At 46.9% G+C, this 71,313-nt stretch overlaps 5 protein-coding genes and 2 long non-coding RNA genes across 11 annotated transcripts in view; 4 read left to right on the plus strand and 3 right to left on the minus strand.

The window, feature by feature from the left end:
• Positions 1-95, plus strand: part of LOC135904087 (uncharacterized) — a 1,999-nt gene extending 1,904 nt beyond the window's left edge. The window contains exon 2 of the mRNA XM_065434682.2: positions 1-95. This exon is cut by the window's left edge and continues 500 nt beyond it. The gene's annotated coding sequence lies outside the window, so the exon portion shown is untranslated.
• The window catches only part of LOC135904086 (uncharacterized), a 54,910-nt gene extending 49,073 nt beyond the window's left edge, over positions 1-5,837 (minus strand). Inside the window, exon 1 of one of the 2 annotated variants that reach the window (XM_065434681.2) lies at positions 5,263-5,837. In XM_065434681.2, the coding sequence (XP_065290753.1) occupies positions 5,263-5,274 (12 nt within the window). In that variant the 5' untranslated portion in view covers positions 5,275-5,837. The remainder of the gene's footprint in view (positions 1-5,262) is intronic. The other variant, XM_070531882.1, reaches the window with a different exon arrangement.
• On the plus strand, positions 2,085-3,931 carry LOC135904088 (uncharacterized). Its single transcript, XM_065434683.2, has 2 exons — positions 2,085-2,219; positions 3,373-3,931. The coding sequence occupies exons 1-2, from the start codon at positions 2,127-2,129 to the stop codon at positions 3,865-3,867; spliced, it is 588 nt and encodes a 195-aa protein (XP_065290755.1). The 5' UTR covers positions 2,085-2,126; the 3' UTR covers positions 3,868-3,931.
• Positions 5,838-14,384: 8,547 nt separating the features above from the next.
• On the minus strand, positions 14,385-21,357 carry LOC135904129 (uncharacterized). Its single transcript, XR_010565021.1, has 3 exons — positions 21,038-21,357; positions 16,589-17,142; positions 14,385-14,575 (listed from the first exon to the last, which is right to left on the minus strand). It is a non-coding gene; the product is annotated as an uncharacterized lncRNA (long non-coding RNA).
• A 6,804-nt stretch (positions 21,358-28,161) lies between these two features.
• On the minus strand, positions 28,162-30,295 carry LOC135904128 (uncharacterized). Its single transcript, XM_065434745.1, has 2 exons — positions 29,382-30,295; positions 28,162-28,479 (listed from the first exon to the last, which is right to left on the minus strand). Exons 1-2 carry the CDS (start codon positions 30,258-30,260, stop codon positions 28,393-28,395), a joined length of 966 nt encoding a protein of 321 aa, XP_065290817.1. The 5' UTR covers positions 30,261-30,295; the 3' UTR covers positions 28,162-28,392.
• Positions 30,296-37,747: 7,452 nt separating this feature from the next.
• On the plus strand, positions 37,748-42,008 carry LOC135904127 (uncharacterized). 4 transcript variants are annotated; one of them, XR_010565018.2, is made up of 3 exons: positions 37,748-38,605; positions 39,291-39,371; positions 41,351-42,008. XR_010565018.2 is itself a non-coding variant. In XM_070536098.1 (2 exons), exons 1-2 carry the CDS (start codon positions 37,809-37,811, stop codon positions 41,373-41,375), a joined length of 822 nt encoding a protein of 273 aa, XP_070392199.1. In that variant the 5' UTR covers positions 37,748-37,808; the 3' UTR covers positions 41,376-42,008. The 4 variants fall into 4 exon arrangements, 2 of the variants coding, with proteins under 2 accessions (XP_070392199.1, XP_065290816.1); XR_010565019.2 differs by having other exon boundaries at positions 41,409-42,008; XM_070536098.1 differs by lacking the exon at positions 39,291-39,371.
• A 28,120-nt stretch (positions 42,009-70,128) lies between these two features.
• The window catches only part of LOC135904126 (uncharacterized), a 65,460-nt gene continuing 64,275 nt past the window's right edge, over positions 70,129-71,313 (plus strand). The window contains exon 1 of the long non-coding RNA XR_010565017.1: positions 70,129-70,267. This is a non-coding gene — a long non-coding RNA (uncharacterized lncRNA). The remainder of the gene's footprint in view (positions 70,268-71,313) is intronic.

The following is a 71,313-nucleotide window of genomic DNA, read 5'->3' on the forward strand; positions in this document are numbered from 1 at the left end:
ACGTTCATGGATGTCGTGCACTGAGTGGAAATGATTTGGTGTGACGAGGATGGTATCATTTTCTTTCAAGAATTAAAAGTTGCCATGCTCTTGTTTGAACGCAGCAAATGACAGGGAACAAACGAGCACAGAAGTTAACTTGTACCGTATAGTTTGTTCACGCAACATTCCGGTGATGTAGTTTAGCTTGTCCTATCAAAAATCCGGTCGTATTTTATGATGCGTAAAGAAAAAAAGAAAAGAACAAGTAAACTAAACATAAATCGAGTAAAATATAGTCATCCTACTAAAAAAAAGCGTATCCTCATAATTCCCACGTCCAATAATGTCATATAGGGCACCGGAAAAACTGTTTTTTATATGAGATCCCATATGTTACATATCGGATTATTGGATATCGGAGTTATGGGGCATATGTCTCTTTTTTTCGGTAGGACGGCCTTCCAAGAGGAAGGAATGCAAATCGATTAAATATAAATAACTAAGGAATAGGAAAGGAGTGAAATGAAGGATATCTCAAATACTTCAAACTAAATTTTCTGGAATTTTCATTTGATGAAGTCTGACTTTTGTAATTTGAAGTACAATACATTATGAAACTAAGGCAGGTAATTATTAAAATGGGGAAAAAATTGTCTTTACCATGACCGCCACCAGTGAATTACGCACACTATTAAGCAACGAGCTTACTGCAAATATTAATGCGCCATTATGAGAATTGTTGATTCAGCGAATGTCCCAGAAGAAAACTGGATTAAATATTTAATTTTAATAAGTACAGATACTAATTCCGTGTCAATTTATTTTCCCCCAAATTTTTATTTGCTTGAAACTTCATGCAAAGGGATAGAAAGTTGGGCGAGTTGGTACGGTAACACAATCGTGGGTTGCAGCGCGAAGGGACACGGATACAGACTAGAAGCATAGACTAGAGCGCTAGAATAGCGTTCGTCCTGTCTGCCTCTGGTCTGTGTCCGTGTCCCTTGGCGCTGCAACCCAAGATCATAAAACTTCTTACAGCCCGATTCATGGCTGATACCCCGGAGTGGCTTGTGCCATGGCATCGGGGAACGACCAGCCAACCATTATAATCGTCTGCGCTTTTTGCCTAAATATTTGCTATGTATTACTTGTCACTTTTATACAGTACGCTTAAAACAATGCCTTTATTTGATAAATGCACCTTTCCTGCTAGATCCACTGCAAGGAGCAGCGCACGTCTGCTAAGTGCACACCGCACCTCGCACAATTAAATTGATCATGAATTAGAGAGTAACGTAAATTAAATATGTGTTGAAATAATTCGAGTCGAATATAAATTACAGTAAAAATCCGAGACGTTCGATTTGCTCTTAGCTCCAATAAAGCCAAACTGATGGGACTTCACCGAAAGCAGCATCAATACGAATAAATGCCTGCAAAGCAGAAAAATAACGAAGTGCATACAGGAATCCGGCTCAGCGCGTTTATTTTGTCGCCACTCGGCAGGCTGTATGTAAACGAAGACGCACTACATGAAATAGTTTGCGAGAAAATAAAGGAACGCAACGGCAGTATTGGTGCGCTTGTACCTTCATACCATCTATTGCGTGTTGAAAGCAGTACGTTACATGCAGGCACGCGCACAGTATTTGTTTCCATGTCGAGCTAATATGTACACCTAGACTTCGAACCAACTCGCCCGGCAACATAACCGACTTTATTTTTTTCGGTTTCTGTTTTCCTTCCATTGGCCTAGAGCATTTGATTCAGCCACATGGATATTTAGAACGCCGTCCAGAACTTCGTAATTGATTCCAACCGACGCCCCCCCCCCCCCTAAAATGTCCTGTTTTTAGTGCCTTTCAACGTTTCGTTGCTCTCCTATTCATGCTCTTGCTGCTGATGGTCTCATTAACGCTCTCTATCAGTCCTAGGATTTTGATTGCTCTTGTCATATTGAACATTTCCCCTGATTATTGGCCAATTCGCCATAGTGGGTATGAGCGATGGGGATACTGTGGAAACAACAAAATGAGGACTAAATGAAACTAAGGAGGCCAAAGAAGAAGGCAACAACAAACAATCAAACAGCAGAAGAAGAAGAACAAGCTGCTTGCATTCAGTTGGGGCCAAATTGTCCCCTCATGGCAGGAGAAATGAGCCAGAAGAATTTACACAAAATGATGAAGCATTGGCACGAACCCCAGAGGAGGTCCTGGGCTCGGAGGCAAAATAAGGTTGGTTTTTCCACTAGGCAGCATTTATTCGCGCTCTCGTTGTTTCAGTATTGAAACGCAGTACTGTCCTCAGCCGCAGTGAAGACGTGTCTGGCGTCGATACTTAACTTTTAAGCTATACATTCGTTTAGTTTTGTCGCTCATTATGAAGTGAGAAGACTGTGCAGACAGAACACTTGGCACTCCGTGTAAGCAACCGTGCACGACTGCGATTAACGGGGGATAGCCTAAGACCAGTCATGGAGCAAAAGACGTTGCAGCAACGGCAACTGGTAATCGACGACAACGCTAGTTCACGGTAAATCGCATAGATGAAGTAAGCGCACTTGTGGCCCCCATGCGTGGATGTAGAGCGTGCGACTAAGCAAGGCGGAAGGAAGCCTGAGAAATACATGTAAGAAAGGAAGTAAATACATGGCTATGTAAAAAAAAATCGCTATTATCAGGAAGAAAGCACAGTTGGCACGTTGCTTACGCTGATAGTAGTCCCTTATCAGCGCTATACGACAATGAATTCCAGTTTGTGTTTGCATATATGTTATAACTCCTAAGACTGTCACTTGTGCGATACTTTTTTTGCCTAATAAAGGTGTCGCTTGAACGCTGAATGTTAGGTCATAGTCCTGATTTTTTTTTTGTCGTACTCCATAGAATAGAGCCACCGGGACCCAGACGACCGATTATCTAGGGCTCTTTAGTAAGCACCGTAATCTATTACGCCTCCTTATTACGTAGCAGGAGTACGCATTTTCACATTCGTCTGCGATCGGAGCACGGCAGTGGCAGCTGGGACTGACCCATGCATGTTAGACGGCAGTGAATTTTTACAGAAATAGTTAGCCAGCTATTACGGCTCAGTGCAGCGGCGAAGTACAGAGGGAGGGACAGTACTGACATCTGTCCAGAAACGCACAGCTGTGCTCACGTATAGCGCTCCCTATTGTAAGCGCTATACTGGAAGCATGCACTGTTGGGTGTTGTTGAAAGTAAGAAAATGTGCCCACTATACTTGTTATTTCCTTTCGTCACTGTCTGCTTCTAATGTGTAGTCCTTCAAGTCACTGATAACCAACTACCCTAATATGTTACGCTGTGAAGTTTCAGTGAGCGTTGAAAGCATGAGCGTGTAAGAGCGGCACTGTTTCACGTGAAGGTGGACGAGCTGCCGATTGAGCAGACTGCCTGGACTCCAGACAAAAAGGACATAGAGCTGCCTTTGAAAGTCCGACCGTCCGTCTCCATATCACTGATTCCGAGGGACCTCGAACAGGGCGGCCGGGCCATGCACCAAATTGCCCCCGAAAGCGCCGCCGAGACTCGCAACCATTTGCGAGACCGCCTGCCTATGATGGTGTGCGCGGCTTTCGCCTTTGCGTCTACTGCCACCCTGCTCCTCCTGTACCTGGACTCGCCCATCTGGGCCCTCCGCAACTACGCGACGGCGGGGAAAGGCCAGAACGGATCGTCCACACAGCACTATTTGCATTTCACCACCAAAGGGCATAGTGTCGCTGCAACAGACCAAGAGACGAACCTCTCGACCTGGACGCTGTCGGAGGACGGGGGTGGCGCGAACGTTTCCGTGATCGGAGAACGGGCCACCGCAGTGACAAGCGAGACCCTGAATAGTGTCAATGTCAAGAAATAGGAAGGCAACATGCGCGCACCAGGCTTACGTTAATTTTGAAAAACGTTAAATATATATCGCTATCGTCCGCTGGCCCCCTCCGTTTTGCTTGTGTTCTCATTTAACGCCAATCTCACCGCTCGAATATCCCAACATTTCTGCGAAATTTTAAGGTGCCTTCTTCAGTGGCCAGGGAGTTCGAAGACACGCGAATTCCGCGCTCTCAAATATTTTGTAGTTGTCTATTTCAACGTTGTTCCGGAGGCGACAAGAATAGAGCTACATTTAAAACATTCCGGCTTCGACTGTATAGACGGCTGGTGCCTTTTATAGCTGCAGCACGTACTCCTGTTAGTACTAACATACGGAAGGCGGTGATGACGAGGGCAAGAGACTCTTGGAACACGCAGTGCGACCTGGACGAAGTAAAATTCTTCTGTAGATGACAGAAAAGTAACTTGAAAGTGTACAGTACTGTTCTGGCAAAAGTATTCGAAGGGCAAAATGTACTAAATGTAAGCACGCGTTCGTCGTTCCTGCCGACGCTGCAAAACATAAACACATTTGCAAGACTCGGAATCTGAAGAAATGCCAAATGCAATTTTGTACTGCTACTTAATTCATTATTAAGTTTGAACATAGTCAGCTCTCTTTGCCCAGCATATTAATACAGGATGCCGAGTGGTGGCAGTACAGCGAGGTCTGGTTACAACGCGCGCCACCGAATGACGAAAAAATAAAACGTATTTAAAATACCGACTCCTTAATGTCGTGACAGTAAAACTGTAGCGTGTTTTTTTCCAGGGCATTCCAGCGTGTTTCCAATGAAACCACCGCCATTTCGCACAACACAACCGAGCGTGACTGTTCCTTGTGGTTCGTGTAATGTTCCCCAATTAGTTTGTGTTAAAAAATTCGCTGCTAACATCTGTACCCCCTACTTTATCGTTGCACGTTTTATTTTGATTGCCAATTTTAAAGTCGACCCATTATGTAATCTGTATTTCTTAGATTGGTTCATACTTTTCTTGTTCGCCACATCTTCTCTGGTCAATCACCCGCAGTGGGTAAGTGCCATTTACAGGAAGTAAAAATCATGGCCGCTCTACCACAGTACGCAGTTCCAGCAACTGAGGATCTAGGGGACTACAGAGGCGGCCCCGCTCGGTCGAAAAAGCTGCAAGTAGCGACAGGATCTCAAGTGCCCACGCCCAAAATTGCCGGCGGCGACACGGGTTTCCAGACTTGGCAATGGCGCCAGTGGTCAGGCGCATTGCGTTTCTTGGTTACCCACTGCCACAGCAGCCTGCTATCCCCAAGCCTTTTTCACCGCTGGAACAGACAAGCCGTTCAAGCAACAGACGCGATCGACGACCTTCGGAGATTCGATTGGTTCCGCGCCTTTCTAGGACTCACCATCGGCATCATATGTGCACTGGTGGCGATCTTCTTTGTGGTGGCGCCTGGACCGCCCCGTTCTCCGCCGGATAGAGGTGGATGGGACTCGTCAGTGGCGAGGAGCCAAACGTTAACAAGACTGGACAAGAACGCGAACCGTCAGTTGGGCAACGAGTCCGCACGAATACACGGGGCACCAGTTGCCCATGAAGACCAAGCCAGTGCTTCTTATAGTAATGTGGACAGCTATTCAAGTGCACACTTGCACACTACCACTGCACGCAATGGTAGCCTACGAGAAATTTCCTGACGGGATAGTGGTCGTGTTATGCTCGGCTCTGCCCTTTTAGAACTGCGCTTTAGTGCGTGCGGTCACGTCTTCACTCAACTAAATCAAAACCCGCCGTTCTTTAATCGAACTTATTGCACTTTTTGCCAGCGATAACTTCGATATACGCGTTTGTCAAGTAGAATGAACCACTGCGAAAGACTGCGTGGTTATGACGTGGGCCAAAACTTGATAAAAACTGCGTGGAAGTTTGGGTGTGTGTTTGTGTGCATTATAAATGACGCTTTACTCAATTCTGTAATTAATTTTTTCGATCGAATAGAAAGAATGGGAACTATTTGCTGGGACTACAAATTGCCAATTGCTAAGCGTTGTGTAGGTTGTAACGCTTTGAGAGCGGCTTATGCATGGTAATATTATCATTTTTTGTTTTCGTAAAATTATACAAAGCTAGGGTTGACACATTCACAGTAATTCTGGAGAGGCAAAATAATTCCTTTGAAAGCCTCGACCTTGTAGTTTTGATAATGTGCAGCAGTGTCATGATAAGCTCAATTCGGTAACACCACAACCCCGCGCCTTCGAACGCTGATAAAGCTCTTGGCTGGTTCACCCTCGTCGCAGATTTAAAAAATCGGGGAAGCTTTAAATGGGTGTGTGTGTGGGGGGGGGGGGGGGGGTTGTATAGGGAGAGACAAATACCACGCACAGCGACGACTTTGATACCGAACCGAACACTATACCGAACACTATATCCAATGCTTTTTGTAACTATGTTCGATAAGGGCCAATTGGGCCGCCTTAATTCGCACTATATTCAATATTTGCTGGCACTATGTTCGATACTGGCCGATCAGCCCCCTTAATCCGCACTATATCCAATGTTTACTTGCATGATATGCGGCAGCATTTCGAGCAGGGCTATCTCCAGGATCGACCCACATTTTCCTGAAACACAATTGCCGAGTCCTTGCGCATGGCATCGCTCTGACCTTGGTTCCCACAAGGTAAAAAAATATTCACATGTAAAACCTAGAAACAAAAATAGTTTTTTTTTTTGTCACCGCAATGGCCGCGCTTTTACAGAAACAAGAGATGAGGCGCTAAGCATAGATACAAATCTGTCGCTATTTGAAAACAGCTCAAATGGCGATGACCAATATACTGCCTTATATTTCATGAGGATAGCAATAGGGGCTTGTTGGTACGGCATATCTTATTTTGTTATAGTGCAAGCTTGACAAGGACAAAAGAAGGCACATCAGACACACACTGTGCGCTGTGTGTGTCTGATGTGCCTTCTTTTGTCCTTGTCAAGCTTGCGCTATAACAAAATATTATATTTCATGTTGTTATTGTTTGTAACGCCTGCTCATGTTACGGGGGTGAACCCCATCAAACCGCCTAAATAGAGGTCTTTATTTGTTACTTCTTCATGTACTTTGCAACATGAATGAAAATTGATTGATTGATTGATTGATTGATTGATTGATTGATTGATTGATTGATTGATTGATTGATTGATTGATTGATTGATTGATTGATTGATTGATTGATTGATCTTTAACTTTGGTTATATGTATATATAACACTGAGTTCCGGGTATCTTCTTCATAGCTGGCTTCATAGCTGGTCATAGAAAAGTAAAACAGGGGAAGCAGATAACGAGAGAGAGAGAGAGATTGTGAAGAGGAATAGGTGCTATTTTCTTTAGCCCTTTAGGGAGCATGGCTCAGTAATTTGGGGAAGGGGAGGGGTACATAAAGAATAAAGAAGAAAATAGATGAGAGAATGTCGAGGCGATCGCATAGGCCGGTACCGTTAGTACCGCTGTCAGCGGTAGCCATGAGGCGCGTTCAGTGACCGCTTTTCTTGATTCCGAATTTCTTTTCCTCTTTTTATTTTCCCTTTCCCTTACGCACAGTCTAGGGTGGCACGCCAGACACCCGTCTGGTTGACCTGCCGGCCTTTCCTTTCCTAGCTTTCTCTCTCTCTCTCGCAGAAAATGAGGTAAGGTGCAGACTGCACCGCACAAAGACGTCAAATGCGTTCAGGTTGGAAGCAAACAGCAAGCAGGTCCAAACACGCAAGCAGCATGATTCTGTTCAAGACCTTGTTGTGTTACAGATGTTCAAAAGGACGTCGCTGAAATATCCTGACGGTCCTGAAATGGCGCTGCATTAGAAGGAAAGGAAAAAGAAATCGGTTATACCAGGAGGGGTTGCACCATTACGCGTTTGTGATCCCATAGTTTACTTTATAAGTGAAACAAAGACTGCCATGGTAATTTTATTGTTTTACTTTCCTCAATATGAACACAAAGATATTAATTTCAGATGTTAAAATTATATAGCCTGAAAATTGACATATCAACGATTAGCACTCATTTAACATCATTCCTTAATTAGAAAATTTTATTCAAATTTTCACACCTATTTACCTACTGCCGCCCGATTCATGGCCCGTCGCCCGTAGTGGGCTGAGCCATATCCGTAGGCACCAGACCGAACCAAACGCTTATGACCATATGTCAAATCTACCTGACTCTTGGTCAATCCCCGTCAGTGGGTACGTGCCAAAAACATTAAGGTTATCATCAGCAGCAGCAGCAATCACCGAACTTGCAAACCCAACACTTTCATCGCGATGCACGTCCCTCAACAGCCGATGGTGCAACACCAGGAAGCACCACGGCCCAGCGGTTTCTCGCAGCTCTCACCGGGCCAGAAGGCACCGCTGGACGCAGTGCAGCGACGTCCAACGCTCGTTCGACCAGCAGCGCTCGTCCCCAGCTACCCGCATGGTCCCGCATTTGGAGGCGACAAAGGTCGTATAGGCGGCATCCCGTACGACCGCGCCATTCGCTACTCAGGAGTCGCTGCACCTCCGGCGTCCTTGCTGGGCCTCTCGGTTGTGAACGCCAGGGACTTCGAGGCACGAGGCATGGTCGAAGACGACACCAAGACGTGGTTCGTGCCTGTCATCGTAGCCCTGATGATCCTCATGGCCTTCCTGGCTCTGCTAGCCACTTTCTTGCTGATCGCGGTGCCGCACTATGGCAACGCGTCATTGACCGAGGCGGGCGTGAGCGCCGACGGTCTTGGCTCGCGCTTTTTGGACACGGAAGATTCCAGCGCATATCGCCAAAATTCCCGCACGACGTACTCCGCGAGCACTTACAGTGTTCCGAAAGACAGAAGCAGGAGCAGCAGGTTTCCGATGATGGATGGCAACGAAACCGAGGTTCCTGTGATATTCCCGTACTCTCTGTGAAACAGGAACGCTGAAAGGCACTCATGCTAAATGAGGAACTGGTCCTGAGTCAGGTTATCGAAGATGTCATAAACGCAATAGCAAGATGTCACATGTTCTTCCTCGCACTCCTTCTCTCGAAAAGACGTCGTGGATGCGATAGTGATCTAGAGGATGTCGTACTTCGTTTAATAGCTCTGTATTACGCAAAGGAGCGTACTCATATATACTAATGATTGTTGTGAAACATTAAAGCTCCTCGATAGTCATTCCTCACTGTTGTACAAAACGCAGAACCTATCATTGATGGCGTGTCTGAATTGGAAATGCGCTTGAATAGCCGTTGTGGTTGTGCATTATTGTGGCGCATGCGCACAGAGGGGGGGGATTGGCCATGTTGAAGATAACTTCGCATGAAGATTCCTTCCTTCTCCCTACTGATAGGCTGGACAAGATCCAAAGAGCACCTCTTTTGTTCTAAGAATAGTGTCAGTGGTCAGCAAACGCTGTTCCACTGAAATTCATGACAAGCGGCTACTCAATAGCAGCGGCGCTTTAAGAAATCGTTCTTAATACTCTAGTCGAGAACCCCTTGGCGTCAAATACATCTACAGCGCAATTGTGAGGATACCATCGATCGCCACTGCACCCGTTTTGACGTCCAACGTCAGCCTCGTCGGATTGCACTCGTTCGACTAGACGGTGGACCTATTAACAGAGGCGAAGATCATAGATGCTTGGCCTCATTTATTATCAAACCAGAAAGCTACGCTTGTTCTGATGACTTAAAGGTCAACATTACAGGACGCTTATAGTCACTCTGCGTTTACCACGCTTCGTGTGATTTGTCTGTCTCCTATTGTTTCCTCCTTTTTTTATATATATCCCTCATGCCTCTTCCTCCGCGTGGGGCAGCTAACTAGATGTCCGTCTACTTAGCTTAATCTCCCTGCATTTCCTTGTTCTCTTTCTGTTTTTAAATCCAGGTAGCCTACAAATATTTTAATAGAACGAGTGTGACTTACGCTCGCTGGTACTGGTTAACAGAGGCTCAAAGGGAACGATTGATACACTTGTCGAGATGTCGCAGCAACGAGGGTCTGTTTCCATAACGTGTGCTTGTAGTAAGCCCTCTTCTCACAAACGCGGAAGGCCGAAAATGAAGGCGAGGTAACCTGTATATTGAACTGTTCTTCTGGAACATAAAACGCTTTTCGCCCGCTTCGTGCCCATTCTTTCTTTGTGCCCATTCGTCCAAGTTGTCTATTCAGGCACATACCTAGAGGTACATACACTGTGGCCCAAGCTGTTGTATAGTCGTTCAGACAGCAGCAGCCAGCATACGCCAAGTGAGGGGAAGAGCCAAAGAAATCTGCGCTTTAATATTTATTCTCATCATTTATAAGCATTATAATTATCAGCAATGGTTCTTTGACATATTTCCTAAATTTCAGAACAGTTCCAAGCATCCCCTTCGGTCGTTATGTTTAGTGATGTACTATTATTACCCATGTAATGTCTTCTCTCGAACGTTACAAATTCTTCTTTTTTTTTCATTTTGATTTACCGTCCGTCTCTTGGCTCATGCCCTGTAGTGGATGGTGCTAATACATGTGGATCCAATTAAAAAACTGACCAACCAACTTGCCGCCTCTTGCTGGCTTATGCTACGAGCACGAGAAAAGACGAAGACGCGAAACATCGAGCATTGCCGTTTGCCTCCATGTCTCTGCAACGACTCAAGAGCAAGACTCGGCTGCCCGGCGTTCGCTCTGTGGCCCTCAAACTTGCGCGTAGCGGAGAACAGGAGTCATTCATGACCCAGACTGACTGGGCGCCGGGGCGCTCAGACGTTCACCTGCTGGACCTGCCCCAGGGTACAGTCACCTTCTCTCCGATCCCCACAGATATCGACGGAGACGGTGGGAGACACGTCGACCTGGTTGATGGACCCAACCTGGATTCGAGCTCGCACCTCCTCGTTATCCTGTTCCTTACGGTCGGCGCCCTGACTGTGATCGCGACTGTCCTGGCCCTGCTAGACGTGCCATTCGCTTCTCGACGCGCTGCCAGGACACCACCGCCGAACTACGGACGTGCCGCAGTCTTGGGAACCGACGTAGGCCCAATGATGCCCGAAGTTGACGAGGCTGAGCTGCCTACGAAGGCGGACGCACACCCGACATTGGTTGTGAGGTCGTCGGGCTTTCCTCTTGCCGGCCACAAAACAGCACTTCCCGAAGCGAGTGACCACGGGGTGTCACCTTCAAGGCCTACGCCTTCTTCGAGAATGACTAAAAGATCCCCGTCTGCGTGCACTTCTGTTAACGACGGCAATCCCACATCCGCTGGAGGAACTGTTAATATAACTGACGGTTGAACGTATCTTACCATGTTCGATACATTGTGCATGTGCAGTTGATGATGATTATTTGAGTTTATTGGCACAAGGGCCAGTTGTGGCCCAAGAGCGCCAAGTGCATGTGCTGTTTCAAACATCCTAAACTCCGAGTCAAGAAAACATCTGTGAGCAGTTACTTTAAATAATCTGCTTTCTATACTACGGGGTGTCACCGTAATCAGCTGTCATAGAGCTAAAGTAGTCAAAATGCGTTGTTTAAGCTTAGTTGCTTGAACAAATACGTAACAAGAGAACGCATAGCTGCTACAAGAGCCACTCTATGGCAGCTCACTTTGCTTTTAAGTGCATTCTGAAGCGCACATCATCATGCGCTTTGTGGATACATAATGCCGCAGTGAGGAAGCTACAGATGGCGCCAGAGAATCGGCGCGATTATTTGAGCCCATGTGCTTCTTTTAGTCGGTACGCCGTCTTCTCAGTCTCGGGCGCCTTGTCATGCACCCATACAAGCCTTATAGCGTCTGTTTCACGGCAAGGTAGAGCACAGTTCGAATCCCTCTTTGTTGTTTGCCTGCTTGTGATAACGTAGTTTCCAAGACTCTGCTCTGACGCATCTTTCCTGGAGGCGTCAAATCTCGCGAGGTAGCGTTCGCTGTTTTACTGAGCGGCAAAGTTCAGGGTCTGTGTTCACAAAAATGAACGTACTTGAGTCCCATCCATTATTAATTATCGTCGCCCTGATCGCCTCGTTATCACGTCGATCGATATCAAGAGTGACTGGAGCCCGAACACTGACCAATGATTAGGATGCTCTACCGTAGTTTTTGTGAATACGGGCACAGCTTTGCACTTAACAACCACGCAGTGGGGGGACTTCATATACGAGCCACCAATTTTAACGTGTTCTGCGATCCCAGTGCTTTGAGCTCTCCACAGAAGAGCATGCGCTATACGAGCGTAGAATTCGGATTGATATTAGCGGACATAATATTACTCCGCGAATTTCCTCTTGCTTACTTTTTCACTTTACAATTCATTTCTCATAAGAGAACTCAGTTACACAAAGGATGCCCAACCTCCAAGCGTCCCTGCCTTTCCTCTTCTTTTTTTTTTCTGAGCAAGTGCTGACAGCAATTCTCCTGTGTGCCTTCAAACACAAATATATTTCATACGCGTCCACCTTTAACTTAGGAAAGTCAACTTGAATAGCTCCGTACTTTGCCTACACAACACATATACTGGGTGTCCCAGTTAACTTTGACCAATATTTTAAACATACCGAAGGGCTCTAGAGAAATTGTACCGACTGCATAGCAGCTGCATTCGTGTGTACTTACAGCCAATATTTTTTTCATCAGGAAGTATTAACTAAGCAATTGCTTTTCATTAGCGAACTTTTTAATTATTGCTTGAATCGCAAAGATATCAATTACAATGTGGTAAGGCACCTCAAATAACTTCCGAATCAAGCATTCGTTTCGAGCTCAGCTTTGTCTCATTGATTTTTTCGATAAAAAACAAAAGCGCGCGAAACATCCAAAATATGAAATAGATACCCGCTCGTGCACCGCTGCTCAAGCGCTCCCAAGCGAGTAGCCACGTATACAGAGCTTCACTAGTGGCGGAAGTACGATACAGGGCGTCGCACTATGTGATGGTCGCGGCATTATGAGAACACACCACCGACGCATTGATAAGCGTAGCGGAGCCGTAAGGGGAGGAGGGGCGGATTTCGAAACCGTGAAATCGTGACGAGGCACTTGGGACTGTAATTTTGCGCACTCACCTTGTTCTGTACATAGGCGTGCCCGGAACGTATGTTCCTTTTCTTCCGTTTAGCAGTAGAAACAAGCCTACGCAGGCTATGTCAATCTAATGCGTTTTGGCGATCCGTACGGCAGGCATATGCTTTTGTCGATTACGTAAATCATTTTTGCTTGGCGAGTCAGTGCGTAGATAATAACGGGAGATCTCAATGGTACCACACCATTGACCTGCTCTTCAAGAAGACAGTCATACCCTTCACGAATGATCAGAAGGCTAAAATTATCCTGGCTCTAGGAGTGGCGCACAGCGACAACAGGAATTACTAGCAGTAAACAGCGCTGACAACAGGGCAAAGGGAGGGGCACGGACAACAGCGCTGACTAACAACCAAGTGTCTTTATTCTTTCAGTTAGCATATGCATACTCCGCCGCTATCTCAAAGCACAGAATCAACAGAATTCAGCATATGCAGGGGCGAAAATTGCAATTAATGCGACAGGAAGGCAATCTCCTTCGGCAGGAGAGATATAGAGGGAAGGCTTACACATGCTTCGGCGCTAATATGAATGTGGAAAGCTTCGAAAATCAGACTTGTGCGGTCATCGCGGTATTTTGACAGATAGGCCACATCCTTAAAAGACGGCTTGCAGCTGCATTCATTGTAATGCAGTGATAACTGACTATCTCTACCTCGTTCTTGAAGTTTGTTTTGAGTGTTCGTGCATGTCGTCATTGATGCACCACCCCGTTTGACCGATATAAAAACGCTTCCATGAAAAAGGAATCTTATAAACCACACAGTCACAACTGTCACTGTGTGGTTATAACAGTCACTATGTGGTTACAACAGTCACAGACTGTGTGGTTCTTTGGGTGGTTATTTGTGTGGTTTTGTGTGGTTTTATTGGTTTTTTGTGTGGTCATTTAAGGTGACCTGCAACTTTGTAATTGACCTGTTTGGCATTCAAGCAATAATTAAAAAGTCCGTTAATTAAAAGCAATTAATTAATACTTCGTGATGAAAAAATACTGGCCGTTAGTACACACGACTGCCGCTACTATGCAAACGGTATGATTTTTCTACAGCTCTTGTTTTTCTTTTTTTATTATTAATCTTGGTCCAAGTTAACTGAGGCACCCGGAATATAGGAGCAGGCTTTGCCATACGCTTATGCAACACGCACACAGGGTAGTCAGGAACGGTGAGAAACTCGAACCATCTTAATGTTGGTTTGAGCATAATCGAAATCAGCGCCTTATTGCAACAGGGGCATTTGTAAGGTTAACGAAAATACGACATTGCGCTGTCCGTGCAGTATCGTAGTGCGTCGTCATTATATTTAAGGGAGTTACCCAAGGTGTTTCACAGAAAAGAATAACAAATAACGTGAGGAATTGTTGGTATTACACTGGAAAGATAGGATAAACGTTCAAGCTTCCAGAATAGGTAATAACTGAACTATTCCGCAATTCACTCAATTTGTTTTTTATAATGAACTAGACATTACGTGTTACGAAACAAACGGCGAGACAGTCCATGGGAGTCATGAGTAAAGGTCTTCTGCCGGCACCAATAAATTAAATCCCGCTAGCTTGTCAGCAGGTGCTCGAGATGCGTCGTTAACTCCAGCCGGAGCTCGAGTGGTTTTCCTGCGGTGAATCTGTGGAAAGCGGCAACAAAGCGCGACTCGATAAGTAAGACGAAGCGCATCATCGACAGGCGAATGGCATGTGAGTGGAGCGCAGAAACATTGTTCTAACTATGCTATGGTGATATCGCGCTAAGTCTAATGGCAATGGTATACGTGAAGCACCGAATTCGTCGAAGCACGCTTCTGTATATCCCACAGACGCATGCGCGATCTCAAAGCAAATGCGCAAGCCCACACGAAAACTCTTATACAAAATATGATGATAGACTACAAACACATTTTATGTGACATCACAGGCTGCGTTTCGGTGCACCCCTGAATATGCGAGTCGAAGTGTAATCCGAACGACGAAGAACAAGTCTGCGATTCTAACGAAAAATATAAAAATGCTCGGGCTGGAGGTACCTAGTCGCACAAAGCAGTAGAAGAGTTCAATATTATCATCCTTAAATACACTGTCATTGTGCGTTTCTGCTGATTACTTGATTGGCCAATCGAGCGATGTAAAAATTAACAGAAGGTAAGGCCTGGGGTTTCACCTGCCAACACATTCACCTTGTGAAGAGGCACACCGTATAGTATGCAGGGAAGTGCGGATTAATTTTGACCACCCGGTGCACGGTAGACGAGCGTTTCTTGCATTTCGCCCTCATCGAAATGCCGCCGCAGTGGCCGGGACTTGAACCCGCGACCTCATGTAGTGATGGAATGTCGAAATATACACGAAGACGGTCAGTCACGCCGCGAGAAAGGAGATCTCTACACTAATTACAAGTTTCCTTACCTGCTTAACTCAGACGAAAATTTTACAACACTGGCTCTTTTCCATTTAGCTATAATGTGTGCTTGCGCTAATTTTGCAACACCCCCAGCTGGGGTTCAACATAAAAGAATGCTGCTACATTCTCATAGTTGCCCATTAAAAAGCTTAACTTGACCTCCTTCTGCTGCATTAGAAGCGGCTAGTATAAGGAGCACATCGCTTTTTGTTCTTTAGGTTAAGAAGACGCAGAACAAAAGCACTAAGAAATGCTACATTGGTATACTGCACTTTCTGAATAGCATATAGGTCACATGTAGTGACAGACATTCGGGATACCTGCGGAAGGCGGCGCCGTAGCAGAAGAGACGCCGAGCTGACACCTTTAAATTACCGGTACAGTCTTTAAACGGGAAGAAAGGGGGTTCACCGAGGGGCCCGATTTTTATTGGGCATATCATAATAAGCCAACAAACACTGACACCAAGGACAACATAGAAGAAGGTTTGATGCGAAGGTTGTGGGATCGTTCCCCTCCGGCGGCAAGTTGCTTTTTAATCCACTTTCATATCCATTCATTTATCGTTTCTTTATTTCATTTATTAAGCACAAGTAATTTCCCCCATGTTGTCCTTGGTGCCAGTGTTTGTTGGCTTCTTATGATACGGTACAGTCTTTGTCGCGCCACAAATTGTGGCAACTGGCGGGCAGGGTAGTCAAGCGTTTATATTATTAGGCTTGTACGCGAAAATGAATTATTTAACCTTATGGACCATTTGTGTTCCTCTTGCTAAGTGCTAAATCATGTCCATACCCGAGAGGGCCATAGCTTCGTGTGCACTGTGCTCTCACCGCTTAGTTTGTGTTGAAGCGAGAGGCAGCACGAACGTCAATTCGTTCGGTGCTGCTTCCACTCTTCCACACGCCAGCGTTTTGACAGCGAGTGTCCGCGCTCATCAACTGTGATGTGTTTTTTTTATGTTTGCCTGTGCGCGCGTGGCACCATGCTTGTTAACTTAGTAAGCGAGTTCTTACGAGTTTGTACTGCCGCTTAAACTACTACCCTTCCTTCGTATAGAGCTCTACTAATTTGCTATCGCAATCGATGCTTCGGCTTTCGGTAGAAACAGCGACTTTCTTTACAAAGAGCCTATATATGCCTCACTTATCGGAGCACGTTACGTGCAAACTGGTGCACTTGACAAGGAAGGTTTTTCTTTCTGTTTTTTTACGTGTAGGATGCTTCTAAGTCCACCACTTACATGGGGCCTCGGGTAAAGCTTGTGCCGCCTCTTAGGTTTACCCGAGCCTCTCGTGTTGGACTCGACTCGCCTGGCACGCTTTATGCTCCATCCAGTGGTCTTCAATGTCGAAACGCCTTCGGAAGGTTCGCCCTGGACGACAGAGTCTGCCTGGCGAGTCGGGCCGGCGTCGATGTCTTGTTCTGCCTCACCCGAGACCTCGTCGTATTTAGATGTAGCCGAAGTCTCCGTTAGACTCGAATCTTTTGTCTTTGGCAAAATCACATCGGAGCTTCCAGGTTCAACGCCGATCCTGATTGATGGCATGGGCGCCGCGCTGTTCTCTAAGTGGAGCACGGCTTCTCCCTGGACGCCGCCTGATTGCGAGCCCAACCCTGTGGCTTGGCTGCTCAACGTGGCTGCAGTCACAAGCCAGAGAAAGGCGCACAAACCCAGAGTGATGAATGCGATGGTCAGGCCACCAATGGCTTCGTCGCCGAGAGTGCGCTTTTTGAGCAGTGCTTCTGTCGAAGTTGATGGCTGTGGCTGCTGCGACCCATTGTTTCCGTAGAGCACTGCAGGACATAACGTAGAGAAGAGCGCAATAGGATGGATAGGGGGGATAGTTGGTATTGCACTACTGTATCGAAACTTGCAGCGCAGCAAAATGCGATAGACGAAGAAAGGTGCACGCAACACAAGCGCTTTGTGCTGCGCTTGTATTGTGTGTGCCTTTCTTCGTTTGTATACAGTCTTTTGCTGCGCTCCTTAAGTTTCGATACAGTAATAGCGTAGAGAATTTGCACGCTGCTGCGCTCACAGCTAGTAAGCCTGCTGCTCCCGCACAGTTTCTACTAGACTTCAATCTGAACGGCTCGCGAAGAAAGAAAGGCTGGGGCGTAGTATTGTTTTCGTAGAGAGTTGGGGGAAACTTCAAACGTTTTTTAATGCGAAGGCATTATGTGCCCCGTTACGTGAAAATTCATCCTAGTCGGCGACGTGACCGAAGGATGGTATCAAAAACGGCTGACTGCGCAAACAGTAAAACAGCACGCCGACAAATGCTTGGATTGAGGTCAAATTTCCCAGGAAGCTTCTTGCAAAGAAAATAAATCAACGGCTTTGAAAAGAAAATATTGTAAATTTTCGTCAAGGAGGAACCGGATCCCGGACCTCCGGGGTGCGAGACGAACACGCTTTCCCGACGCCATGGTGACTCTATCCACGGTTCAGGTCGACTACAGGTGTGCCTATTCTGTGCGTCATTGCACATGATGGTGCCGCCAATGGGTAGGAGGTGGGGGCACGTGACATGTGTATGAATTGAGTGTATCAAATAAAAAGCATTAATGTCCACTTGAATGCCGCTGAGCGGTACTTCGAGTTATGAGCTCCTCGCGGGCAAGCGAGTTCGTTGAAATGGTTGGCGGGTTGTGATTAGGCCTTACCGAGGCGCGGTTAGAATGGAGGCGAGAGCTTGCGCGCACAAGGAACGCGCGGAAAGAAACATTTCACCAAAGGTACTATAATGCTTTCGCATTCTCACACGTAAGCAGTCTTAAGTGTCTCTGCCGAATTTGGTTGACTGATGTATGGCAACTAGCGTATGTGTATTGAACTGTCATTCGCAGCAATGTTTGGAGACGTGTATGTATCGTAGAACCATAATATCGATCACTTTGCTCTTCAATGAAATTCGATAAAATTTTATTCTGACGTTTTACGTGCTGCAACCATGATCTAACTATGAGGCACGTCGTAGTAGGGAGCTCCGTATTAAGTTTGACCGCCTGCGCTTCACTGATCTGCGCCTATATCTAAGCACACGAGCGGTTTCGCATTTCACCCCCATCAAAATGCGGTCGCGGTGGCCGAGATCGAAAGCACGACCTCGAGCTCAAGAAATTTGGAGTTTTGCGTGCCAAAACACGGTCTGATTAAGATGTATGCCGTAGTGGAGGACTCCGGATTAATTTTGACCACCTTGGGTTCATTAACGGGCAGCTAAATCTAAGTACACAGATGTTCTTGCATTTCCCCCCTATCGAAGTGCAGCCGCCGTGGCCGAGGTTTCATCCCGCGACCTCGTGCTTAGCAGCGCAACACCAAAGCCACTAAGCAACGACGGCGGGTCAAGCCATGGAGCTCAACAGCGGTACGCCATAGTCACTAAAGTAAGAACCATATTTAAGAATTTAGCAAATTATATAACACAGTGACATTGGGAAAAATCAAACTGCATAAAAACTTGCGTGAGGGTCACGTTCCCAAGTCTAGGTATTGTCCTGTCTATATCGACACTGAGCGCGTCCCATTTTCCCCCATTCATGCCTACCTTGTGTGCGTGTCGCATAAATTTTAAGATGTTCTTTGGCATGCAATACGTGCCATTTGCGTCCCGCAGAACCGCAGCTATCCTGTTCTCATCGCACTAATGACTCAAGAGGGAAGAGACTCTGTTCCCAAAAACACGGCCCGAGCACAGCAAGCGCTTACCAATCGCGAATTGCCTATAGTACTGGAGGTTGTGCCGATGATAAACATATTACGAAAAGACCATTGTTCGGAGGTTATTTCGCGTTAGCTGCGTTCGGCAGCAGTTCACTACCGCAAAACAGGTGTGCGCGTGTTGGTGTTAGTAATGTGTTTGCTTGTGCTTGTCGCATTAAAGTACCTGTAAACAGGCACGTGTTAAGTTCGAATGCAGCTGTTGAACTATTATTCCGGGTCCTGTAGAGTTCCAATTCAAGGGTACTTCCACCTGAGCTGTGCTTCCACCGAAATTTAATCTGTATTTTGTTTGGATATGCTGGTAGCCCGGCGTAGAGTATTACAGGTGAGCTGATTAGGCTGTTTATTCTCCACTTTATTTACCGTTTCACGGTTAGCCTGTTCCTTCACCAGCGGGTGGTCTGGTATACTACTGATGTGTGAAGTTGTAGTTGTAAGCGTTTGGTAGTGTTGTAGATTCCGCGTGTCACCTCCATGACCTTATCGTCGCACATTCTAAAACCAATATTCGAATACCCCTGTATGAAATCCTACGTTCGCCAATTACTTTTAGTAACGGTAACTTCATCGTCATCATATAACGTCATTTTAAAGCACCACAATGACGGCAACTACAGCAAACGAATCCCACTGCGTATCATGTAATATTTTAAAATGACAGTATTTGATTAAAATATGTTAAAAGCCGCATGTTGCGAATGAAATTCTTAAATGTCTATGGATGTTATACAAATTTCGTAATATAAGCGGCAACCAGTATGCAAGCGTTATGGTCAATTACGAATACTAGAGAAGTCGTGCACAGCTGCCGTTCCAAAAACGGCCAGTCATTCGGAGCACTAGTGGAAAATCAGAATGATGTCGTAAACTGCAGACATCAACGTGTGCACTTCAGTTTGAGATTATGAGCCTCTAAAAGCTTTTCGTTTGGCCAGATTAAGGATAAAACGTGGCACCTGCATAAAACTAAGTTTACACTAGACAAGAACTTCGCGATCTGATTTGGAGGCACGTTGTAGTGGAGGTCTCCGGATTAACTTTGGTCACCTGGGTTTCCTTACAATCATCATCATCATCATCATCATCATCATCATCATCATCATCATCATCATCATCATCATCATCAGCCTGGTTACGCCCACTGCAGGACAAAGGCCTCTCCCATACTTCTCCAACTACCCCGGTCATGCACCAATTGTGGCCATGTCGTCCCTGCAAACTTCTTAATCTCATCCGTCCACCTAACTTTCTGCCGCCCCCTGCTACGCTTCTCTTCCCTTGGAATCCATTCCGTAACCCTTAATGACCATCGGTTATCTTCCCTCCTCATTACATGTCCTGCCCATTCCCATTTCTTTTTCTTGATTTCAACTAAGATGTCATTACCTCGCGTTTGTTCCCTAACCCAATCTGCTCTTTTCTTATCCCTTAACCTTACACCCATCATTCTTCTTTCCATAGCTCGTTGCGTCGTCCTCAATTTAAATGGAACCCTTTTCGTAACCCTCCAGGTTTCTGCCCCGTACACGAGTACTGGTAAAACACAGCTGTTATAGACTTTTCTCTTGAGGGATAATGGTAACCTGCTGTTCATGATCTGAGAATGCCTGCCAAACGCACCCCAGCCCATTCTTATTCTTCTGATTATTTCAGTCTCATTATCCGGATCTGCAGTCACTACCCGAGGTTTCTTTACCATGCACCCAGAAACGCCAGAGGTTTTCGTTCCGTCTCATTCACCGTTCTTGACGGTGCTCCTCATCGCGCCAGCGTTCCGAGACGCCTTGTACGCCGCGCTACACTTTGCTGTAACTTTCAACGCTTCTCCTATACGGGCGAGACTGTCAATTTTATGTTACCACACAAACTGTCTCATTTAAGGAAAATGACATAAAACGGTGCCGCGACAAGCTAATACTCTGCTCGCTGAAGTGGTGCACAAGTTCAAACCCAGCTCACGATGGTGAGAAGCTCACAGGGCAGCAATCCTTGCTCGTGGCGGTAGTGGCGGCGGCGGCCTCAGCGTGGCTGTGGGCTGCATTCGTCCAGCCCAATGAGGGACAGCAACAGCATCTGCGGAGGTCGGGGCGAACGTCAATGTCGACGGTGAAGCCGGACCGAAACCCGTAGTTGCGAGGACCTCCGGGAAAACCGTCGAAGACTGGAATAGTTGACTGGGCCGAATTCCAGGCACCTGACTTGCTGCGAAAATAGCCCTTCATTTTTGCGGAATGCGCACCTGCATGGACGCTCTGCTCTTGTTCCAGAGTAAATGGCACGAACCCACTGCGGCGATCAAGGTGGATACTCGGATAGTTGCAAAAAAAAACGGGAGACGAAATTGAAAATATAATGAAGAAACAGACAATAAGGGGAAAGAAAATGAATGTGTAAACGATAATGAGCAGTACAAGAAATTTAAAATCACCTATATGGATGGCATTCGGCCTTTGAGAACGAGGGTGGTCTTATTCTATATAAAAATGAAATAAGTTTATTTATTTATTCAAATCTATGTCACCCAGTGTGTGCTACTTCAAGCTGGAACTCATAGCTCGACACTCGTATTCCTGGGGCCGCGTGTGTTTCACCTGTGTTTCCTTAAACAAATATGATCTATTTTTTTCGTACGCAGTGGGCATGCAAAAGCACTGAAAGGGGCAAGGAGTGGGCGCTGTCTTTTAAAACAGCCTTAGGAACCAGTTGACATCAAGCGAAGCATACCGATGCAAAGGCGCTTGACTGCAATGCATAGGCATGCGCAGACTGATTTGCCGTGCTAGGTGGCACTTAGTTTGAGCGTGTAGTAGCCGACAAGAAATTCCCGCAAAGAAGTGCAATTCACCAAGTGCATGCTAAAAGAAGAAAATTCTTCACGGCTCTAGTCCGAGTAGTCGCCGCCTGCTAGATGCGCAGCAATTTATACGACAATATAGTTACTATTATTTTTTGTCGTCTTGTTGGTGTTGCTGCCGCGGATGTACTGGACCGATTGAAAGCATCATACTTCGCACCCGTACAGAATCTGCAAAGTATTACACAGATGTTCTTCATAAAAGAATAGAACTGAAACTTTAAAAAAATGCTCAAGCCCTTTACCTCAAAGGAGCCAATGTCCTTGATAGAAGAAATGATGCCGGAGGCGTGCCAACGCAGTGAGGGCATGAATGGCCAGCGACATCGCGAACAACTCGGGAATTCCCGTGAAAAGCAGAGCACCTAGCTGTAAACACCCTTGAAAATGCGCCGCACAGCTGGAAAAGTAGGAAGAAAATGAAACGAAGCAGAAGTCGTGACGTAAATCTCTGTTGGTCACTCAGTTCAAATATGGGTGAATGCAGCAGATGAAAGGCCCGTCGAGAGAACGAAAGAAAGCTGGTTTCATTCCTAGGAAAAGTGGAGCTTGCCTCGTCGGACCGTGGCGTCACAACATTTCATTTTCTTATTTATCAGCTGCTTCCGAACTCTTGTCAAGATTCTTAGCGTAGAATAGTTCATAGACAGCGCTTTACTATCTTTGTATAACCTACCTTGCTGACGTAGCTGGGTAAATGCCCCTTTATATATAACCTGTCGCAGAAACTGAGAGGCATGTGGCAGTATTGGCCAAGATAATGGACGGTGAGACGGTGTTGTTTCATACCACACGTATAGGACCTTCGTCTCTCTGCTGCTGGTTGCGAAGAAATGGGGCGATTGTAATTTGAGAGTGAACTCTTGAACTCGACTGAGGGGAAGGTTGCCGAGCGGGTAGGTGGCAGGTTTGAACAGTGGCGAGAATATGTATACACGATATTTATTTTTACTTGCTCATTTCACTTGCGCGCTCGATTTAGCCCTGCTCTCGGCGAGCGAATCCCCTGCTTCTCCTTCTGTCCCTCTGCCACTACTGGTCTCTAGTTCCTTCAAAAGATGCATAGCGTTACCTATTACGTTACGATACCAGCAATTGCACTGCATTGCACTGTAAATTAAAAAAAATATATTTGTAATCTCTAGTTTCAGTTCATTGCTTATTATCTGATTCAGAAACAATTTGATTGCGTCTGTTCATCTGGAAATCTGGCAGCCTTACAACTCTGACAGTGTACAGCGTATAGAAGATAGAGAAGAAGATTACAAACAGCCTCAAGGATGATTCCGTCATGGGCGTTCTCGCGTCTCGCCAGGAAGAAGCCCAGCGTGACGCCCACCGCAGGCCCCGGTCGCCGCCAGGAGTCTCTCAGAGACATCCGACTTCCGGGACTGGAGACGGGCTGCATCGAGGCAGCGCAGACCTCCAGATACCAGCTGCGCAGTGTCAACGACGACTTCACCGAGGGTCCTCACCCTCCTTGGGCGCAAGTGGCGTTCCTGACGCTGGTGACGCTCGCCGTCCTGTGCACGACAATGTTGGTCCTGGTGAGCTTAGACTTGCCCTTCCTGCGTTACGCTGCCGTTAAGTCGACGGACGGGCAGCACAATGCCAGTAACACTGCGCCTCCTGTGCACCTATATGATGGCCACAGCAACTCTACTTCACCTGCGGACGATGAGCATTCTCTGCTCACAAGCGACCTGAACTATGCCGATACGTCTACCAGTTCGTACAATGATACGGCAACAGAGGCCGATGGACGTACCACACTTGAAGACTAGTTTTTCTTGAACCTGTGCCAATGGTTTTCCACCTCGTCATTCCGCGTGCTTTCGTGGCATATAAACACCTGCACATGCCAAAACTTCGTAAGCGTGACATATATAGAATTGTAATGCACACTAAAATGAACAGTAGACATATAACTAAGAATAAACTGGTTTACGATATTTTAGTTACGGCTTGAGCTACTTTCTTTAACTGAACGGTGTCGGTTTGTAGATATGATTGTTTGCCATGATTGTTGATATGGGGCAATAAATGAAAGCTAATCGCGGAAAAAAATATTCAAAACGACATGAATTAATTTTTAAGGTGACTTGGAAAACTCATTTGCTACTTGCGGGCGTCCATAACTTCTGCTACAGTGCGACAAACTCGCCCTTAAAAATGAAAGCCAGATTTATATTCCAGCACGACAGGAGAAAGAAATGACTGATGTCGCAATCCACCCACTAATATACGGTCTGAACGCATTTGCTTCGCTAGATATTTGGAGAAGATCGGTTCTTGCACGCAGACGGTGCAACGGTGCTTATTAATATTTTTGCTTATTTTAAGAACATATAACAATAATTTCCCATTATCACATTCAAAGTTCGGCAGCCGACGAATTCGGAATGCGTCAATATCGTAAGACAATTTTTGTGCTTATATATATATATATATATATATATATATATATATATATATATATATATATATATATATATATATATATATATATATATATATATATAATGAAGGCGCTGTGCCTTTCACTCGATGCTGTGTCAGCCCATTTTTTCAAACTGCTCTACATGCGATTCTTTCTCTCCCGCAGGTGTGCAAAGATTAAGCGTAGCGCTTGGTCCCTGCAGAGCTGCAGCTAACTTGTAAAAAGTATTAACGCATTCGCAGATTTGTGGTGAAAGATTTAAAAAAATCACGCTTACTCCTTCAGCGTCGAGTCCATTGCGTACTCTAAGCAGCACAACCATCATGCACCCCTTGGCTTAACTTACCAACCACGGTCATATTATTGACCGAACGATCGAGAGAAGCAGTGTTCACGACTGGCTTTCTCTTGGACGCCACAACCTGCTGCCATCACCTGTTGTCACTTTCTTCCACTGCAAGCAGGCGAAATTGTTCACCAGGTGGCAGTTCGAGTAATCGACAACATGGTCAAACTTGGTAGTTTTCTGGTGCATCAGATGCAGCAGCCCTAAACAGCCGCTCCACAAACGTACTCTTCGACAACAAAACCGACGGCAGGTATTGCGATCACCCCATCTCTTTGCCACGGGACTTCGGTTTCATCGGAGGAATACTCTCTGCGTACATTTCAGGTACGTGGGAAGATGAAGGTGAGCTTCGCGGCGCCTTAGGGCGTGGGGCCATAAATCTCGGAGATTATAGAATAATCATCTTCCCCACATTCCGATTGTTGGCACTCGTATACCGCGAGTGCTAGGTTGTCTCGATTAGCGCGCTATCCCCTTAGGGAGAGGACAACTGCGTCATACTCTATGGCGGCCGCCATTTTCGGTTTCCCCGCAGTCGGCGAGAAGTGCGGCGTCTGTAGCCTGCCGAAATCGTCGGCCGCACCGGACTGCCCTATTCCAGGAAAAAGGAAAGACGTGCGCTCTGCTATACTTTGCCTTCATTGAAGCATACAGAAACGAAATGCAGAAGATCGCTGCGTCGAACGAGATATAAACACAGCTTGTGCTAACTATTATACAGGCTTTCTTTTCGCAAAGCGCAACGTGAGGATGCAGATGTGGTATAGTACACCCCCCAATCATGTTCTTGAATGCAGTATATTAAATTAAAGAAAAGAGAAAGAAAGAAAAAGAGAGAACAAGTGATGTCAGCATTCGACATATTTACCCATTCAAGCGCACTTTTTAGCTTTACTTCTAATAGGGAAAGGAGTTTCATATTTTTATTCTACCATTAAAACTAAGAACGTGAGGTTATGACGCAACCGCTTTTCGAGAAGTGCGGTGCGGCAGTGCAGTAGTGGTATGGAGCTCGTACCACAGCTGCGTCGTTAATTTGAACCTAGCTGATCACGATAATTTTTTTATCGGCAAACGAAAGAGCGTTTGCTAGTTCCGCGGCGTCCGTTCCTTCCTTTACGCCTTTGAGCTTCAGCCACCCCCTCATCTTCAGCTTTGCCCTTACCAAGTGGTAAATAAATAGAAAACCTTTCCCACCATTTTCGCCACATAGGAATCGAAAGTTGTGCCCCTGCGGCAGTATATGCAGTTGGGCGCGCTAACCACCGAACTACCGCGCAACATCCGCGGTTCGCCATAATACGGGTGCGACAGTGCCTGGTTGCGTGTGCCACGTAGACTGGGCGCGTCAGCGATTCAGACTCGTTCATCGGAGAGCGTGGATGCCGGCGCTACTTAGGGCGCCCACGGGCGCTGGGAACACCGAGCTGATGCAATGTGGTGCACGGTGAATGCGAGGGCCTTTGCCCAGGATTTAAAAAAATATGTATATGAGGTTTGCAATCTGGTTGTGAGGCACGCCGTAGTGGGGACTCCGGAAATTTGGTCCACTTGGAGTTCTTTGACGTGCACCTAAACCTAAGTGCAGGTGTTTGTCCAGCATTGTGACTGCATATGGCCTCCCGGTGGTTACCCAGCGCTCACTGGGGGCGCAAAAGAAACATGGAGCATGCTTAAGCTTCGCTTTTAAAAGTGGAACGCGATAACACTCAAAGATCCCTGACTGCTTCTCACGCTTCCCGACAACTGGAGCGTACGTAACCATAATGTTTACCGGAAAACGCTGGTCGCGAACGCTATTCAAGAAGGCAGGCTTCCTGGTAGAAACACAGCCTCCTGCGTGGGCCGCGATGAAGCGGAGTTGAGCGCCATCTGTAGTTAATACAAAGAACCGGGCGCACCGCTCCCTCCTGAAATACTTACGCGCAGGCGCGCGCAAACGACAGGCGCCGTGGCCGGTCTATGTATAGTAGAAACAATAAAAGGGAGTTCCTTTGAGTTTTTGTGTAACAGATGTGTGTTTTCTCGTATAGTCAAATTACAATCCGACACTGTCAGATCTGTAGATTGTGTGTAAGTCATGCTTTACGTTTTTTTCGCTATTTTAGCTTGAGAAACTCAATTAGTTCAGTAGCTTTCTTGTGCCATATGGAGAGCCTCGGTATGGGTGGTTCGGAAATATTTTCGAACCCGGCCGGACGCCGACATCGGATTTTCTGCGACACGGGGTCCTTAAACCTTTCGCGTTCGAAGCACTGGCCGCCATGTGGTCTGATTTTCGTGTTTGAATCGCTCAGCCCTGTACATGTATTTCCGAGGCTACAGAGAGAAATGCTGTAGCGTGTAAGGACAACGTGCCCGTATTGCAAAAAAAAATATTTTACAGAAGACCGTGGTGCCCACTGTGAGAACCTGGCTGTGCTCGAACAGTCGCGGCATACGGCTAAATAGAGAGCTAAGGGGACAGCGGCCGTCTCCTTCTGATTACGGCGAAACCGACAAAGTAGGCAGCTTCGTGAAGACAATATCGAGGTAAAAGGACAATTCAGGATATATTGCAATCCATACAAGACGTCAGCTGAGCAGAATGCTTGGAACTCGATGGGAAGGTCGTCTGCGCACAAGAAAATGTAGCCTGGCTTTTTTAGGCGCTTCATGTAATCTACGTTGTCCTTTTCGTAGGTTCACGCAAGAAAAAAGTTAGAAAATAGTGATAACCTGTGCTTTTCCACCTTTGGTTCATAGGGCTATATTTGGTGCCAAGTTGCATAGATGTGCTCCATACGCGGTCTATTCCACGACCTCTAGATGTGTCTTCTTAGCTGTCAACGTAGTACGTCTTCAATGCTGGCCAGCATTGTAGCATACACACTGTTGCTGTTGGAGCGAGCGAGTTCAGAGCCGGAAAAATCGCTTAAATATGGTGCGTTCCTCACTTTATATGTGTTGCCAAGACGTTCGAGCGTTATTCCACAGCATGTTAGTGCGCAGCGTTTCAAGTTCATAACTCCTCACCGAAGTGAAACAGTATGCGTTTCCTCGAAAATTTGATAACGAAGACAAAGTTTTTCAGTCAGCTTGGAACAATCTATGTGCGCCTTATAATTCTGCCATCTTAGCCATCACTTATACACTGGCATCAAGTGTTGTAGTTCAACGTTCAATTCCTTCATTTGGACCTCGAAAAAAAACGTACATTCTATTCATTAAAATTGTGCACAGAGGTATAGACCTAACCAATATGTTAAGAATAAGAATAAGTTGTAGAGCCTGATAATTTATTTTTAAAGGGGGCATGAAGCGCGACCTGCCGATACAGCGGCAGTGACTGGCCCTTTGATTTGGATAGCTTGATTGGGTTGGTCACAAGCACTATGTGAAAAATGAACAAGGCGATGAAGCATGCCTTAAGTGCGAAGTAAATACATTGCAAGAGGATACAGGTTCTGAGTTTTATTACTATAAATTCAAAAGTCATGTAGCCGTCCGCTGCAATCACAATTGCGTCACGAAGATTTGGAACATTAAAGAATAGTTATATGTTGTGAACAATGGTGTAGGATGTACTGAAAAACACGTTTAAGTTTCCCTTGTTTGAGCAAAAAAGTTTACTCTAAATATTTTCATAGTGATTACGGGAAGAAATTAAAGCAATGTGTACAAATTAGGATCTATCTTGAAGTGTCAGTGACCTCGCTTGTCAGGACCAAAACATCGTTCGCGTCGTCATCGTCCCGTTGAACTGCATGACGATGAATCTGAAAAAGAAAGTTGGTGATACTGGGATTACGTTTTATCACAGGCAGTGCATGCCACGACTTCGAAGTAAGGCGTATATGCGCGTGCAGAAAATAGAATGGGCATGCCGAAATCCAGAGATTACGAGGCTCGTTTTCCTTACCGCGTAAATAATGAAATATTCATAATTCGGTCAGAGCCCGCCAGGATGCAATGTCAACAACAAAAAAATAAATGCAGTAGATCCAACGTCCCCTGTGCGAATCAATATGTAGCGAAGCTCTCCGTAAATGCAGAAGCAGAGTTGAAACACGTGTTTATGTTTATTCAATGTGATTGCAAAGGGAAATCAAACACATTATTAATATTCGCGAGGGTTGTAATACACCTTCCAACGCAACGAACGTTGTAGGGGTACAAAGAGGCAAGCTGCCTTTCGCGCCATTTGTTTCGGGTACCCGATCTCCCCTTGAAGGCGCAGATGCGACCGTCCATATACTGATACTGATATACAGCCTGATACTATATCTTTCTCCGCTCCCATCGCAGGTCTCCACGTCGCACCCTATCGCGGTCCCCTCGCCCTCTCTACCAGGGCACGCGATGGGAGCCATCTAGTGTGAGCCATCGCTCCTAGATGGCGCCGCTCTTCCTCATACGAGTTTTTTTCTTTTCTTTTTCATTGTTTAACCTAGGTAGAATATTAGGCAGTATAGTAGCAAGAGCTTGGTGGCGCAACCCACCGCCCCGTTCCAAAGGGGACGCTAATAACATCCATCCATCCATCCGAGTCCGTCCGAGTGGGAGCTATTCGGCGAGAACGCACGAGCAGCAGCAGCAGACAGCGGCCACGGTCAGGAAGACAGGCGCAGGGGGATTCCCAAAGAAAGCTTCGCTTTAAAAGAAGAGCGCCACTACTTACGTAATGGTGCCGCTGATCCCACTTGGCTGGAGCTCGACGATGGCGCGGCTTCGACGGCGACATTCGGTGCTTGCGGCGGGCACGCCTTCGAGCAATCACCAGATCAGTGTCCTCAACGTCCGACTGCCACTCCGTCACCGCTTCGTCCGTAGTCGAAGCGCCTCCGTCTTCATAATCGTTGTCATCGCGATAAGCCAATGTCGTCTGCATGGCAGCATCACCAACCACAGTGGGTGACGAGTTTGTACTTTGCGTCGTCGGTTGCCTTGATTCGATCGCGATCTCCCCTTCTCTCGCGCGGACATTTTCGTGATCAGAGATGGCAGGCGGTGGGGGCGCTCCGAAGTTTCCCAAATGCAGCCCGCCGTCGCCGTCCTTCACCGCGCCTACGTCGCTGTCCCACAGTTGGTTGCGAATTGACACCGCAAGCCAGACCGTTAAACAGACGAGGAGGCAGAGGGCGAGCATGATGACAAGAGCAGCCCCGCCATCTATGGTCGCCTCCCGTGGTGTCTTGACAAGGTTCGTGGTCAAAGATGCGCCACGAGGACGCCCGTCATTACGGGGAGCGACGGCAAGTCTTGTAGTTGAGAACGTCGTTGGTGACATGGGGCTCAGTGACGCCAGTTCCAGCGGAGCGTGGTAGCTTCCATATGACATGGCAGTAGGCGACGGCGGCACCAGATCGATGGAGGAGACAGATAGCTCACTCGGCAAATCAAGCTCGGGCGAGTCGTGACCACCATATGCAGCATAGTAGGTGCCACTGGTGTGTTGTGCGGCCTTGTAGCGGGAGTTTTTCAAGCTGTCCATGCTGGCGAGATGAGCGAAGGGACCAATATTTGTTGTTGCTATTGACAAGGAAGGCCTACGCGACATAGCCACTACGGGGGGTCGGGTCAAACGGTTGTTGTTATTCTCCTCGGGATTCCCGGCTCATACCCACTATGGGCGATTGCTCAAGACTCGAGTGGATAAAGCTACATGAATATAAAAATTAAATTTCACTTGCGAACTTGTGATAACCGATAAGCTATTCCTTCCCAAATTTTAAATTCTACAGGGCATAACGCTTCTCTTTAGCTCTTTGTACGAAACATTAAAAAGATCAGCCAGTGCGACATTAGCCCTCGTGACATTTTTGCAGAAACACGGCGGACTTGTACCAGTTTGCAGAATCATAGCCAAATTTCCATCGAAGCTGTTTTTTTTTTCGACCATCTGCACTAAAAAATTAGATAGCCTGTATTATGCTACATAATTTAAAGCGTTGCCCGCGTATGACTCGCGAAATTCATTTCAAATTGTGCAAATTTAAACCCGGTGTGAGATTTCTACATCTCCTGACACCTGGAAAGCAGGCTTATAGCGTTTGCCCTACGTCTTACTTATACCGCCTTTACACAGTAATTTTTGCACGAACAACCAACATAACGTAGCCCCCTCGCTTTCGTCTACATGTGCAGTACGTGGCAGCCTCAGTTCCGCCTTGGAAAGCACGCAATTCTACGCGCTTCGTATAACGCATGAGATTAAGTAATAAAGAATGCACTAATTATTTATGAAGCGCATAATCAAGCCCACAAGCGCCATACTTTCGCCACAAGTTATCCTTAACATGCACCCATTTTAATCAAACGTGAACTCAGTGTTACATACGTTTTTCTCATCACAATGGGAATCAAATGCGTTATAAGGGCCGTATAACGCATTCGAGTAGTTGCTTAAAGAATGTTTAGCACATAATTTATTTCCACGCATTTATCTTCCGTTGCACATAGTCCATAATGTTCGCCCCATTCTTAATAAATTTGATTTTGGTAGCAGTTATAGTTCTGCCAGGGCACGGAGCTAAATTCTACATTCATCTTAAACCTTTTTGTGCGCAAACAAACAGAGACGAAGAATAGGAGCAACACAAGCACGAGCGCTCGTCCTTGTGTTGCTCCTATTCTTCGTCCCTGTTTGTTTGCGCACACAAAGTTTTAAGATGAGTCTGTTCCAACTAGGACGACTGGCAGTTATGCTAAATTCTACATGGTTCGTAAAACACTTATGATGATCCGGAGCACCTAAATATGCAAATTATTCCAAACGCTTTAATTAACCCACGCGTTTTAAACTAGGCCTACAAAAAGCCCATAGCATATATCCTGTTTTCGCCAAATATAACCAACGAACCAGGTTTAGTTCATCAAAGGTGCCATACGCCTGTCGTATAACACGTGAAAATATGGATAGCTAGAAGGTTCAGTATCTTTTTTTTTTTTTGAAAAGCTCATAAAATTAAATACGTGACAGTAGGTGAGTCAGGACATGGGAAAGATTGCGGATAGCGGCCGTATAACGCTTTGGGGCACTTGATTAATTAATGTTGTACTAAATGCGGAATTAACCAATTCTCGTGAAACTTTGACCAAACATCAATCGGAATGCGACATATTCTCCCTATTTTGTGGCACGTTCCATTCTTTCAGGACATTGGGCATTCTTCCTACGCAGTTCGCGAAATATGCTTCTCATGCTCTGAAACGCTGTGTCGCTGTTGTGTGAGCAATTTTCTGCAATAACTGTAATTAACTGACACAGTTTCTATTTTAACATGCTTTAGACTTCAATATGATCCCTATCTCAACTAACTATATAGAGGGTACCTTGTTCAATTTTCCGGGAAGACCAGCGAAGCATATCACGTGTTTCGGATAACGGATGAAAATACGGAGAAGCGGAGCATACAGTAACGATCTTCAAAACTCATAATCAAGCTGAATGCTTCAAGCTTTCTGTGCACATCATCCACATAATCGCCTGCATTCTCTGGAAGTATGATTGCGGTCAGTTGACGGAATATGAAGAAATATGACTTCGCAACTCTGCAGAATAATAACCCTCCCCCATGCATGCCTTCTTCTTCTTCATGCATGCATTAATCAGGTAGTCGAGAAATCCGCACTGTACAATAAGCCTCTCTATATGGCTTTAATATATTATAAAAAGGCATTTGATTCAGTAGAGATACCAACAGACATAGAGGCATTACGTAATCAAAGAGTACGGACAACTTACGTAAATACCTTACAAAATATCTAGAGATTCCACAGCTACCTTAATTCTGCACAAGAAAAGTAGAAAGATACCTATAAAAAAAGGGGTCAGACAGGGAAACACAATCTCTCTAATGCTATTCACTGCGTGCTTGGAAGAAGTATTCGAGCTATTAAACTGGGAAGGCTTAGGAGCAAGGATCGACGGTGAATATCTCAGCAACCTTCGGTTTGCCGATGGCATTGATCTATTCAGCAACACTGCAGATGAGTTACAACAAATGATTGAGTACCTTAACAGAGAAAGTGTAAGAGTGGGGTTTAACATTAATATGCAGAAGACAGATAATGATGAATAGCCGGGCAAGAGAACAAAAGTTCAGGATCGCCATTCAGCCTCTAGAGTCTGTGAAGGAGTATGTTTACCTAGATCAATTACTCACGGGGAACCCTGATCATGATAAGGAAATTCACAGAAGAATAAAAATGGGTTGGAGTATATATGACAGACATTGTCAGCTCCTGACTGGAAGCTTACCATTATCATTGAAAAGGAAGGTGTACAATCAATGCATTTTACCGGTGCTGACATATGGGGCAGAGACATGGAGATTGACAAAGAAGCTTGAGACCAAGTTAAGGACCACGCATAGAGCGATTAAACGAAGAATGCTAGGCATAACTTTAAAAGACAAAAAGAGAGCGGTTTGGATCAGAGAGCAAACGGGTATAGCCGGTATTCTAATTCGCATTAAGAGGAAAAAATGGAGCTGGGCCATGTAACGCGCCGGTTAGATAACCGTTGGACCATTACGGTTACATAATGGTTACCAAGAGAAGGGAAACGCAGTAGAGGACGGCAGAAGACTAGTTGGAACAGTGAAATTAGGAAATTTGCGGGCGCTAGTTGGAATTGGTTGGCGCAGGAGAGGGGTAATTGGAGATCGCAGGGAGAGGCCTTCATCCTACAGTGGACATAAAATAAGATTATGTTGATGATGATGATCTACATATTTCTCTCGGGACACTGAAAACACAAGGATGAAGTTTCCGCACCGTTCTAATCGCTCTAAGAGCTGTAAAGGAGCATCAGTCATAATGTTAAGCGCGAAGTGGGAACACGGCCTAAATATTATGTAACTTTGACTTAAATTTTGGTGATAACCCTTGCCTCATGCGGGTTTTCTATTTGGGGCTTTAGTCGTCTGGCCGCCTGAAACTTCATATTTTTGTTATTAGGCTTCAAAAGCGGACACGAACCTTTAAAGATGTTTTCTTTGTCAGGCGCGAAATGTTATAGAAATGTCAACCATTAACACCAGAAGAATTCTTTTTGCGCTAAACATACACTTTCATGTCACACCATGTTGGTTTTGGACCTGTTCTCAGTTCATTACGTTCAACGTGTCCGCCGTCTCGCTTTTTTTTGCTATTTATGGTTCCGTCCTTCCTATCTCTTTTTTTTCTTGCTCAGCATTTAGTGGATTGTTGGAGAATCCGCAGTGCACCATGGTGTTGTTCTATATACCGCCCATGACTGGTTCTTGTACTCTTGTACGTAGTGCTCTACACTTTCTCGTAGGTGGTGCTCGTAGTCTCCTCTGTGTAGTCTTCCGACGTTGGCGAAGTCTCCTCCTCAACTTCAATCGTCGTCTCCTCAGAAGTTGTGTCGCTGTCTCTGGTGCGTGCCATCTCTGGCACTTTAGTGAGCAGCCCAAGCACCCACGTCGCGAACTTCGACGGGCGTTCGGTCGCTTCGTGTGGGTTGGGTACGACCATTGGTGGATAAACCTCACTTCCCGCTTCCTCGCGATCTTCGGGTTCCGTCTCATCGCGACCGAAGGTCATGTGGTACGCGATGAACACGGCCAAGGCGACGCACACCACCAAGGAAAGGAGCACGAGCGCGGCGTGCCTCACGTACTCGTAGCTCGCCGGCGTGTTGCTCTGTGCCTTTGACGACGCAGGCTTGGGGCTGGTTCTGCCACTCGAGTAACCGGGGTCGTCGTCGTCGGTGCGTCTGGCCGCAGAGCTGTCTGTGCCACCTGCCAGGCGCTTTTCATCGTGCGCTGCCACAAGGCTGCTCTCTGTCGAATGAGAAGCGGAATGATGTCCGGTGCGCCGTCCATCTGGATGTGACGGCCGCCTGGAGACGTCCGCGGCAACGGTGCTCCCGAAGTCGTTCAAAGGAACGTCGCTAGACGCTGTCGCGAGTTCCACTGAGCCTTCGGGTCCAGAAGGGGGCAGCGGTCGTCGTTGATGGGTGCTCATCATCTCCGTGCTTGTAGCCCGGGTGTTTACAGGCTGTGCAACCTGAGTCGGCGACGGTTGCGATTTGGTGATGATGACGACATCAGAAAATGGCACAAACCCACTGTGGGGGAGGGGCTGGTTAGTTTGAAAACTGAAAAGTTAGTTAAAAACGAAAAATGAACTGATAGTAACAGAATAGAGGGGACTTAAAAGCGTACTCAGCCTTGCAAGAGCAAAACTCAAAGGACGAACGTGCGCGTCTCAGTGACTGACACCTGCTTGAACTGAGAGCTACCCCAAGGAAGACATGTTGTGCCCTCGCTGTCGTAGTAGTTGCTCAAAGAAGGACAAAATTTTAGCCAAGCTCGAGTACTGTTTCCAGCAAACGACATTACATTGACACTTGAATAAAGAGCGAGAAAGCGGGTGGTGAGGGGGACACACGAAACGTTCCTAAAACAAAAATAAACAAAATAACAAACCGCGACACTTGCGGTGGTTCTAGCAGTGTGTCTAGATTAAGCCTATTGATTTATTCTTCAGCAGTAATAATAGCTAGCTGTCGTAGATAGCTTTCCAGTATACAGGAGGACCCCCTTGGAAGGAGCTAGACGTCTAATATAACGACTGAGATATCTACTCCAAAACGGCTGATGTTTCTCGTTTATCTAGCCCTTGCTATTCACTTTGATGATTTCTATTCGTGACGCGACGCATTTAGATGGGGGCGAAATGCAATAATGTCCATGTACCGTGCTGTGGTTGCATGTTAAAGAGCCCCAGGTAATCAAAATTACTCCGGAGTCCCACACTACGGCGTGTCTCTTAATCATATCGTGGTTTGGGCACGTAGAACACGATAGTTTAATTTTCTTTAATTTCTGTTGTATCCCAGCGATAATCCGCATTGCGAAATATTTCTTAAATAGGAATCTTTAATCTGAATGATAAGCGCTAGAGATAGAACACGAACTCCGTATTACTGAACGTGGCTCCATCAGCCCCAGCTAATAATGTCCCGGTTCGTTTGCAACATTTAAGAATGTGGTACTTTTCGTCTATTGTTGTCGTGTACCAATAAGTTCAAAGAAGTTGAAGCGATCGAAAAAGAGGCATATTCCAGAAAATCTAAGGACTTGCGGGGGGAGAAGTATTTTGAAGTTATTGAATTCTTGTCGTCGTTGTTCTTGTTAGATTTCTTTCTTCATTGCTGTTTCCTTGGCATATTCTCCTTGATATCATACATATTTCAGATATGAATGGCGCTTAAAAGACAGTAAATGGCGTCCCTCTTGGGAGTTAGTAGCATGAAAACATTGCGCAAAACGTTTTTACCAGGTATATGCAAACAAAGAAACTGAATCAACAAATGACTCTCATATACGTAATCATATTTTGGTGGAACTTCTATACAACTGCCATAAGAACATATTGCGTTATAATGTATTATAGCGCAACATATATCTTGCACTCAGTTATCTATTTATTTTCTTTCAGTGCAGCTGGTACATGGGCGACGCTAACCAGCCAACATCACGTTTCTGCTTGCAACAGCTTAATTTATAGCAAATAAATATTTCATCATTCTTTCTAAGTCGTCGTTAGTCTTCAACCAAGTAACACGCTCGTTTCCTCTGATTAATGCGGCCGTGCGTCGCTTCAGTTATCGATATCTGAATCGCTTCAGTTATCGATATCTGAATTCATTGTCAATGGCTCCAAACTCCACCTCCAGCTCTTTTTGTCCTTCTGGGACCGCACTCACAAATATTTTCGTTATTAAGAGATGCTTTAATTTGACGATCGTTTTGACTAATAATTTGTTCATTTCGACGATCCACCGGCGCTTGTTGTTACGAACTGGTCAAGGGTCTGAGCTGTTCCGTTATTAGGGCTCAAATCCCAGGAGGAGTTATGAGGTACCTCTACAGAAAGTTGCCTCGATGGTCCACGCTGACACCAAGGTATTCTAGTGGCTCTTCGGGATGCCCGGACAATAACAGGCGTCGTCTATAGCGGCCCCTCCAACAGGCGTTCCTGAAGAAACTCGCAGACTATAGTCCAACAAACCTTGATCTATACACGCTTCACAGTGTATCACGCTGATGAGCCCGAGTCTACTTAAGAGCGACACGCAGAGGTAAGCAAGCGCAAATACAAGATAGCAGTACCTAGGTGACCTTCACCTTGTAGTTCAACACATTCACGGTCCAAACACCTAACAGCTTGACTAATACCGGAGTACTCTTTTTACGTGGCAGTAGATATCTTGAATTTCGATAGATGAGAAAAAGAGAGGAAAACAAAACAATTCCAGTATCATGAATGACTGGAGCACTGTGAAATGCAGGGATCAAGATGCGGTTACGCTGTACAATATTTAAGCGTTCTCATCAAAGCATGTTTAATACCATTGCCCACGCAAGCAATGCAGGGAGAAGGTACGTCTACACGAGCGTAAGTTTATTACCCTTTTGAAGCGAATAGCATTCTTTGGCTATTTCGCCCTTTCTTATGGTCGGTGTCTGTACAGTGTACAGTGTACAGTGTGTACGTCACCGCCGTTAGGAAGGCGATGACGTAAAGAGCGCGTACGCTAGCGGAACCAAGTTGCGGGGTGGGTTCGTTGCCGAACGCTAAATACTATAGCTCTTGATATGCACGTGCTTTTCACCTATACTATCGCTACAGATGTTGTGGTTAAAAACTCTGTTCCTTAGGGAACTACGCAATGAACCACCAAACGCTACCCAGACATCCTCACTGCAACAAATAGAATATACATTCGCCGTCAAGTGGACCATAATTCCTTAAATACAGTGGTTAGCCTTTTATTTTATTCGGCTATTCGCTTAGATTGACAATCATCGTGGATGGTTTAGGCACAACTGTATCTCCAGTGTATTATTATTATTATTATTATTATTATTATTATTATTATTATTATTATTATTATTATTATTATTATTATTATTATTATTATTACAAGGATGGTCTGCCTCGCAAGTTTGAGCATCAAAGCCGAATGAAGTGTACGAGAAAGAAGAGGGACCGCCATTCACGTGACACGCCGCGTTCGCCCGGTCGCGTGCCTCTGCGAGAAGAAGGCGGCAGCAGGCGAAGACAGACGATGCAGCGCTATCCTTCAGAGAACGCCGGTCCTCAACGACCTCAGGACGATACCGCGGAGTCGTGGCAGAGCGCGACGCCGGACTCGCTTTCCTCCTCTTTGGCGGAGGAAGCTCCGGCTCTGCAGCCTCCGGCCTCTGCGCTACCGGAGCTCAGCGGGCTCACACCAGAACGGCTGGCGGTCACCGGACCTTCAACCACGGCGTCCGGTCCTTCGCAGCACGAGCCGAATTTCGAGCTGGTGCCGAACTCCTTCCAACGCGATCCATATCTACAAAGAGCGCCGGCACCAGCGAACCAGGCACACGAGGCGTCCTCACAGCGCGAGGTGTTCCACACGGCGAACACCTCCTTTCAGCCTGCGCACGTTAACGCCGTCCCGCTGCGCCTGGTGCAAGTGAAGCTTGCGGATTCCACACCTCAACGAAGTACCAGCAAGTCCATGCTCTCGTTCTCCGATAGCGGCGCCGGCGACCTATGCACGTGCTCGATAGTTGGTGCGTTGCTCCTGCTTGCGGGCCTGCTGCTCTTCTACTACGTCTTCCGAATGAGCCTGTCGGCTAGCGATCAGAGTGGGACCACCACGGAGACCGTTGCTGGCGTCGAGGTCGTGTTACGTCGGGCCGAGCCTCCTAGGGTCGGCAGACTTCCACGGCACGGACGCGAGGAGCAACGAGACTCCAATCAGAGTGACCCGGTGACGGTCTCCGCGGCAGTCACCACCGAAGATGTCTTGGACAACGAAGCGGCGGGAGAGAGAACTACCGCTGCGACGTCGAAGGAAACCGTGCCGCCCTGGTACGTGATCGTTGAGTCGCCGCAGTGATACTTCGTCAGGAAACTGCTTTTTCGAGGTCTCAGACTCCGAATAATACTCCGAGACTAACGCTAAACGTGATAGGACATTCAGAAAGTTTCTTGTCTCACATCTTCTTCAACGACAGCGATACGCGATGGATAGAAAGCCACAGTGTTGGTAACCTTCCTGTGTCTTCTATAGAACCGCAGTTCTTTATTTAATACCATAGCGCGCGAGCAAGTAAAGCACTTCTGAAAAAAAATTTGCCGCCAATCTACATCAGTTCAAATGTAGACTGTACATTGATTTTAACGGCTGGTAGCTTGCCACAAACTGCCGAATCGAAAATAGTGCAAAACCAATCGCGATGTTTTTAGCGATTCTTACATTACCCATTTAGACTTTCTATTGCCGATAACACATTTACGTCAAAACATACAACAAAATAATGTAACTTGAGACTTGTTTGCATAGTTTCAACGCTTGTGCTGCAACTATGTTAAAGAAATCGTAAACTGTAATAAATCAGAATCGTATTCACGTAGTTAGTCCTACATATCAACATTTTAACTGTAAATGAACGGCTTTCGGGCACGCGTCCAAAATGCAGGAGATGTTACTCCCCCCCCCCGAAAAAAAGAAAGAACTGTGCAGTGCCTGTCATATTTTTCTTCGCGCTTTCAGGGAAAAGTCGTGGAGTCCCAATTCAACATAACAGGATCGCTGCGGTCATGCATCACACGCACGAACAGTCAAAGTTACCAGGTATGGGGATAAAACAGTTCGCGACACAAATGCGCTGTTTGAAACAAGAATAGGAGAGAGATTTTTACCTGACCACACGCACACAGTATACTTCCTCGTTACCAACCGTGACCTACCCCCCTCCCTCCCACGTTTGCATGCACCGCAAAAGGCTAAATGGCTCTGTTGCTTTCATTCTGAGATATCACGCTCATTCAAGCAATAGTGAAACTCATGCCGACAAAATGAGTTTCACTGCAAGGGTCAACGATACAAACAATAAGCAAGGATACGGAACATAGGGTGAGAGGATTAAATGGTTTATGCATACGGGTTCCCTTTGAGGAACGCTCGCCGCTGCATTTATTTATCTGTCCCTGACTACAGCCAATGGAACTAAACATTGTGCGAAAGCAGCGCCACTTTCCGGCGTAAGGTCCCTGTTATAACACGTACAAAATAGATTGTGCGAATCCGACCAAACGTATATGTGAAGCGAAGCTTTCGTAAAGCGGGTAATTAAATTTTCTGCAAATAAATGTGATAACGCTGTGTTTCCACTCATGCAACCGTTCAGCGGCTTTCATCGTGAAATTAAAAATGTAATTCTCTTTAAAGGACGTAACCATGTTGTTAAACGGTATGCATTCACCACCGCTGATCGCCTCGCTTTTCCAGAAGGCACATGGTATTTTTAGCTTTCAAGGATTTGTTTACAATGGGGCTTATGAAAGTTAATTGCATAAACACTGGCTTTTGAAAATGAAAGGAAGAAGAAGCCACACAGCACTATGAAGATTTACAGAGTAATAGGGTGTTAGAATATTAAAGTATTATAATATTAGGCTTGACAGTTTTATTTCACTGAAGTCAGAAAACGCCTATCACTAGCGAAAATCCATAGAAATTCTGCACTTCCAACATCCTTAAGTGGAACCGACAGTAGTCTACTATCCGACGATTCAGAGTTTCATTAAGATGGTTGTGCTGTGGTATTCCACCACTTAATGACTTAATGTAATGTGTCATTCACCTGGTTCCTCCCATTATCATCCCCCATTGTGACCCTTTTTCTTCCCCTCTTCCCCTTCCCTTACGTAGAGTATAGCAGGCCAGATGCTCCATTATCCGGCCGACCTCTCTACATTTCCAATGATTAAAATACTTCTTCTTCTTCCACCACTTAATTTTTACTTGCACAGATCTGGTTTTGTGGCGTCATCTCTGTGGCGCATTTGGAATTAGCTGGAACCTACTGAACATTTTTTTTTATCCTGCCGGTAGTTTTGCACTTGAAAAGTGACTTTCGGAGACTGCCCTTCCTAACTTGAGTTGAGTTCATTTATGCAGCACTATTGTAGTCTCGTTTGAGGCATCGGTGATAGGCTACAACCGCTGGAACGTTTACCGAACCGTATAGGATCCCATTTGAAAAAAAAAAGAAATAATCACATTGTTAATAATCTCGTATTTTAATCATTCTCTCACTTATCACCGCGACTTCTTTTCTCCTACATAAGATTGTCAAGTTCAAATATCAAAAACTCAAATTTCCAAACTTGACTGACCACGCTCCTTTGAATTACCATAACTTTTCCAAACTTCTACCATCATCTTCGTATTTTTTGTTGTTGTTTTTCTGTACTATGCATTCATTTAAATTAGGGTCCGTATATTTTGTATTTTCATCTATTTTTGCATTCTCGTAATACCATCCAAGTCATGGCCTAACACAAATAGTACGTTGGTATACTATTTATTGCAGGAAATGATAATCATCGTCATCACTAGGGACATAATGCCCCTGTGCCTCATTTGTTTTAGCCTATGGTTACACTAAAATGTTACAGTCTTAAGAGAACAAAGAAGCGCATTATTTTGCTAACACCCCCCACATGTTCCCCCAGCCCAGCATACACCCCGAGGACAGCCCTTCTTAAATAAAATTTCTTCATTAATTAGCTCATTAACATACTACCTTGACCAACCCTCAACCACAGGTATATACCATCTACTATGGAGTAGAAGAGAAAGAAGAACTATGCTGTGCCATTGCAGTTCGAACCATAACAACAGAACCACGCAAGCAACCGATCTGATGGCCCAAGTTCCGCAGCTGACAAGAAAACCGCTGCAGCGAGGTGGTCCAACGCAACCGAAGCCATCGCAAGTCGCTCCAGCCATCCCGAGGCCGTTGTCTGCACAATGGACTAGAGCGCACCAGCCTTGCTCGTTCTGGGCTCCATACCAGCAGGGAGTCAAGGCACCAGACGTGCTGGATAGGACGAGGCCATTCCTGATCAAGGACTACATGAAGGCGGATGCGCATCCACCGGCCGAAGAGGGGCTGTCATACACCCACTGCGCCTTTCTTCTAACTCTTCTGGCGATCATTGCTTGGGCCCTGCTTTTATTCCGCGTGATGCAGACGAAGCAACGTCCGGAAGCACAAACTACTGAGTTTTACTTCTTGCGAGACTTTTCCGTCCCCGACCTGCCACGTACGACAACGACGAGTTTTGCCAACGGCACTCTAGTTCCAAGCACGGGACTCACTCCCGAAACAACACACCCATTTTCTGAAGAGCAATCGTGAAGGTTTGCGAAGTGTTCCTATTGTGTGAATTAGCGATAAGTGCAAATAAAGTTTAATTGCGAAGCGCCTTTTATAACGGTGCACCGAACACTATATATTTTTCCAGTCTCACGAGTTGCGCAGACAAAGCAGCATGTGAATTCAACCCGCCGAAAGAAGGCAACTGAAGCCTTCGTAAGCTTGCTGTTTCCTTGTTAAGTACCGTAACGCGAATCCGAAGAGAAGGAAGTTCACAGATGACAGTCTTCTTATTTCTCCAGGTCTTTGGCGCTTATTCGCAGCAGGGACTAAAGGATATTTTTTGCTTGACGTAATGGTAACATGCCTACGCTGATGAGATTCAAAAATCTCAAGTATTAACGCTTTCAGTGCGTAACATTTTTCAGGGGAGAATGCGCAGATATGTCTTTCTATAGAGTTGCAATGCATTCCCGCTTATGGCGCGCAGTGTCTTGAAGGGTTTGGATATTTCTGTAGGAGAAGCTGTGATACCTAGTGCCGACAGTGCAATACGTAATCAAATGATGTGCTTGATGGCTTTCGCAAGTTACTATTGTAGCACTTATTTGATGTTAGCCATAGGTTCTCCCGCACGTTTTTTTTCACGCTATGGAGCCCATTTTTCGCTCAACTGAGAGAAGTCTTCCTCATTGCGAGCGAAGTGCTCTGTGGTGCGCGCATTACAACGTCACCTTTGTAACGCCACCACAAGTAGGTCAACAAAAGCCTATTTTTATGCGAAGCATATTACTAGAGCTCAACCCAGCTCTTCAAGCGCGGTGGTGTCGCCTTCAATACCACGTGACACCGTGACGTCACAACAGAGGAGAAACGGGGCTCCAACTCGTGCCGTCGCTCGCGGCGTCGCCTTCAAGGCTGACCACGTGACACCGTGACGTCACAACAGAGGAGAAATGGGGCTCCAACTCGCCCCATCGCTCGTGGCGTCGCGGCGGTATATAAGCAGCTGCGCTTGCCTCTGCTAGACACTCACGAGGTGAGATGCCTCCTGGAGACAGAGCTGCTCGTTGGAATGAGAAGCGAAGGTTGCGGCGTGCTACAGAGTCTGTTTCTAGGTGGCTTTGCTACGGCGCAGCGACTACGCGCCCCGCATCGGACGCGGTGAGCGTCGAGCAACGCAGCGTTCGGCGCGACAACTAAATGTGCGCATGAGCAAGCGCCGTACGCCTGAGCCGACGCCGACGACACCGGCTTTTCTGCGACACGAGCTCCTTAACGCTGTCGCGTTAAAATAAAGGCTAGTATGCTTCACATCCTGGGCTTAACCTTAACTAAGCCACAGCCAGTTTTTTTGTTATAGGTTATGGGATTTTAGGTGCCAAAACCACGATCTCATCATGAGGCACGCCGCGGGGAGGGGGGGGGGGGGGTCGGAGGGGGTTGCTCCGGAGTAATTTTGACCACCTCGGCTTCATTGACGTGCGGCCAGTGCACGGGACACGGGCGTTTCCGCACTTCGCCCCCATCGAAACACGGCCGCCACGCCTGGTATTTGATCGCGCGAGACCTTGCGCTTAGAAGTGAAACCCCAAAGCCACTGAACAATCGTGATAGCTGTCAACTAAAGCTTATGCGGCTGCAACCTATGAAGCGCATGTAGGAGCAGCCATCGGTGATACCGGAAATTTATTTATTCTGAATGCAATATGCTGCCTTCGCGAAAACAATCGATTTAGGAGCCCTGCACTAAATGGATGGATAGATGGATGGATGGATGGATGGATGGATGGATGGATGGATGGATGGATGGATGGATGGATGGATGGATGGATGGATGGATGGATGGATGGATGGATGGATGGATGGACAGACGGACGGACGGACGTATGTATGTATGTATGTATGTATGTATGTATGTATGTATGTATGTATGTATGTATGTATGTATGTATGTATGTATGTATGTATGTATGTATGTATGTATGTATGTATGTATTGTTGGGGTTCTCACACCCATGCTCTTGGGACAAAGGAACGACAACACAGTAGTGCAAACAATCACAAGGGCATTTATTGCACCTTTCATAGATCAATGCCTGCCAGCCGAGTTGCTATCCACAAAACATGCCGATGGGCGCGCGACAAATCTAGAAGTCCGGCTCACCGCGACCGGATAACGAGCGAATATGTTCACCCCATGCTGGATCCCAACGCCTAGTCGTTCGCGCGTACGGTCACGCGAACGGGGGCAGTTCGAAGGCGGCCACGCGAGACGGTCTCGCAGAAGCATGGATCGGCGCCCGCGCGGGACGTCCACCGCGCTCACCGGTCCGCAACCCAAGAGGAAGCGCCTTGTCTTTCGACGCCCAAGTAACCCCGGCTGTCGGCGGCGTTAGCAGCGCAACACTTGTGCCCTCTCTCGTACTGCGCATCAACCACTACGACCGCCGCGGGCGCCAGGCCACGCGGCGAAGCCGGATTACAGGAGACGCGTGAGAGTCGCTCATCAACACATCATGTATGTATGTATGTATGTATGTATGTATGTATGTATGTATGTATGTATGTATGTATGTATGTATGTATGTATGTATGTATGTATGTATGTATGTATGTATGTATGTATGTATGTATGTATGTATGTATGTATGTATGTATGTATGTATGTATGTATGTATGTTATGAGCGTCCCCTTTAGAATGGGACGATGGGTTGCGCCACCAAACTCTTGCTATTATACTGCTTAATGCCCTGCCTTGGTTAAAAAAGGAAAAGAAGAAAAGGAAAAAAAAAACACGATGAACTCCCACAACCAAATTTCTTCGCCCCCTAATGTGAACTTTGCTTTTGTATGTCTCCGTTTCTTGTTGTTTCCCTACTTTTCTTCCACCAATCTTCCAACCACCTTTTACTAATCTCTTTGCGGACGTGTTTACTTTCCCCCTGCTAACGCTCAACGCAAGGGCTTCAAGAAGGCAGTGGTGCCTAAATAGACCGTTGGGCCGATATCTTCCCATTTTAATAAAACATGCACCCTCATTTCGTTAACTTTATCGCAGCAAGCACATGCTTCTTATTCCTTCTTATATCTCGCTTTATATGTGCGTGTTCTAAGGCATTCTGATCTCGTTTCGAAAAGTAATGAGCTTCCCTTTGAGTTATCGTAAATTGTTTCTTTCCTGATTTCGTTTTTTCCTCTTAAGAAGTTATTAATGGCAGGTTTATTTTCTATTGCCGCCACTCATGAGCTTATTTCAGCCTCTCTGACTTTTCGTTTGACGTTCTTTGTTGCTGTGTTGCTCACCCTACAGGCCGCATACTTGCTTGTGGGCTTCCTAGTTCTCTTCCTCCACTGTGAATCAATGTTTTTCCTGCACAGATACCTCAACACTCTCCCAGCCCATTTACTTTCTTCCACATTCCTCAGTCGTTCTTCGTAATCAATTTTACTGTGAGCTTCCCTCATTTCAAAACTTATACAGCCAATATCACCCTCAACAGCTTCATCTGTAGTCTTCCCGTGAGCGCCCAATGCGAGGCGTCCCACTGACCTTTGGTTGCCGTCGAGTTCTGATTGTACCCCAGATTTAAAGCAAACATCCGCATTTCCAAATGTAAGCCCAAATTTAAGTCCTGCACATCGAGTGCCATGGTGCGGAGCGTGTTGGTGCCAGTGGCGTGGAGAAGTTCAGGAAAGCTGGGCGCACTGAGAAAATTTCACACGAGCGCATATCGCGTTGCAAAACCATCACGCTGTCACGTTGAACAACATTTGAATGTTTCGTCCATGGATCGGCCTTCGTCTTTAATGGTTTTGCAAGCGTCCATGTTGAATTTATATGTTTATTTTTCTGCGCTGAGCCTGCGCGTACAATTCAAGGAGCCTGCGCCTCCTTGGAGAACTGAGCAAGAACTGAGCAACTGAACGGAGAGCAAGAGAGAGACATCTGCGAAACCTCGAAAAGGTCAGTAAAACATCTGTGACTCCTGTAGACTGGTACTCTACACCTGAATAAAAAGAAGGGGAGATGAGAGGGGTTACGAGTGGTGACAACAGGGACTGAAGGCGGGAACCAATAGTCCTCCAGATGGATCTTCCACAGCCGCGAGTCAAGCTCCATGTGGTGCAGTAATGCAAGAAAGGTTCGAACTGCTCTGCAACAGGATTTACAGTACAACAAAGGCCTAGAATCAATAAAAGAGGATCATTTATTGATCTACGAGATGCCTCGGAATCCTTATTTTTTGTAAAAAAGGCATAGTCCTTGCACTAACCTCTGCAAATTTCCATGTGACATCATACAATAAATATAAATGTGAGTATAACTATATACATGCTTGAGTGCTTTCAATGCCCTCATTAATTGCACTCGTAAGAGTGAGGCCCATCTCCGTATCACACCGTAACACTTCCGACATTCGCTGACATCTAAACAGTTATTTCATTGCGCGGTAGAATGTTCGCTGGCTCTCGCAGTAGTTTACAGCAACGCCACTTTCTTCAGCCAGCCAGAGTTAATTTTACTTTTCTGAAGTTATGCGAAGAAATCAATTCTCGATAACATTGGGAGAACGTGTAATGGAAGCTCAGAAAAAAGGTTTATATGCAAGTGAATTTCCGTGGTATATCGGATATACAAGTTTTTCATTATTAACTATTCCTTTCGCCAATTACATTGCGAGAACCCAAGAGCGGTCTTTTTGTTTCCTTCGCAAACCGCATGTACGCATGACAGTTTTTTGTTTTTTGATTAGGTGAGTGATATACGTGTTCCCCGCGCATGCTTGAACTAACGCATAAAAGCAATATGTAGCACAGTAAAATTTCCTCAGCTCACGCTTAACTCAGCTTCTACTATACGCCAGCGAGCTATGCTACACGATCCCAGTCCGGTGGACTAATTCGCATCCTTATGTGGGACCTCCCCGCTGCTACAAAGAACACAAAAGTTGCACAACACCCTCGGCACCACCTTCTGAGCAAATGCTGATTCCATCATAGCGCACGTGCTTAGATGCAAGAGCGTTTATGCAAGAACCTTGTCTGGGCATTGACAATGTGCAATAACATGGCGTTGACAACGGTTAAGAGAAAGTCCTTCTTCGCGAGGGAAACCTGCAATATTGTGGACCCTGGAATCATGATTTATATCAGTATAAAACTTGTTCCACTATTTTCCACTTCACAAGTCTTTCTAATTTTACACTGCCGCTTTGATGCCTAAAACAAGTTGCAACAATTGAAGAAAAGAAAAGGAGCGCAATAGCGGACGTAATCTTCTTCGCAAGAATGCACTCTGTGCCGAAAGTAAAAAAAAAAAAAACCTTCAACGTTCTCCATAAAGCCAAATCATTTGTTAACATCCACTTCCGAAGGTCTCCGGCCTATTAATTTCAGAGAAAACTAACAAATCTGATAGCTTTCAGTTCACTAAAAGGTTGATGGAAACAGGCCATAATTAAAGGTCGGTTTGTTCGTATACCACCTAGATATCACGAAGAAACATATGCTATACATCTTTTAAAAAATAATCGCATGTTCCAGAGGTCTCACTTCTGCTATTGCGCAGTACCATTTTATTCGCATTTTCACCTCATCGAGTTCGGTTTTCTGAGGTTAGTGACTGTGCATAGAACAACCCGATTCCTTGCCCATCCCCTATTGTGGATACGTGCAAGATCTTGAAAAGCGCATCATTACCATCAACATCATCATCCTTAAAACCATGGTGAACACAGTCAAGCAAATGTAAGGCACACGCGGGATGAAAATTATTATGAACTTTCTATACACGCAAATCCTTCCGAGACAGATCACCGTCAGTAAGGTACCAAGGCAAAGAAGACGAAGCCAGCTGCAGTGTTTAGGCCAGAGACGATCGAACACTACTTACTGGAATGCCGGCGTTTCTCCTCCCTGAGAAAAATGACATTAGAAATTACAGAGCGACAGCTCGGCCTGCCATTGAACACTCCGGTACGGCTGTGTTTCGGAGCGTCTGTGCTTGGGCACTCACACAGGAATCTGTGCATCGCCTTAGAAAAATTCATTATTGAATCAAACTAATTTCATTGTTGGCCGTATGATTTATTTCATTCCTCCTTTATTGCCTCATTTATATTGCATAGACATTATTTCCTCTTCATTGAATGGCAGTCCACTGAACCGTTTTCGAATTTCCTCGCTTCAATTTATGCAAGAAAATTATAGATTTTAAATTCATTACATGAACACATAAGTCTGCCCGACTCTTGGCCAATCCCCGTGAGTGGGTACGCGCCAAACTCATCAAGGTCATCATCGTCATCAGCAACAACAACTACCACAATAACCGTTATACACCAGCCTGATTTACTTTTCCGTTTAGGTTTTTCTCTCTCCCCTTCCCTTTAACCTTTAACCGCCGGCCTCTTGGCGAATCCCCCGTAGTGGGCAAACGCCACAAGCAACGAGCAAGCAAGCAAGAAAACAACCCCCTGCCCACTGTACGGTCCTTTCGAAACGACTGCCCATGGACACGCGTAGAGAAATCAATATCGCCCACTTCTTCAAAAGGCCGAGAATACCATCAGCGCCACTGCAGCCAAGCGACGCGTTCCTGACGTTGGACCAAAACGAGTGGACCAGTGAGAGCTGCGAAGTGCGCCTTGCAGACCTCAATACAAACCTGGTGACATTTTCACTGGTGCATGCCGACTTGGAGGACCCCGCCACGCCACGCCGAGGTGTTGAAGATCCCAGCCCACCTTCGTGCACCCGGCTCGTCTTAGGCACGTGCCTTCTTATCAGCGCTTTGTCGGCTGTTATCGTCACCCTCAACTGGCTAGACTGGCCGTTCTTGCCACAAGACGCTGTGCGTTCGCCTGTCCCGCATCGCGGTACTTCAGTGCCGACTGTAGCCTACAGGGAAGTTGCTCCAGTTAAAGCAAAAGAGATGAGAGTCGCCACAGCAATGCTGGATCGAGAACACAATATTTCGACGCCGGGTCTCAGTGAAATATCGTCGACTGAGATTAGTGCCGGTGACGCTTGACGTTTGGCCTTCTGTTTCTTAGTTAAACACGTGCGTGGCAGCATACGACACGCTTGTTACGCGTTGGTGTGATTATATGATCGTTGAACCGGCTACTGTGCTTTTATTCATGAACGCGGAGGAAATGGGCTTTTGGTTTAGTCCACGGTGCTAATATATCGCTTCATAACAAACAAGCTGTAGTCTTTCATAATATCAAGAATATCTTTGAGAGCTTGCACTACGGCTTCATCTTGCGGTGCGACAACAGTAAATAGTATATAGGCCACGTGAAGGAGGCATAAAGGTAACTCAACCTGAAGCGCTTTAATTATCCCGCTGTTTGCCTAAAATCTTCTTGCGCATTTTGAGTTGGCATCTGCAGTTTCAATACAGTTTCAGGTTGAGCAAGCTATACGATATAGATTTGCTATAACAAGCATGTAATGACGATATTGTCACGTGGTAGTGACGGTAAAGAGAGAACACAGTAGCAGTACTGTGAAAGACAAAGCTAGCTTTTATTGGGCGAACCTGTGCCCACAAAACAGGCTACACTTAAAGCACAACGATAGCGGCGAACACAGTCGGCGATCGTCGAAAATCTGATCAGCGGGTCAAGCGCGTCGGCTTTTATAGAGCACTCGTCGAATGTTCCAGACTAATCGTTCGGACCCGCGTGCCTTCTACAAAGTTCTACACCATTCGCGTTACGCGATGAAATCAGATAACACAAGGTTCGGCGACAACAGACAGCCGGGTAGAAGCATCGATAACTTTCCAGAAACATCGGATACATTCAGGCGCATCCCTCGCTGTGCGATTACAGTTGTTAAGCGGCGAAACGTGGTCGCCCGATAAAGATAAGTACACGTGTCAATACGCCCCTCTTAAAAAGCATCGACCCGATGCTACATACAAGCGAAATAAAAACACCCGTAGCAAAGAAAACAACAACAAAAAATAAGGAATTTCGTCAGCGTCCGTAAAAGGGTTTAAGGCGCACCACGTGGACCACTTCAGATCGTGCGCGGCGCCGCTGTGAATGCGAAATGCCGTCTAGCACGACCTCATAGTCCAAAGCGCCAATACGTCGGATGACCTTGTAGGGTCCGAAATAGCGTCGGAGTAGTTTCTCACTGAGTCCTCGTCGGCGTATCGGTGTCCAAACCCAAACACGGTCGCCGGGCTGGTACTCAACAAAGCGTCGTCGGAGGTTGTAGTGTCGGCTGTCGGTCCTCTGTTGGTTCCTGATCCGTAGGCGGGCGAGCTGTCGGGCTTCTTCGGCGCGCTGGAGATAGCTAGCGACGTCAACATTCTCTTCGTCAGTGACGTGGGGCAGCATGGCGTCGAGCGTCGTCGTCGGGTTCCTGCCGTAAACCAGCTTAAACGGCGTGATCTGGGTTGTTTCTTGCACCGCCGTGTTGTAAGCGAATGTTACGTACGGCAGGACGGCATCCCACGTCTTGTGTTCGACGTCGACGTACATCGCTAGCATGTCGGCGAGGGTCTTATTCAGCCGCTCCGTAAGACCATTCGTCTGCGGGTGGTAGGCCGTGGTCCTCCTGTGCCTTGTCTGACTGTATTTCAGAATGGCTTGGGTGAGCTCCGCTGTAAAGGCCGTTCCTCTGTCGGGGATGAGGACTTCTGGGGCGCCATGTCGAAGCAGGATGTTTTCGACAAAGAATTTCGCCACTTCGGCTGCGCTACCTTTCGGCAGTGCTTTAGTTTCAGCGAAGCGGGTGAGGTAGTCTGTCGCCACGACGATCCACTTATTTCCGGTTGTTGACGTCGGAAAGGGTCCCAGCAAGTCCATCCCGATCTGTTGGAATGGTCGGCAAGGAGGCTCGATTGGCTGTAGTAATCCGGCTGGCCTTGTCGGCGGTGTCTTGCGTCGCTGACAGTCTCGGCATGTTCTGACATAACGGGCGATCGTCGAAAATCTGATCAGCGGGTCAAGCGCGTCGGCTTTTATAGAGCACTCGTCGAATGTTCCAGACTAATCGTTCGGACCCGCGTGCCTTCTACAAAGTTCTACACCATTCGCGTTACGCGATGAAATCAGATAACACAAGGTTCGGCGACAACAGACAGCCGGGTAGAAGCATCGATAACTTTCCAGAAACATCGGATACATTCAGGCGCATCCCTCGCTGTGCGATTACAGTTGTTAAGCGGCGAAACGTGGTCGCCCGATAAAGATAAGTACACGTGTCAATATTGTGTCCTGGTGGCAGATTTCGGATGACAAGGTCTGTTTCTCCAACTGTATGTATCCACAATTAAAGAAGGGTCGTGTTCTATTGCTCTGATAAAAGGTGAACAAGACTGCCACAAAATGTGGTCTTTTATGTGGCCACCAAGAAGGAGCTCACATACAATTATGCATCTGTAGCGGTGAATAGTGCGACTCCAGATGCGCATCATCAACGCCTGTGAAGCTTAGTCCCCATTCTCTGCCGTACACAAGCGTGGCGAGAATGTCACTAAGCAGCAGGAAGATTCTTGGGCTTGCTTATTTCCTCTGCACGAGTGCCACATAACCGGCAAGGGAAATCAACCAAGAATACGTTTGGCTTTGTTTGGTTTGGCGACTATGAGTACGGCTCAACCCACTGCGGGGTATCGGCCATGAATCGGGCGACAGAAGGTAAAAAGGGGTGGTTTGTGGTTGTTCTTGCTTGCACCGTCATCACTTGAATCAAGCAATATGCCTCGCTGTATTTTCCATGGCCTTAAAGAAGAAGTTAAAACTGTGAAACTTATTTTGAAATATTTTTATTAGCATTATTAGTTTTACGTGAAAAGTAGTTGCCGTCGCCGTTATATGTGACTAAATCTCTTTTATTTTAACTTTGATTTCAATGAAACAAAACAAAATACGACCTTCACCTTGTTTTTATTTTCTTTTCATATATCATAATCATCCCTTGCCTAATTATCATACTATTTCATTTCCTTGAAGTTACTGAACATTCATGTCTTATCTTCGTATAATGTTTTGCATTGCATGTTGCGCTGGGTGAGTGACAGCTTCACCACAAGCGGGCGACACCCGCTGTCTTCGTACGCCGCTCCGCCGCAAGAAAGAAGAGAGAGCAGAAGTGCACTGCTTTCTTCTTTATTCTCACGACTGCCAGCAGCGCAATGCATCGTGATAGGCGGAAAGGTATGTTTTCTTCTTCGCGTCAAAGAGACAATCCCCGAGGAAGCGATTACGGCGGCTATGCTGACTACGAGTTCGATGAAACCAGGGACATAGATTCTACGCCACCGCCTAGTAGGCAGACAGGAGTCGGCCGCACCAGTCACCCCGAACGACCTAGCCAGACGGAGTCATCCACGACCAGTGCTAGCGTTTCGAAAGCTGGCAGTGAAGACGACGCCTCCGCGTGTCGTCCTCGCTGGAACGGCGAGCCAATGGCGGAAGGCGCCGGCAAATTGCACTACTTCGTAGACACGGGATACGACTATCCAGTTCACGCCAAAAAATCTAGCGGACTCAAAGAAGACGGAGACAGGGGGGAGTTCTCCTTTCGCTTCCGCTACGCCCTGCTGCTGATATCATGCGTTCTGATTAGCGTCGCCGTGGTCGTTTTGTTGATTCGCCAAAGGGCGAGTTCCTACTACGAAGCCATCGGCGAGGCTTCCCAAGACCTCCTGCCTCCAATGACCCCACCAAGGCTGGGAAATCCGACTCGTGACCGATTGGCACCGACAGCGACGACTAGTGCATCCGAATCGTCGACAGATATAAACGACGAGGGCTCACCGACGTACCCCGAAGACGACCCTACAGTACCACATCGTGGTCCACAGCCCTCCACAACTAGTCACATCGAAGCACGAAAATAGCGCAACCTTCGAAGCCACGGAGGTGACGCGCCTTTACTCGGATTTATCTGATTAGAGGGTGTTCCACTAGCGAACGGTTCATCAGCGAGGCCAATCGCTCCGAAGAAAGATAAATAAACCATTAAAAATAACACGTCTCACCTCCCTGCAGTAAGCTTGTTCTTGCTCATTTAATTTCTTCTCGTCATAACGTTGCTAGTTGAAAGGGTACTTTGTTGTCACTGCCACGCACAGTACAAGTTTAACGAGAGATACGCACACACATACGAAGGAGAGGTTTCTGCTTGTGTGTTAACAAATACGATGAACAGTACAGGGACTTATCGAGTCTTTTGCAGGAAATATCCAGCGCAATCGACCATGCCCTTTTAGATAATGCAGTAGAAGTGTGCGCATGTGCTAGATCAGCTTTGCTTTGGACGCCACTTTCTCATAAAATAGCACAAATACCTACGGTACCAACAGACTACACCCACTCTATACAAGAAATAGACATTGTAACTCCTATTACGAGCTGTAACACAATTTTGTTGCGCCCGTAAATTGTACCCATCATAACTTTCATTAGTGTTAATACAGAAGAAAAACCACGATTCCGAAACAGTTTGAGAACGCGCTATCCGAGCTGCGTAATGTTAACTTCATAGCTGCGTGATGTTAATATATGCTGCTACAAATAAATGCTGTGTAGCCGGCAGGAACACATCTTTTACTACCGCACTCTCAGGCTTCATCATTTCTAATAACTCGCTTTTTCATCACACACGTAAACGAACTCGTGTTGCACAAAGGCCGGCGGAAAACGTTGTCAACATTCTAAGCATCATCGAAACAAATAATCCGAGCAATCAAATGAATACGTGAGGTGCTTATTTGAAGCTTCTGCATCTTTGCTTGTGACACTATACCCAAAATATATCTTTAGTGGCTACTACTTCTGCCGGACGCCGATGTAATAGGACTACTGCTTGCACAGGAAGGAAATCATAATAGTGACATGGACACAGCAATTCAACCTAACCGGAGTTGCTGCCGCTTTTCGCCCCCTCGTTAAACAAAATGCATTTTACATTGGTAGCGCTTGCTGGATGGTTATCTGAGGTTATGTAGGCGCATATGACTTATGTGATAATACTTATTTCAGTGAGCATTCCCTCCCTCTCCATCTTCAACAGCTGAAGAAATATTGATATGCTCCGTTCGCTAATCACACAGTCAAAATTGTGTACTACGTTGATGCAGGGTACAGGCCGCATATTTATTTATTTTATTGATTTAGTACATACTGCAGACCACATTGTGGTTCTTGAAGGACGGGCAGACATTGAGTACAATACATATACAAGATACGCTTCTATACATTCATAAAGTATATAGATTTTACAATGATATATTGCTCACAGAAACACTTAGTGAAAAGATCAAAACACAATACCTAAATCAATCCATGGTGCAAAAATAACGATTTAAAAAGAACGCAAGGGAATTGCACATCAAAGGCAAGGTAGTTTGAGAGTCGAGGACCTGCCTTACTCATTCAACATCAAGGAGAACACATTCTATGCAAAAACAAAAAAGACAATAAAAACTTACATAAAACACAGTCACATGTTGTATGGGGGGGGGGGGGGCAGCGAATTCCATTCAGAAATAGTCCGGGGAAAGAAGGAGAACTTATAGCTGTCTGTCCTAGCATAGATAGGTGTCAGTGCATCCAGACGATCGTGTCGTGTATACCTTGTGGAAAGATGACTTTCATATAGTGAAGGGTCCAGAGCCAATTTGTGATTAATTAGATTATATAAAAAATCTAGCCTGTGTTTCTGTCTTCTTTGTTCAAGCGAAGGAATGTCGTTAGCCATCATCAACTCTGACGCCGAATCCGAACTTTTGAGCTTGTAATAAATAAAACGAACAGATTTTCTCTGTATTCTCTCAAGTTTGTTAACATTGACTTTAGTATAGGGATCCCATGCAACGCAAGCATATTCAAGTTTTGGCCGAATATAGGTTAGGTAAGGGAGTAGCTTAACGTTTGAGGGGGCATATCTTAGTTTGTGTCGCAGATAGGTTAGCTTCCGAAAGGCAGAAGAACATGTGTTGTGAATGTGAAGGTTCCAAGAAAATTTATTAGTGAACGTTACGCCACGGTACTTGTAACTCTCAACTTGCTTTAATGGAACAGATCCCATTTGATACGCGTACGCCAGGGGATTCTTTTTATGTGTTATGTGAAGAGAGACAGTTTTGTCTATGTTTGCAGCCATGCCCGATTCTTCGCACCACAAAAATATATTATTCAAGCGAGAGTTAAGTTCCTTCTGATCATCCACGGATTTATTAGAACGAAATACTACGTAGTCATCTGCAAACAGCCTTGTGTTCCTCCTTTGACGATGGTAACAATTTCGTTAATGTATAAAACAAAGAGCAATGGACCCAGGACACTGCCCTGGGGAACACCTGAAGTGACCGGTAGATATCCCGAGTTGTGATCGTCAACTGAAACATACTGTTGGCGATTATCCAGGTAGTCTGTAAGCCAGGTAATTATGATGTCCGGAAGGTTAATGTTCCTTAATTTTAACATGAGCTTTTTGTGAATTACTCTATCGAATGCTTTACTGAAGTCCAAAAACACTGCATCTATATAGGGTATCCCAGCTAACTTTAGCCAAACTGTTCAACGAAAAAAAAAAGGTAATAGGAAACACGTTAGAAGATATAATTATACCTGCAAGACCTTGATGTTCGGTCGTCGGAGGTCTGAAAACTGAACACCATGGGTCTCATAATTATATCTTCTATCGTGCTTCTTTTTATCTTTGTTTTCGTTGAACAGCTTGGCTAAAGTTTGCTGGGACACACTGCATATACCAGCTTACATATATCATAGCCTAATTCGTACTGCCACATTATTCAACCGAAATAACGTTTCATCTCTCTCGCGCATTCTCAGGAGTAAACTGAAGTAAATTTATTTCTTCGGGCATATGTTTTTATGGTGGACAGTAGGCCGAACCTTTAAATAAGAAAACTGAGTGGTCCTGTCAGTCAAGAGAAAAGGCACCACCTGTTGCTCTTGTTGTTTCAAAACATGGCTACGCTGGATACGAATATGAATACGGAGGTGATAATGGCCTAAGAAAATGGCATGACGTAGCCTGTACCTCTTTTCTTTCTTGCACATAGCTTACTTGCATCCGTCGATACATCCGATACATAATATGAAGATATGCGGATAGGCTTCCCAGCATTTTTTTCAACTTCCGATTTCCTGCTGCCTTGTGGCTATATTGACACGTGTACTTATCACGTGTCGATATAGCCATTTATCAGGTGTCACGTGTACTGTCACTACCACGTGACAATATTCACTTGATTTCTGTTCTTTATAGTCTGGTAATTCTCACTTTGGTTAATATATAAGAATATTCTGAAAAAAGATATTGTTGATCAGTTTTGTCAGCGAAAGACGCCACCTACGAAGCCCTCGCGTCTTTGGCTTTAGCAGGTTCACTTGTTTTCTCGCTTGTGCAACATGGTGGCATCCACACGTCAGCATTCGTTTCACATGGCGCACACTTCAAAGAACAAAACATTCCTTGAACTTAGGGAAGAGCTACTGCCGGGATCACAGAATCTGCACAAGCACAAACATCAACCTGAAGCCGCCCATGGAACATTTGCGAGAACACAACAACGACGAAGTCAGCCAGCATTTGAAATGGAATTGCCTCCTTCGGCTGTTCCAGCTGGTTTCGTAATTGGCGATCGGTGGCAGGGCTCGGCAAGAGAAACATTGTTCACACTCTCGCCCTATCTTTCGCTCGCTTGATCTTTCTCTCCCTCGTTCGTTCATTCGTTCGTTCGTGCTAGTCGCTTACATTGACAGTCATCGTTGGTGGTTTCTGCACATTTTATTGCGACAGCAATTACAGGGGCACTCCAGGCGAATTTCCGCTGCCGTCGTCGCCTTCGCGTTGCCTTGATGTTCTTTATAAAGTCCAAGTGCGGTAAGATCCTATCACGCCCCGCGACAGCGTTTGTCCAGCCGTATTGCGCATAGTGCGGGTAATCTGCGACGGGAACAAAGGCTACAAGATGGGAGGTGGCTTGCGGCTTCGTATGAGCTGCGTTATCGTTCGCCTAGCGTAGGAGGTCAAGTAATTTTAAGTTATGAAGACGCGTTGAAACTGCAGCACGAAGGGGAATTTGCACGCCTTTGCGGACGCTCTTCATCGCGCCAGCGTTCTGGCAGCGAGCGTTCGCGGCCACTGAGCGAGATGTGCTCACGTTTTCCTGTGCGTGCTTGACACTATATGCTTGTTAAAACCGAATAACTACCGCAATTTGTACAGCCAATAAACCTACTAACTTTACTTTGTACAGCTGTCTGATGATTTGCTACCGCAATCGATACCTTGTTTTTTCTGCGAAGCTGAAATTTGTTTATTGTTCATTCAGAGAGACTTTGCAAAGAAAGATATATTTACTCCGATTGTCACTGATGTATCTATCATAATCACATATATTTAAATGCGTACCCCTAATTCTTTGCTGCAATGCGCCCGACTCCTGGCCAGTTTTCTTGAGTGCGTGGGTGCCATTTCCTTTAAGGCTATCATCATCAGCATCATGATAAGCAGCAGCAGCATCGTCGTCATTGTCGTCAATTGATCACGCCCGCAGCCTGTCTGTTCTTCGAATCCAGCAAGCTGATTCTATAAAGCAAGATCGCAACCGTCGGCACCATCACCTCCAAGAAAGGCCCGAAGAAAGGCACGTGATGCCAATCAAGGTGACGCCCAAGTCATTCTGGCCACCGCGACATGGCAACGCGCCTGAAAAACCAGTAGAGGAGCTCTTGGACCGGACGTTCCTGGTTAAGGGCTACATCGCTGAGCCGGATGCCCAACAAACACGCCGCGACCTCACTTGCAAGCACTTCGCCGCCTTCATTGTCTTCGCGCTGACCGTGTTCTTTGGCTTGTCGATCTTGTCCTGGGGTCCACAAGCCAACAAGCCACGGCACAATGCAAGCGGCCAGACTCCTTCAGTCAGGCCCCTCCCGAGGCACCTCTGGACCGACATCGGAGTGGATAACTCGACATCGAATGTGCCAACGTACGAGAACGTGACGAATGACATGTTGCAAGAAGAAAACTTATCAAGCGAGTAACATGTAGCTGATATGTTTTAAACGTCGTTTACGAGAGATTGGCCCGAATTCCACCACATCGAACATCACTTCAACGAGTCTTCATTTCTGTACTGTGTAGTCAGTGAATAACAGTTTAAAGTTTAACGACATATCATTTGTGTATTTTCATACGATATTTCTATTAGTTGTCTGCGCATCAGAAGCTTAATCTTTTTTTGTATAGTACAACCATTATGCAACGTACTACCTCGTTCCTCTCCGTCTTTATCTAATACATTAATCCATCAAACATCAACTTCATTAATCATATCAATGACTGTGAAGATGCCTCGGCCATCTCATGGAAACCATAGCAGTCGCATATATTGAAAGCTATTCTGCGCATATGTATACGCTCAGATCCTTTGGCATCACAATAGGAGAGAATAATAGAGAACCAAGGGCAGAGACATTAACCGGAATAACTGACTGTTAGCTACCCGGTACTTGGAAAAGTGGAACGCGCAGAAAATTGAATAGAAGGGAAGTAAATACGTTTATAAAAGCAACTGGTTCGTGCGCGCGGGTAAGTACCTTAAAATGTTCAGCCTGTCTAAAAGTACTGAGTCTTTCAAGATAAATTTGGTACCGTACAATTATGGACAACCGAGCGAGAAGGGCAGATAAAGCCACAGGACGGCCAAACTGATGGGACCACCCACTGCACAGCGGAAGAGCTACCTACGCTCATGTGCTCTTTTCTATAAAGCTTGCTCTCTCCCTCTCTCTCTCTCTCTCTCTCTCTCTCTCTCTCTCTGTGCGTGTGCGCGTGTGTGTCAAGTAATGGCGAAGGTGGCGCATTTGCCGTGAATTTGGTTATCCTTGACTTCTGACCTTGTATACACCTTTGCACTATCTGTCTCTTTCGTTTTAGCCTGCACTGAAAGCCTGAATTCGAGCTCTCTCTCTCCCTTTCTCTCTGTGCCTGCTCGCTTCAGATGCCGCCAATTCCAGATTTCGATCATTGAGCATTCCATTTTTGGTATTTCAATTCCATCACTCCCATGTACAACGTCTTAGAGTGGCATATTTATGCATTCTATACGCGATCACACGAGAGCGAGCGTTATGAAAAAAATTTAAAATTAAATTATCGGGTTTTACGTGCCAAAACCACTTTCTGATTAGGAGGCACACCATAGTGGGGGACTCCGGAAATTTCGACCACCTTGCGTTCTTTAACGTGAACCTAAATCTAAGTACACGGGTGTTTTCGCATTTCGCCCCCATCGAAAATGCGGCCGCTGTGGCCGGGATTCAATCCCGCGATCTCGTGCTCAGCAGCCCAACACCATAGCCACTGAGCAACCACGGCGGGTCGCGACCGTTATAGAAATAGCAACGCCACGAACGTACGTTCACACCGCTCCGCAATAGTACGTTTACGAAACTAACATCGTTTGCGCTCCGTGTTACGCCTCATCAGTTTTGCACTCAGACTCCGGGATAACGGGTGCTCCTCACTCGCGTAATCCTATGCTGCATTTCTAAGGATTTCTCAAAAGTTCCGGAAGCCTGTTTATTTGTCCTGTTCTTCCATCGGTGAAGCGAAGGAAATGCGCGCTCCAATCATAAATGATTTGAAGCAATTTTGCTAGAATAAAGCTAGTTACAAAGTGCATTTAGGCATTTCAACCCTGCAGCGCACACCGACGTTCAAGCGTTAGTTTCCACCTAAGGCAGAAACCTATCAAGTGATTGAATCACAGGTGGATCTAGAGCCAGTGCGTATTGCACCCGTTCAGCAGAAAGAAAATATCGCGCCAGAACCCATGTCACGATGACTCTCGACGCTAATGCGTTAGCATTGAATCTATATAGCGATGCAACCTGTTACGTGTACTGCAGCAGAACTCTTCTTTCCAACTTCCCTAAGAACACTCGGTGTCGTCTAGCGCCACCACCGCGAAGCCTACGTGCGGCTTACGAAATACATGGCACGCCTGTGCATGCGAACGCTGAGAAACACGCCATATAGCAACCGGGTTCCTCTCTCGGGCTGCTTTTTGGACACGCTGCGTCATCCAGTGGCACTGCCACGAAGTTCGCGCGTGGTTTGCGAGACGAGAAGTCGAGTCATTTGCTGGATAACAGTCAGCGTAGCTGCAACTGCCTCTGTTGGGACCGGAGCCCTCGTACATTAAGTGTTGCGAAAGACAGTTGCTTCAAGAGCGCCATGTTGACTGCACTCTGTTTCTTGTCATTGCTCCGTGAGACCGGGTTAGGGTGAAGGAGATTCCTCTCCACCACCAATTCAAGGCTTCCTAGATCTTGACCGTCGGTGATTTTCCTTATGTTTGGGTGAACGTCAGCGACGCAGTTGGCTGGAAGCATTTGGCGTGCTATTCTCCACACTCGACATGGAGGTTGTCGAGGCATGACGCTTAACAAACTGTTGTTTGATGACGTATCAGTTAAAGGGGTAGCGCTCTGATACGGTAGCTGAGCAGTGGCAGTTTCTGCAACTGGAATGTCGTCTTTGGCATGCTCGCTGCTAATTGCCTCAATGGCCTCTCGCTTCTCACTCTCCTTTTCTGGCTCTTCCACAGGCTCCGACTGTGCTGCTGTGATCTCCTCAGCCGATGCTGTCCTGCTAACTTCTGCGCCGACCGGTGGTGGTTGTTCGCTGGTGCCAGATGGCAGATCTCCTATTGCATCTAGGACCTCTGTGGCATCCGTGATGCGCTCCTGTAGTGCCTCATATAAAGGTCGTGTGCGATGCGGCAGCTTGTCAGCATACGTTACTAAACAGTCTGCAGCCTTATACCCAAAGCGTCGGCAGTCGTCGCACCTACACGTATGACACTGACGGCGAATGTAACCAACTTTGTGGCGGCAAAATGAGTACAAGACATTGTGGGGCGTAGACTGCCGTGTGGGATATCGGCGTCACTGACTCCATTAGCAAGTGAATGAACAACATATCGATTAAGAGTTCGCATTTCTTCCATGTCTGATACCTTCCAGGTTCCCTCAGATATTGACAGCACCTTTCCGAAAGTCTGGAGTGCCTCGCGTATGCCAGCATCCCCTAAATTTTCGGGACGCCATAACTTTTTCATCTTTACTTCCGCCGGCTCCGGATCTATCACAACAAATCGCTTAAACTTAACCAGGAATTAACCGCAGTCGACTGATCTGGCCTTCGCAGATGTCGACTTTCATATCACCATCCAGACATGGGACACCTAGAATTGCCCGATTGTGCTTATTTCTCTTAAGTTTGTAATCTTCTAGAGGACGCCTCTAAAGTGTTGAGTGCAGTAAGGGCGTACGCCTAGGTCAGTATGTAGGAAAACGGAGTCGGTGACGAGCTTACTAGTTGGGAGAGGAGGTAGGACGACACGATAGTCATTACTGCTGGCTTGAGCCTGTGTATCACCTCGGCCGGAAACTGATTGATGCTTTTCAGCGGAGGACATCAAAGCGTGATCGTTTGGAACGCCGTCTTCCCCTTCCGAGCTTGCTAGCTAGCAACTGAAACATGCGCTATACACCCGTCCTAGCGTGCGAGGAGACTCGTGATGTGAGATGCGCGCCGCCTAGTGTCGATACGGGCACACTTTGCATTGCAGTTGCATATTATTACACCAGATGGTACGCCATATAGCAGTTGCATAGGTAGCGGTACAAAGTATATAGAGAAGGTTTGAGGAAGAAAAGTAAGATTAATGGGACGTATACAAATGTGCTAGAATAAAAACAGGTATAGCATACCTAATTAAATCTCATAGTCTAGGTGACGACTGCTTATCACCACCCTGTTTGAAAGAGGATGCCAATAAATCATCATCATCATCATCATTAGCATTGTATCATGCCACTTGTCCCGCTATGTGGCATGCCCGCCGCGCAGCGTCGATAAGGGCAAACTTTGCATTGCAGTTGCATTGTATTCCACGAGGTGTCCTGACATGCAGCAGTTATATGTAGCAGCTTCACGTGGCATGTAGCTGCACCTGATTAACTCAAGCAGGCTAGATGGCTATGTGTCACCACCCCGCACCCACCGTCGTTGCTTAGCGGCTTTGGTATTGGGTTGAGGTCAACGGATCTCGGGATCTCGGGTCACGGGAGCACGAGGTAAGTATTCATGGAGCATGAGGCCTCGGGATCGAATCCCGGCTTCGGCGGCCGCATTTCAATGGGGAGAAGTGCGAAAACACCCGTGTACTTAGATTTAGGTGCACGTTAAATAACACCAGGGGGCCAAAATTTCCGGAGCCCCCCCCCCCCCCCCAGCTTGCCTCATAATAAGATTGTGATGTTGGCACGTAAAACCCCATATTTTTCACCACCCCGTTTCATAGGGGAAGCCAATAAATCATCATCAGTAGCAATAGCAGCAGCATCGTATCGTGCCGCGTGTCAAGGGATACGGCATGTGCGCCTCGTAGTCTCGATACATGTTTTTACCCCTCGGGATACGTTATGGCACCTCCTCGCAAGGTACGAACCGCTACTGAAGAAGCGAATCGCAGAGCAACGCGTTGCCCGGCTACAACCAGGCAATGTAGGGCTCATCAGACCGCTGTGCAGGCAGCAACACAAGCTGCAGCTCGCCGTCGACGTCAGACGGACAGTTCAGTTCGTTCTCGTGAAAACGACGCCAAGAGACTTCGCCACGAAGACCCTCTAGTGCGTGCTGCCGAAAATGAAGCTCCTATGCAGCCGCTCCTCCAGTTTACGCTGTGACTCTGCTGCGTGTGCCGCACATGCCTATGACTATTTTAGTATCAATAACCCATTGTCGTCCATTCCATGTGTCGTCATTCCATTGTTATGTCGTCGTCGTCGTTGTCGTTACTTCATCGTGATTTCATCATCGTCAAGCGGGAGATGCCTACGATGTTTGTGTTAAGCGAGGCGTTGCCTAGCCAAAATGTGTCTAATTTGTTCGTGTGCTCTACACTTGCAAATGGCCGCTGAACAAGAACAACGTTCTTTGCAAACCCCAAGAAAAGCTTCGTTTTAACCAATGCTCACAACGCCTGGGATTCATATTTAACGGGACGCTTTCTTTGCCTTTAATCTCTGTTTTGTGGATGTTGGCTGCGCGCTGCTGCTGTCCTGCCCATTATACAACTTGGGCTCAGGGTATGCGCAACTGAGCACATGTTATATACTGGGTACGTGCCCTAACAGACAACTTCTGCCGCAGGGCACATGCAACTAAGCACGTGCCACGTGCCACTGTGTATGTGAGCGCGCTTCGCCAATGCTTCAGAATCCTTATGCGCTACAGGGTAGATGCCCGAATAGGCAAGAATTGAAAAATTGGGCAACAAAAGGAGCAGAGTGGGAAGAAAAAAGGAGAGGTAAAAAATACGCCCAGAGCTTACAATGAGTGAGGAGCACTGAACTACAAAGCTGGGAAGAAGGGAAGATCTTTCACACAAACATCTAAGGAAACTGCGCTCTTGCCCAATTTCTACACAAACATGGGACCCGCCGATTTCTTGTTCCTCTTTTCATCTTCACGATGTTCCCGCTGTTTTCAAGAACGTCCATGCTCCAGAACAGATAATTGTTCATTTGATTGTCTTGGAGCATAGAATATTATTGCGTAGGGAGTTTTTGTTATCCCTATTAATTTCTTACCCTTATGTTCCTCATAGCAAACACTGCATGAAATTAGCTTTAGAGTTTCACTTAAATCATCTTTTCTAAATTTCTTATCGGTTTAGGTCCACAATGACTTTTAGGAGCCAGCATTCTTCGTCCTTTACTAATGCTTAGGGGCCTTCACCAAAAGAAGAGGCCGCGTCATCAATCTACTTATGCATGAGGAAGCCGTTTCTTATACGCGCGTGTGAATAGCTCATATAACCCGCCACGGTTGTTTAGTGGGTATACGGTGTTGGGCTGCTAAGCAGGAGGTCGTGGGATGGAATCCCGGCCATGGCCATTTCCCCTCATCATTTCGATGAGGGGAAATGCAAAAGCACCTGTGCACTTTGATTTAGGTGCATGTTAAGAACCATAGGTGGCCAAAATTTCCGGAGTTCCTCAGGAGGGCGTGCCTTATGATGAGATCGTGGTTTTGGCACATAAAACTCCTTAATTTTGAATAGCTCATATAGATTAGAAACAGTCCCTGTTAGCGTGTAAAGCACCTTGAGAGCATCCACAGACAGACAGACAGACAGACAGACAGACAGACAGACAGACAGACAGACAGACAGACAGACAGACAGACAGACAGACAGACAGACAGACAGACAGACAGACAGACAGACAGACAGACAGACAGACAGACAGACAGACAGACAGACAGACAGACAGACAGACAGACAGACAGACAGACAGACAGACAGACAGACAGACAGACAGACAGACAGACAGACAGACAGACAGACAGACAGACAGACAGACAGACAGACAGACAGACAGACAGACAGACAGACAGACAGACAGACAGACAGACAGACAGACAGACAGACAGACAGACAGACAGACAGACAGACAGACAGACAGACAGACAGACAGACAGACAGACAGACAGACAGACAGACAGACAGACAGACAGACAGACAGACAGACAGACAGACAGACAGACAGACAGACAGACAGACAGACAGAGACAGACAGACAGACAGACAGACAGACAGACAGACAGACAGACAGACAGACAGACAGACAGACAGACAGACAGACAGACAGACAGACAGACAGACAGACAGACAGACAGACAGACAGACAGACAGACTTTAATGAGGCCCTGAGAAGCGCTGCACTTAAGAGCAGTACCGCGGGCCGCTACCACGTGGCGACGGGGAGGCCTATCCTCACCGCCGCATCGTGGGCTCTCTGGACAGCCCGAAGTTGTAGGAGAAGCTCAGAACTCTTGATGGTGGAGCTGCACTCCTCCTCGGTGGCTTGATTGGGTCCCCGTAACGAGGAGCACCGCCAGAGCATGTGTTCTAAGCTGCTAACTGACCCGCAGTCCGGGCGGGTAGACTCGAAGGTGACGGGACAATAATGCTGAGGAAAGCCAAACTACATGGGATATGACTTACTCTGCAACATTCTGAGTGTGATTGCCTGAGACCTGGAGAGTTTACCGCGCGGAGGCGGAAAATCCCACTTTCCCATTTGATAGTGCTTGGGGACTTCGTTGAAGGTGAATAAAATGTATGTAAATTCCCCGTACCTATCCTGCAGACCTGCGTCCTCCCTGGCGCGGAGGGTTAGAGCACGCGCCCGAGAGTGAGCAGTATCATTGAGGTTGGTGAAGTAGTCTAGCTGAGAACAGAGATGTGCCGGAAACTTAGTAAGTGTGTGCGGGGATATAATCTCATTGCCGAGAATTTTAGTGGCTTCGACGGAAATGGAGCCAGCAGCAAAGGCCCTAGCTGTCGATATAGAGTCCGTATAGATTTGCGATATATACTATCATCCAGGAGGGCGAGAGCTATGGCCGCCTGCTCGGCCCTTGAGGGAGTAGAATCTTTGAAAGATGCGGAATTGAGAATCGAACCCTTGTGATCGATGACAACGGCAGCGAACCTGGTCGAGCGGCCATACTGGGCGGCATCTACCAAGCAAGACGAGCGAGATTCGTCTCTAACGTCTCTGAGTAGAGCGACAGCCGTGGTCCTGCACTTGCCGACGTTGTGCTGTGGATGAACGCTGCGAGGAAAAGGAGAGTGCTTGCCCTTCGGATGCTTGCCCTTTGGGCGTCAGGAAGCTGATGTCGCCGCTCAGCAACGAGTGTGGGGTTCGGCCAAAATCTTCCTTCCGGCCGGCGTAGACGACAGCCGAGCTACCTGGGCAGATTCTTGTGCATCGATGATCTCTCCCACGGTGTTGTGAACCCCAAGCTGCATGATTCACTCTGTGCTGGCTTGCATGGGAATGCCCTGCATGCTCTTGCGAGGAAAAGCACTTCCGAATTAGCTTGCCCAGCTTATTCTTCTCGTGGCCTTGCCAGCAGTGCATGGCCTCTACATAGGTGATGCGGCTCATGAGGAAGGCCTGAAAGAGCCTCAGGAGGTTGTCTTCTAAGAATTGCAAATTTAGTGGGAACTGCGAAATAACGTAACGGAAGGCCCGCCAAAATGACGCAATCGATACGTCAAACGCATGCATATTCTGGCCGTGCTCGCAAGCTCACGTAAACTACAACCAGGACAAGCGCAAGTTTGAAGAAGCAATCCGGAGTGAAGAACTCGCTCTCCAACTCTGGGCCGTCCAGCAGGTCCACGACGCCGCCAGGAAACTCAACCTCCCGGTTCCGTCGTGGGAGACGCCCACTCCATGAGAGCCCAAAGCTGTCGTGGCCAGCAGGACCTGAATAAAGTTGATTTCCTTCCTTCCTAACATTTGCCGACTCTTGCGCTTCGCATTTCGCCAATACCACCCACCGATTTATTTTATGTAATACAGTAATTTATTGTCTCCGTTATCCTCCAACGCTATGTAATGTAAGCACCATATAGCTACACATTTCGTTTAGGATGCTGCGGAAATGTCTTTCCTTTGCTTAAAGGCCTCTCAGAGGACGAAGAAGATGATCACGCGTATGCGCACCTCGAGCCTCCCCAGCTCGCAAGAAAAAGGCTGCCGCAGAAGCAGACGGACGTTGGACTCTGCAGCTTCCATAACACCAACAACAATGAAGGCCACGAGCAGTGCAAGTTCTGCACAGGAGAACGACATCTATGCGGCGTGGAAATTGCCGCAAGCAGCTGACCGCTGGCACTCGGACCCCGTCGTCGCCGAATATGCGGCTCAGCGACCTGCTGTGGTTACGACGCCGGTGCCTGCGGTGAGCCGAGCGTCAGTGTCAGCCCCGCACGATCAGCGTCTTCAAGGCACGTCGGCGCGACCACTGCAAGTGCAGCAAGCCTCGCCACCTGTTCCTCCCCAGCATGACCCGCAGCGCCCAGCGGTACCGGTGCTCCAGGTACAAGGAACTACGACACCGGCTCCTTCCCAACACGATCGGAAGCTCTCGGAGGCACCGGTGTTTCAGGTGGAAGAAATCGCGGCATCGCGTCCTCCCCAGCTTGAACCGGAGCTACTTGGACCATCAGCCCTCCAGGTGCAGCAAGCTATGGTTCCGGGACCTTCCCAACAACACCCACAGCTCCAAGGAGTGTCAGCGCTACAACAGCAAGAAATCATGGCACCGGGTACTCCCCAGCATGACCCGCGTGTCCATGGAACGCCAGCGGTCCATGTACAGCAAGTCATGACCCCACGTCCTTCCTACCATGCACCGCCGTTGCGTGGCATGCTGATGGTCCAGATGCATCAGGCCACCCCGTCGCACGGGGCGAACCCGCGCTCTTCCACGCCAGTCCAGTACGCCTATCGCCTAGATATGGCGCCTGTGCAGGTGTTGGCGTACGCGCCTCCACCGGGAGAGCTGATGACAACGGCTCCCGCCTCCACCGGGATCGCCGATGACAACGGCTTCGGAGAAATGGGCCTGTGTGCTCTCATCGCCGTGGTAGGTCTGCTCACGAGCGTGCTCCTGTTCTTGTTCGTCTTCCGCATCAGCCTGTGGGCGCGCAGTAAAGACGAGCCGACAGCGGTGACCGAGACTGTCAGCAGGATAATACTGCCCGCTGTCAGAGGCCGCGGGATGGGCGGTGCGCTGCCACGGCAAGGGCGCGAGGGACCTCCTGGCCCGACAAACGTCGAGCTCGAGACGGCACCCACGCTTGCAGGAAGCACGAAGGCGCTCGACAACGAAGACAGCGAGGGGATCACCGGTGACGCAGCTGTCGCGAAGTCGAAGGAAACCGCTCGCTAGCAGGCGATGGTCCGTGGGCCGTGGTCACACTTCGACGCAACTCTGCACCCTTTTTGAATGTTCGACGCCCCTTCTTCGACTTCTCTCATAAATGAGACAAGAATCGTGACGATACACCAAGGCTTCCTACACGTTGTATTCATGTCGTCAAAAACGATGTGAACACCGTTGTCGAATACGAATAAATGTTCAGTTTAAACCAGCACTTGCTTAAAGACAGACGTATACCTTATGCGTAATAAGTTTGCTTGTGTGCCTTATACGCTCGAAGAGGTCATTGAAGCGCACAAGAAATAACTGCAAGCGGTAAAACAGTAGTGTACGCAAAATAATAGCAAAACACTATGACCGCTCTGCAGGTCACTTATGCTGCATAGCCAAGACTGCGCTACGTTGTCTTAACATAACTTTAAAATCTTAGATTCTCGTGCTCACTTCAAATTCACTGTAGTGCTTGCTGATGTCACAACCTCAACGTTACGTTTGAACGGATGCTAGAGCTCCGGTGACGACAACGTGCGACGCCGTTTTGAAGAATGCCACTGCGTGCAACTTGTATGAGGACGCGAAGGTTTTGATAACAAAATAACCCTCACAAAGTAATTCTTCTGCGTTATTTTTGCTACCACAGAGTATCGCGCTACAAACGAGCATTTATTGTCCATTGTAGTTGAAGACCTCTTAATATGTCCTTAACATAACAGCGCTCCCGTCACCAGCGCGCGCAACTTTAAATGGGTTTCACACACAGCGTGCGCCTGTCACGCGACAAGCATACGCTGTCACGTGACATGACGTACGTCGAATCACTTCGCGTCCAGCATTCACACTACCACGAGGAAAGCTGACAACACATGCAACCTAACCCTGCCTCTCTTTCCAAAGTACGTACAACGGCGCAAACGCTTCTGAACGCTCCGCGCATTCACTCGCGACCATCCAGCTACTCATTTGTTGAGCGGGTTTCCATTCAACGAGCGACCTGGAACTGAAGATGATTACTATCACACTAAGGGTGTTTCGCGTTAGGCTCGGTAATTTGGTTTTCAGTTGTATCTCGAATCACTTCACGGGGATCGAGTGAGCGCAACAGAAAATCACGTGACACGTACTGCGCAAGCTCAAATCGCGTTTTTCTCCGTCGTGTGAATAAAGCTACAACCTCCATACTGAGGTCACAAGAAGAGGCTATCTGGGCTGTACGGTCCAGTTCCCGTTTCAATAAAGAAATGCCGCAGTTCTCATTTCCTTCTCTCTCCGCTTTTTCCGAGTTATCTTACGCGCGGCAGAAAACGCAGTAATTTATTAACGAGACATTCACCGTAAAAGGATTTCGGCTGCGTGTACACTCCAATAACACGTGAAGGCGAAAGCCTGCTGCATGTTTGGTAATGTATTAAGTTACGTGACCGGAGTGATCACACTTCTTGCGAGGCATAACAAGCTGCAGTGTGAAGTAAGCGTGTGAGAAGCCGTTGTCTGCCAGCTCCGGCCTCCTCTCTACTTTTCGGTCTCGCATCGTCGCGTTGCTGCTTTTGTAGTTCGGCTTCTTGGGCTCGTTTTCGACGCTTAACTGTGGCATCGCACCCTCGTGTACCGGGGTCAGATTCGCTCCAACGAAGGGTTTCTTCGGCTTTACGTTACATTCTCTAAGCAGGGGAAAGCAGCACTCGCGGTCGAACGCTTCCGCCGTTCCCCACGTCGCACTTTGTTTCTCGCTTGGCGAGCATCCTCAGCCATAGCGTACTTCCGAGAGGAGTATGCAATACTTTATTGATGGTTCAGATGCTTGTTTTGAGCTTGTTATTTGTCGAAACATATGCTGTTCTGTGCGTTGTATGGGTGATTTTAATGACTGTATGCACTGTTTACTTCCCTTTGCTGAGCTCTTGTAGCCTCTGCCTTGTAGTCTCTGTCATGAGCCATTCCATCTTTACTTGCTTTACGGGACTACTAGACATTGATGATAATGATAGGTTTTATACCACTCGACTAGACGCCGCGTTTCATTAGGTATGAGCCATTGCAACGAGCCACTTAAGGCTTCCGCCTCAAAAAAAAATATATTTTCGGCGATTACTATACTCCCGAAAGCGAAATTTCAGCACAGCTATACGTGTTGTCCTTTCGCGATATATTGAGGCGAAGAATTTGAGATCGAAATCGCCGCACCCACTGACAGTGGTTCAGTCCCGTCAGTGCCTTCGCAGAGGGAGGGGCAGTATGGCAACGCTAGCATGCTTAGCGGCATCGGAGCCAGCTGCGAAATAAGACGACGACGAAGGCGTGAGCAGTGGCACGGGCGCGTTCGCGCAGTGACGACGAGTGGCGCCTATAGGAGCCAGCTGTGGTAGAAGACGACGATGAACGCGCGAGCAGTGGTTCGCGTGCGTTCGCGGCGCCGTAAAGGCTGCGCTCTAATATTGCCAAAGATGTTTCATTGCGAAAGCACTTCTACGGACACTCCAGCCGCATTTCTGGTGTCGCCGTCGCCGTAAGGTTCTGTATGAGTGAAAGCGTGTGAAGGTGAGCCGGCGAACGCGGTTCAATATCGCATGCGCGAAAGAGGAACGCGGCCAGGATGCGTGCCTTATCCTGTGGCGCGCTAGGCAGGGTACTCATGCGAGGGAGGAGGGGCGCTCTTCTCTTGCGGCTGCTAGGGTGCCTCGATGTCCTCCGCGCCCGCTGCTCCTTACAGAGCGAAGGCGACCGCGGCGTCTGCTACGGCGTTGGTCACGCGGGTCACGGACGCCGCAGTAGACGCCTTTGGCGGACGCTGTAGGGACGCGTTCCCGGCGCTCGTGTCTTGAAAGCGGCAAAGCGGTCTGCGACGTAGCCAAAATGCGCGTCCGAGTGGGCCTGATCTTCAGAGCGATCTGCAATGTTTGCAGAGAGCAAATAGTGCCGGTTGCATCGTACGCGCTGTGCTTTCTACGTTTCGTACGCGATGAAGCGACAGATGCGCGGAGGAAAATTGGCTCATAGCTGCTGCTGCGATTCCTAACTCCAGCGTTTTCACAGACAGTTTCCGCTGTCCTATAGAGCGATGTGCGTTCATGTTTACATGTGCGCGCGTGACACCGTGCTGTTTATTTTAGTTAAAACACATTGACAGACTAGTTGGTTTGAATCCATGATAGAATGTGTAAGCGCGACTGAACAATGACGTAGAAAGATGCATACACACAAAGACAGCGTTGTCTCCGTGTGTCTGTTTCTTTCTACGTCTTCGTTGAGTCACACTTACACATACTATCATTGTTAATTTAGTTAGCAAGCGAATGTTTACAAGTTTATGCGGCCGGTAAAACTACTATCCTTACTTGGTGCCGCTATCTGCTAATTTGCTATTGCAATTCAGCCTTTCTGGCGGAACTGTCAATTTTTTCTATATGCGTAATATCGCGATGTCGCCGCGTCACCGTGACTGCTGTTATACACATGTTACATCGCACACGTAAAAGTATATCGACGCCACCACCAACTTACACGGCGCACACTAATAACCTCGTCCTTTCACACCCCTTTCCTCGGCTGTCATCGAGAAGTCAGGCTCTTCTCGCCCCTCCTAA

Source organism: Dermacentor albipictus, chromosome 1, assembly GCF_038994185.2.
Source record: "Dermacentor albipictus isolate Rhodes 1998 colony chromosome 1, USDA_Dalb.pri_finalv2, whole genome shotgun sequence".
Lineage (NCBI taxonomy): Eukaryota > Metazoa > Arthropoda > Arachnida > Ixodida > Ixodidae > Dermacentor > Dermacentor albipictus.

Coding starts and splice junctions, on each gene's coding strand:
- LOC135904127 (XM_065434744.2), top strand. CDS start 37,809: ATGCAGCGCTATCCTTCAGAGAACGCCGGTCCTCAACGACCTCAGGAC. Junction 38,606..41,408: donor AAGGAAACCGTGCCGCCCTG/GTACGTGATCGT, acceptor GTGCCATTGCAG/TTCGAACCATAACAACAGAA.
- LOC135904128 (XM_065434745.1), bottom strand. CDS start 30,260: ATGTCGCGTAGGCCTTCCTTGTCAATAGCAACAACAAATATTGGTCCC. Junction 28,480..29,381: donor GGGATCAGCGGCACCATTAC/GTAAGTAGTGGC, acceptor TTTCTTTTTCAG/ATTCATCGTCATGCAGTTCA.
- LOC135904088 (XM_065434683.2), top strand. CDS start 2,127: ATGGCAGGAGAAATGAGCCAGAAGAATTTACACAAAATGATGAAGCAT. Junction 2,220..3,372: donor GGGCTCGGAGGCAAAATAAG/GTTGGTTTTTCC, acceptor TTTCACGTGAAG/GTGGACGAGCTGCCGATTGA.